Source organism: Oncorhynchus tshawytscha, linkage group LG06, assembly GCF_018296145.1.
Source record: "Oncorhynchus tshawytscha isolate Ot180627B linkage group LG06, Otsh_v2.0, whole genome shotgun sequence".
Lineage (NCBI taxonomy): Eukaryota > Metazoa > Chordata > Actinopteri > Salmoniformes > Salmonidae > Oncorhynchus > Oncorhynchus tshawytscha.
The window spans coordinates 21,028,169-21,089,116 of NC_056434.1; the positions used below are offsets into that span (position 1 = coordinate 21,028,169).

Consider the following 60,948-nt stretch of genomic DNA (forward strand, 5'->3'; position numbering starts at 1 on the left):
TATATTGATAAAAGTCAGCTTGTCCACAAGAGATTTAAATGGTTATCAAAATGTAACTCAAGGGTAAGACTACACGAAACACAGCCCTTATTTTAAATGTTTCTAAAAATGCTTTCCTTTCAAAAACAAGGACATTTCTAAGTGACCCCAAACTTTTGAACAGGAGTGTATATTGGGAGTAGTGCCTTTCCTCAGCCACAGTGTGTTATGTTTGCAAAAGTACTATCTCACAACTCGATGAAACCTTCACTTGTGTGCAGACATTTAGAAACAAAACATGCCAATTTGAAAAATAAACCACAGGAGTTTTTTGAGCGAGAATTAAGATGACTTTCAAGAAACGTCTTATATGGTGAGCTACCGAGTGGCTAGGACAGGCAAGCCCCATGCCATTGTGGAGGACTTAATTATTCCTGCTGCCGCGGATATAGCTGGGACAATGGTGGGGAAAAGGCCAAAAAACTACACAAACAATGCCTTCATCAAACAACACTGTTTCACGATGCATCAGTGACATGGCAGGAGATGTTTTGAAACAATTACTGCTTCGCATACAAGCCAGTGAATTATATGCGTTACAGCTGGATGAGTCAACAGACTTGGCAGGCCTGTCACAGCTCCTGGTATATGTCCGCCACGTTTATGGGGGTCAAATAAGGAAGACATCCTCTTCTGAAAACCACTGGAAACCAGAACAACAGGAGAGGATATTTTCTAAGTACTGGAAAGCTTTGTGACATCAAATGCACTTTGGTGGTCAAGATGTGTTGGTATCTGTTCTACATGACATCTTGTAGTTCCAAGATGGCGTAGCAGTCGGATGTGTGTGTTTGTCTTTGTCTTATACCGTGTCTTATCCCATGTAAATAGCCGGTCTTTTTCATATATATCTTAATTTCACTTTCTATCTACAAACTAAATATACTTTCCTGCAACCCGCCTCACCCAATGTGTTAAGGATCTGCTATTTTTATTCATTGTAACTGGAACTTCCATCAAGAGCTAGCCAGCTAACTAGAAACTAGTCTTTGTTAGCCACGGCTAGCAGTCTTCAACTTTTTCTCGGCCACCAGCCAGCCTTAACACCTGTCAGTCTGCACAGCGCAATATCAACCCAGAGCATATCGGATTGCTTCTCTCTACCACATCAACGGACTCCTGCCTCTCTGGATCATTACACCGGATCATCGAAGCTAGGTAGCTGCAAACGAGTGGCTACTGTTAACTAACGCCTCTGTCCCAAAGCAAGCACCAGCTAGCCTTGAGCTAGCCTCGAACTAGGCCCATATACCAACTATTTCTAGGACTATAATACCTCCTTTGCCAATTTGTCAATTGGCCTGGACCCTTTATTGTCGACACGGAGCCCCGCCGATCCATCACGACTGGACTGCCAACGTGATCGACAGATGTGGTCTCAACAGGCTATTCTGTTACGATGTCACCGAAGAACCATCTACTTTCCCCGGCCCGCTAGCTTTTCTGAATGCTGTGTCCCCTGCTCGCCTAGCGTAGTAGTGACTACCGAACGGCACCCTGACTCACCTATTGCTGCTCTTTTGATCCTATGATCACTCGGCTACACAGCTGATACCCCTGGACTGTTTCAATAACATGGTACCTCATTTTGTTTACCTGTCGGCCCCAGCCTCAAACTGAGGTCCTGTATGTACCTAACTGACCCGCTCTGTCCATTCATCGCCAATTACCCGTTCTTGTCTTAGCTCTCCTGATCAACAACTGTGATTGCTTTATGCCTCTCTCTAATGTCAATATGCCTTGTCTACTGCTGTCTTGGCTAGTTCTTATTGTTTTATTTCACTGTAGAGCCCTCAGTCCCACTCAAAATGCCTTTGATAGCTCTTTTGTCCCACCCCACACACATGCGGAGACCTCAGCTGGCTTAACTGGTGCCTCCAGAGACAAAACCTCTCTCTTCGTCACTCAACACCTAGGGTTACCGCCACTGTACTCACATCCTACCAAACCATTGTCTCAACATTATGCCCTGAATCTTTTCTACCACTCCCAGAAATCTGCTCCTCTTATTCTCTGTCCCAATGCACTAGACGACCAGTTCTTATAGCCTTTAGCCGTACCCTTATCCTACTCCTGCTCTGTTCCTCTGGTGATGTAGAGGTTAACCCAGGCCCTGTAGCCCCCAGGTCCACTCCTATTCACTAGACGCTATCATTTGTTGACTTCTGTAACCGTAAAAGTCTTGTTTTCATGCATGTTAACATCAGAAGCCTCCTCCCTAAGTTTGTTTTATTCACTGCTTTAGCACACTCCACCAACCCTGATGTCCTAGCCATGTCTAAATCCTGGTTTAGGAAGACCAACAAAAATTTTGAAATTTCCATCTCCAACTACAACATTTCCCGCCAAGATAGAACTGCCAAAGGGGGTGGAGTTGCAATCTGCTGCAGAGATAGCCTGCAGCGTTCTGTCATGCTATCCAGGTCTGTGCCTAAACAGTTATAGCTTCAACTTTTAAAAATCCACCTTTCCAGAAATACGTCTCTCACTGTTGCCCCTTGTTATAGACCCCCCTCAGGCCCCAGCTGTGCCCTGGACACAATATGAATTAATTGCCCCCCATTTATCTTCAGAGTTTGCACTGTTAGGTTACCTAAATTGGGACATGCTTAACACCCCGGCCATCCTACAATCTAAATGAGATGACCTCAATCTCACACAAATTATCAAGGAACCTACCAGGTACAACCCTAAATCCGTAAACATGGGCACCCTCATAGATATCATGCTGCCCAACCTGCCCTCTAAATACACCTCTGCTGTCTTCAACCGGGATCTCAGCGATCACTGCCTCATTGCTTGCGTCCGTAAAGGTTCCGCAGTCAAACGACCACCCCTCATCACTGTCAAATGCCCCCTATAACACCTCAGCGAGCAGGTCTTTCTAATCGACCTGGCCCGGGTATCCTGGAAGGATATTGATCTAATTCCATCAGTAGAGGATGCCTGATTATTCTTTAAAAGTGTTTTCCTCACCATCTTAAATAAGCATGCCCCATTCAAAAAACATAGAACAGATATAGCCCTTGGTTAACTCCAGACTTGACTGCCATCGACCAGCGCAAAAACATCCTGTGCTGCATTAGCATCGTATATCCTCCGCAATATGCAACTTTTCAGGGAGGTTAGGAACCAATATACACAGGCAGTTAGGAAAGCAAAGGCAAGCTTTTTCAAACAGAAATGTGCATCCTGTAGCACAATCTCCAAAAGGTTCTGGGACACTGTAAAGTCCATGGAGAATAAGAACACCTCCTCCCAGCTGCCCACTGAAGCTAGGAAATACTGTCACCACCAATAAATCTACGATAATCACTAATTTCAAGAAGCATTTTTCAACGGCTGACCATGCTTTCCACCTGGCTACCCCTACCCCGGTCAACAGCTCTGCACCCTCCACAGCAACTTGCCCAAGCCTCCCGCATTTCTCCTTCACCCAAATCCACATAGCTGATGTTCTGAAAGAGCTGCAAAATCTGGACCCCTACAAATCAGCTGAGCTAAACAATCTGGACCCTCTCTTTCTAAATGTATCCGCTGCAAATGTTGCAACCCCTATTACTTGACTGTTCAACCTCTCTTTCGTATCGTCTGACATCCCTAAATATTGGACCGCTGCCGCGGTCATCCCCCCCTTCAAATGGGGAGACACTCTAGCCCCAAACTGTTACAGACCTATATCTATCCTACCCTACCCTACCTTTCTAAAGTCTTCGAAAGCCAAGTTAACAAACAGATCACCGAACATTTCGAATCCCACTGTACCTTCTCCGCTATGCGATCTGGTTTCTGAGCTGGTCATGGGTGCACCTCAGCCAGGCTCAAGGTCCTAAACAATATCATAACCGCCATCGATAAAAGACAATACTGTGCAGCCATCTTCATTGACCTGGTCAAGGCTTTCGACTCAATCACCGCATTCGTATCGGCAGACTCAACAGCCTTGGTTTCTCAAATGACTGACTCGCCTGGTTCACCAACTACTTCTCAGATAGAGTTCAGAGTGTCAAATCAGAATTCAGTGTGTCAAACCAGTGTGTCTGGACCTCTGGCAATCTCTATGGGGGTGCCACAGGGTTCAATTCTTGGGCCGACAACTACAAATACATAGGTGTCTGGTTAGACTGTAAACTCTCCTTCCAGACTCACATTAAGCATCTCCAATTCAAAACGAAATCTAGAATAGGCTTCTTATTTCGCAACAAAGCATCCTTCACTCATGCTGACAAACATACCCTCGTAAAACTGACCATCCTACTGAACCTTGACTTCGGCGATGTCATTTACAAAATAGCCTCCAACACTACTCGGAAAATTGGAAGTAGTCTATCACAGTGCCATCCATTTTGTCACCAACGTCCCATATACTACCCACCACTGCGACCTGTATGCTCTCGTTGGCTGGCCCTCGCTACATATTCGTTGCCAATCCTACTGGCTCGAGGTCATCTATAAGTCTTTGCTAGGTAAAGCCCCACCTTATCTCAGCTCACTGGTCACCATAGTAGCACCCACCCGTAGCACGCGCTCCAGCAGGTATTTTTCCACTATGGCCTTTTTATTGCCTTACCTCTCTAATCTTACTACATTTGCACACACTGTATATAGATGTTTCTATTTTGTTATTGACTGTACGTTTGTTTATCCCATGTGTAACTCTGTCTTGTTTGTGTCGCACTGCTTTGCTTTATCTTGGCCAGGTCGCAGTTGTAAATAAGAACTTGTTCTCAACTAGCCTACCTGGTTAAATTAAGGTAAAATCAAATAAATTAAATACATTAAAAACAGGGAGACATAGTGGATTGGTAACATGCATGCAAGCAGTTGCTCCCGATGCCACTTGGTTACACTGCAGCTTCCACGAAGATGTTGTTGCTGCCAAGGGAATGCCTGACAGCTTGAAATAAGTTTTGGTCACTACAGTGAAAATGGTTAAAGCAAGGCCCCTGAACTCACATGTATTTTCTGCACTATGCAATAATATGGGCAGCGACCATGCAATGCTTTTACAAAATACAGAAGTACGCTGGTTATCAAGGGGGAAAGTATTTACACGTTTTTTTAAATTGAAAGACGAGCTTAAAGTTCTCTTTACTGACCATAATTTTCACTTGTTTGACCGCTTGCATGATTATGAGTTTCTCACACGACTGGCCTATCTGGGTGATGTTTTTTCTCACCTGAATTATCTAAATCTAGGATTACAGGGATTCTCCGCAACTATATTTAATGTGCGGGACAAAATTGAGGCTATGATTAAGAAGTTGGAGCTCCTCTCTGTCTGCATTAACATGAACAACACACAGGTCGTTCCATCATTGTATGATTTTTTGGTGTGCAAATGAACAAGCTTACGGACAATGTCAAATGTGATATAGCGAAGCACCTGAGTGAGTAGGTTGTGCAATTAGGTAGGTACTCCCAAAACGGATGACACAAACAACTGGATTCGTTATCCCTTTCATGTCCTGCCACCAGTCCACTTACCGATATCTGAACAAGAGAGCCTCTTCGAAATTGCAACATGCGGTTCTGTGAAAATGTAATTTAATCAGTAGCCACTGCCAGATTTCTGGATTGGGCTGCGCTCAGAGTATCCTGCCTTGGCAAATCACGCTGTTAACACACTGATGCCCTTTGCAACCATGTACCTTTGTGAGAGTGGATTCTCGGACCTCACTAGCATGAAAACTAAACACAGGCATAGACTGTGTGTGGAAAACGATTTAAGACAGAGACTCTCTCCAATCCAACATTGCAGAGTAATGTGCATCCTTTCAAGCAAACCCTTCTCATTAACCTGCAGTGAGTTAGTCACAATTTGAGGAACAAATAAGGTTTTATATGTAAGATGGTTAAATAAAGAGCAAAATTATTGATTATTATTATATTATTATTTGTGCCCTGGTCCTATAAGAGTTCTTTGTCACTTCCCATGAGCCAGGTTGTGATAAAATCTCACATTTGTGACAAAATCTCACAATTTATTAAACACACTTATGTTTAATAAATGTATTGTATAGTGTGTGTATGTGGCAGGCTTACAATGATGGCAAAAAGACAACATTTGAGAGTGTGCTGACCCTGGTGCTAGAGGGGGTACGCAGCAGGAGGTTGAATGTTTGAAGGGGTATGGGACTATAACGTTTTGGAACCACTGACTTAGAGGAACCAAAACAATATGCATCCATGCCAAGTGCATTCTACCCAGGCAGGTCTGCACATGTATTCACATGTCCGAGTCAGGATAGGAATGCTGATATAGAATCAGTTTAGACTTTTAGATCATAACGAATAAGATTACATAGCCGGGGGAACCTGATCTCTAAGACGGCTAAATGACTTCTTCTGCTTAGTCAGTACCTACTGTTAAAAGCCAATGAAAACAGCAGAGTTGTATCTGCTATATACTATGAGATAAGTAGGCCAGGGGAACAGTCTCACTAGCTCTGTTTCCATCCAACTGGTGACAGATTTTCATGTGAATATTCTAAAATCTGTTTAAGGAAAATATGTTCATTTTCCCACCAGTGGTGTGTTTCCAACAAACGGACTTGTTCCAGATAAAAAATCAGTGTATGAGGAGGTAGTGAACAAAAAATGTCGTTTTCCACTTAAGATTTCATGTACCAAATAAAAATCGAAAATTCAGTGTGTTTCCGTCGCATATTCAGCTCTACCCTTAAATTTGGTCACAAAAACTGTTACGTTAAATAGCAAATGTGTCACTCTGGTCATGGCATGTGCACTCTAGCCAACAGCTCACAGATACAGTGCGGGTAGGCTGTGCAGGTAGGCTAATCTACAGTTGAAGTCGTAAGTTTACATACACCTTAGCCAAATACATTTAAACTCAGTTTCACAATCCCTGAGATTTAATCCTAGTAAAAAAATCCACGTCTTAGGTCAGTTAGGATCACCACTGTTACGGTTTTCTAGGTGTGAAGGAGAGTCGGACCAAAATGCAGCGTGTAGATTGCGATCCATGTTTAATGAACGAACGTAAAACACGAATCAATAACAAACACTACAAAACAAAGAACTTAACGAAAACCGAAACAGCCTATACTTGTGTAAACTAACACTGAGACAGGAACAACGACACATAGGACAATCACCCGCGACAAACTCAAAGAATAGGGCTGCCTAAATATGGTTCCCAATCAGAGACAACGATAAACACCTGCCTCTGATTGAGAACCACTCCAGACAGCCATAGACCTTGCTAGATAACCCCACTAGCTACAATCCCAATACATACACACCAAAACCCCAAGACAAAACACACCACAATACAAAAACCCCTTGCCACACCCTGGCCTGACCCAATACATGAAGAAAAACACAAAATACTTAGACCAGGGCGTGACAACCACTTTATTTTAAGAATGTGAAATGTCAGAATAATAGTAGAGAGAATGATTTATTCAGCTTTTATTTCTTTCATCACATTCCCAGTGGGTCAGAAGTTTACATACACTCAATTAGTATTTGGTAGCATTGCCTTTAAATTGTTTAACTTGGGTCAAAACGTTTCAGGTAGCCGTCCACAAGCTTCCCACAATAAGTTAGGTGACTTTTGGGCCCATTCCTCTGGACAGAGCTGGTGTAATTGAGTCAGGTTTGTAGGCCTCTTTGCTCGCACATGCTTTTTCAGTTCTGCCCACAAAATGTCTATAGGATTGAGGTCAGGGCTTTGTGATGGCCACTCCAGTACCTTGACTTTGTTGTCCTTAAGCCATTTTGCCACAACTTTGGAAGAATGCTTGGGGTCATTGTCAATTTGGAAGACCTATTTGTGATGTCTTGAGATGTTGCTTCAATATATCCACATAATTTTCCATGCTCATGATGCCATCTATTTTGTGAAGTGCACCAGTACCTCCTGCAGCAAAGCACCCCCACACATGATGCTGTCATCCCCGTGCTTCACGGTTGAGATGGTGTTCTTCGGCTTGCAAGCCTCCCCCTTTTTTCTTCAAACATAATGATGGTCATTGTGGCCCAACAGTTCTATTTCTGTTTCATCAGACCAGAGGACATTTCTCCAAAAAGTACAATCTTTGTCCCCATGTGCAGTTGAAAACTGTAGTCTGGCTTTTTAATGGCGGTTTTGGAGAAGTGTCTTCCTTGCTGAGCGCCTTTCAGGTTATGTCGATATAGGACTCGTTTTACTGTGGATATAGATACTTTTGTACCTGTTTCCTCTGGCATCTTCACAAGGTCCTTTGCTGTTGTTCTGGGATTGATTTGCACTTTTCGCACCAAAGTGCATTCATCTCTAGGAGACAGAACGCGTCTCCTTCCTGAGCAGTATGACGGATGCGTGGTCCCATGGTGTTTATACTTGCGTACTATGGTTTGTACAGAGGAATGTGATACCTTCAGGCATTTGGAAATTGCTCCCAAGTATGAACCAGATTTGTGGAGGTTTACTATTTTGTTCTGAGGTCTTGGTTGATTTCTTTAGATTTTCCCATGATGTCAAGCAAAGAGGCACTGAGTTTGAATGTAGGCCTTGAAATACATCCACAGGTACACTTCCAATTTACTTAAATTATGTCAATTAGCCTATCAGAAGCTTCTAAAGCCATGACATGATTTTCTGGAATTTTCCAAGCTGTTTAAAGGAACAATCAACTTAGGGTATGTAAACTTCTGACGCACTGGAATTGTGATACAGTGAAATAATCTTTCTGGAAAAAAATTGTTGGAAAAAATACTTGTGTCATGCACAAAGTAGATGTCCTAACTGACTTGCCAAAACTATAGTTTGTTAACAAGAAATTTGTGGAGTGGTTGAAAAACGAGTTTAAATGACTCCAACCTAAGTGTATGTAAACTTCCGACTTCAACTGTACATTATGAGATTATTATGGATAATTATGGATATTATTTTATTTGTCAAACGGCAGTCAAGCATCGATCATCACATCACCAGAATAAGACCCTCAATATTTATTGGAAAGGAGCATCAAGATCACTGTGTACTTTCAACATCCTGCGAAGTTCACCATCATTTATTTAATCTGTAGCGTAGTAAACACTGCAATAATCTACAGTACTTGGTTTCCCGAGTCATGGTGTGAGGATCACGCACCATATCATCGTGTGACCCCAAGTTTACTTCAATATGATGGTTATTATATCAATACTTGCACGTAAAGGCATTTCCACCTCCATTTCTCGCATTATACATTTGTCAAACAAACAAATTATCTGTCGGCATTTATAAAATTGTACCAAAACTTCCTTTTTCCATCACAGCTGTCATGATTTTTTTGTAATACAGTATGATTTTACTCGCATAAAACTGTGGATGGAAACATGGTTATTAACTGATATCCAGCAACACTGACACCAAGCCAGTGAACTTCTCAGATTGAGATGCATCATTTTGATAATGGCTAGCTGGATATGTGTTTTCAATACAGATCACAACACCAAAAATTTGGGTGACAAGGTCATAAGGTCATTTAAACAATGACATCAGAGAATCACAATGCATTGTTATTATTGCTCTCTTATCGTGCTGTTACACAAGAACATGTTTGTAGTATTTGTCACACTTGAGCAATGGCTGTCATTATTTAGACTGCAGTACTTAAACACTGTCCTTGATTGGATACAGTACATAGTGAACATACGGCCTTTGCCAAGAGAGACATTTTCTTAAAAGGACAATGCTGTCAAAACATTTGGCATTGCTCTCATAATTTTCTATAAGCATTTGAAAGTTCATCCGAGACTTTGTTTGTTTTATGTCTCCCGCAGCTGCTCCCTCTTCGTCTCTATGTACTAGAAATGACGTCAAGATAGCGATAAAGGTGAGCCTTCCTCGCTGCTTATGGTTTCAGTTTGTTACCATGGAAGCACTCTCTACTTCCTGCCAGAGTAGGGCTTCCTGTGTTCATTCATTCTTTTGTGCGTGTGCTCCAGAGGAGTTACTAAGAGGTGTTTACAATACCATATAAGGGGTTTTATGAACAACGAGCTCAGGGCTTTCCCTAAATTAAATAAACATGGTTAAGGACGTGGCTGTGATTATCATAAGCATGTCTGTCGTCCTGATGACGAGTTAAGTGAATTCCTTTCATATACGTGAGAATATACAAATGTGTGTGAGTGTACACACACACACACACACACACACACATATACATGCACACACACACGCACACACGCTTCTGTCCCTTTCCAAAACTCTTTTCTTACATTCCAATCTCCACCCATTTGCAAAGCAACAAATTATCCCTACTTAAAACAGGCAAATGTTTAAACAGCTTGACATGTTATTTCAAGAGACCGTGAAATTATAGCTACAAAACCAAAAAGTGGTCTATCTTGGTCAAAATCTGCTCTTTCATGTGATTGAAAGTGCTCTTTGGCATTGCCATTACATATATAAACACTGGTCGCAAACGATAAACCATGTTTTAGGTGTGTTTTCAAGGGTGTGAGATTCTCTGTGCCTGTCTGTGATGTTCACCAGAGATCTGTGTCATAGGTACTTAGGACCATCTGTCCTCCCAGCCACCTCCTCTTCCTCTGATAATATAAAACTGCTGAGCAGACAACCATTATGTCATTAAGACAGGCCGTTCTCTCTCTCTCTCTCTTGCTCTCTCTCGTACTTCAACGCCTAGACAGAGATCTTTGAGCAGGGTGCAGCGGTTTGGCCATGAGTGGGTTTATCATATTTTCCACTGAGGCCAGCCTAGAGAATGTGAAAGCAGTGCATACACAGCAAAGAGCTCGCAGCGAGGCTACTTCGAGCTAGACACCCTGGTATAAAGAGTCATTGCTGCATCTAAGAATGCAGCAGCGGTGACATTCTATTCTTGCAGCTGTATGCTCTTTTATTATGCTATCTCACATATTTTGGGTTGTTTGCAGAATCCCTGCCCTGCTATCAGAGAAGGAGGGGCAGACCGGAGGACCTTCTTTCCTCTGCCTGGGCCTCGGCTGCAGTGTGGAGCTGGAGTCAGGCCAGCTCCCTTATATCCAGCCCTGTGCTGCGCTATGAATCAATGACCTCAGCTGTTTCTCCCCACTGTAATGACATTCCATAACTCATAGTGCCACATTTACTGATGAGGGTGGTAAATGTGGCACTATTCTGGGAAAGAAAAATGCAAATGAATTTGGCCTACAGTACTGTACTCAGGCTGCTGAATAGCACCTGTTGGAAGGCAACCAAAACACCGCCTGCCTCGCCCTGCCCTTTCAGAAGAGCAGTCCACTATATAAAACACATGATTTGTACAGCAGGCCTGGTCAGCTCGGAGCAGCAGTACACATTACAATTAAGTTAGACAGCTTCCTAATTAGGCAAGGAGCCAGAGTGTCTAACAGAGGTTTAGCCTACGCTGAACACGATGTGGTGGGAGTGTTAAGGGCTGGTGTGTAGGTCAGGTTAGGGCCCGTGTCACAGCCAGTAAATGGGAGATGAGCAACAGGCGAGCAGCCTGCCAACCAGCCGCTGATCATTAATTTGTAAAGGCACCCTGTGACTGGCTGTGGCTTTGTAGGCGAGAGGTGGTAGCAGTTTGGCGGGCGGAGTGTAGAGGAGGGCGGATGGGAGCAGGGCCTGTCGAGGTGAAATAAGCTCAGCTCAGCTCACCATCTTTCTCACCACAGCTGCTAAAGGTCACCGGAGCAACTACATGCCAAGCCAAGCCCTGCTCTTTCCTAGAAAGAAACGCCTCTAAATAAAAAGTGTTCAGCACAGTCGCAGAAGAGGCCACCAGCTAATTCTACTGTGAGCGACCACAATACCTTTAGCAGGTGGGGACGTGGAGGACCTCACACGAACCAGAATGTCAAGCCTGAATGTTAACCCAAATTACCATGAGAAGCTCACCTTCACCTTGTGGTACTTTTGAACTTTGCATAAAGGAACAGTAGGCTCCACAGTATACTATCCTACAGTATACTATGACTATCCTGCCTGCCTTATCTCAGCTCACTGGTCACCATAGCAACACCCACCTGTAGCACGCGCTCCAGCAGGTATATTTCTGTCACACCCTGACCATAGTTTGCTTTGTATGTTCTATGTTTTGTTTGGTCAGGGTGTGATCTGAGTGGGCATTCTATGTTGGATGTCTTGTTTGTCTGTTTCTGTGTTTGGGCCTGATATGGTTCTCAATCAGAGGCAGGTGTTAGTCAATGTCTCTGATTGGGAGCCATATTTAGGTAGCCTGTTTTGTGTTGGGTTTTGTGGGTGATTGTTCCTGTCTTTGTGTTTGTTACACCAGATAGGGCTGTTTTCGGTTTTTCACGGTTCTTGTTTTTGTATATTGTTCTATTTTCATCTTTATTAAAGATGTATCAAAATAAACACGCTGCGTTTTGGTCTGCCTCTCCTTCCCAGGAAGAATTCCGTGACAGAATTACCCACCAACCAAGGACCACGCGGTGCAGCAAAAGCAGCAGCAGGAGAAACAACAGTGGCAGCAGCAGCAGGAGCAGCAGCAGCAGTGGGAGAGGCTGCACTACTTGGAGAAATGGACTTGGGAGGAGATCCTAGACGGGAAAGGACCCTGGGCAGAGCCAGGGGAATATTGCCGCCCCAAAGCCGAGCTGGAGGCAGCGTAAGCAGAGAGCCATCATTATGAGGAGCTAGCACGGCAGAGTGGATGGAAGCCCGAGAGTCAGCCCCAAAAATGTATTGGGGGAGGAACACAGGAAGTGTGGCGAAGCCAGGTAGGAGACCTGCGCCAACTTCCTGTGCTTACCGGGGGGCGAGAGAGACCGGGCAGGCACCGTGTTATTCTGTGGAGCGCACGGTGTCCCCAGTGCGGGTGCATAGCCCGGTGAGGTACATACCAGCTCTGCGTATCGGCCGGGCTAGAGTGGGCATCGAGCCAAGTGCCATGAAGCCGGCTCTACGCATCTGGTCTCCAGTGTGTCTCCTTGGGCCGGCTTACATGGCACCAGCCTTGCGCATGGTGTCCCAGGTTCGCCTGCATAGCCCAGTGCGGGCTATTCCACCTCGCCACACTGGCAGGGCGACCGGGAGCATTCAACCAGGTAAGGTTGGGCAGGCTCGGTGCTCAAGAGCTCCAGTGCGCCTGCACGGTCCGGTCTATCCGGTACCACCTCCACGCACCAGCCCTCCGGTGGCAGCCCCCCGCACCAGGCTGTCTCTCCGTCTCATCCCTACAGGTGCTCCCGCCTGTCCAGTGCTGCCGGAGTCTCCCGCCTCTCCAGCGCTGCCGGAGTCTCCCGCCTGTCCGGCGCTGCCGGAGTCTCCCGCCTGTCCAGTGCTGCCGGAGTCTGAGGCGCCAGAGCCCCTCAGCGCCAGAGCTTCCGCCCCTCTGTCCCGAGCTGCCCCTCTGTCCCGAGCTGCCCCTCTGTCCCGAGCTGCCCCTCTGTCCAGTGGGTTCATTTAGAAGGGTCGCCGTGGTTAGGAGGCCACGGAAGCGATGGGGCAGACAATGGGGCAGACTAAGACTATGGTGAAGTGGGGGCCACGTCCAGCACCAGAGCCACCACCGCGGACAGATGCCCACCCAGACCCTCCCCAATAGGTTCAGGTTTTGCGGCCGGAGTCCGCACCTTGGGGGCGGGGGGGGGCTACTGTCACACCCTGACCATAGTTTGCTTTGTATGTTCTATGTTTTGTTTGGTCAGGGTGTGATCTGAGTGGGCAATCTATGTTGGATGTCTTGTTTGTCTGTTTCTGTGTTTGGGCCTGATATGGTTCTCAATCAGAGGCAGGTGTTATATCTCTGATTGGGAGCCATATTTAGGTAGCCTGTTTTGTGTTGGGTTTTGTGGGTGATTGTTCCTGTCTTTGTGTTTGTTACACCAGAGGGCTGTTTTCGGGTTTTTCTTGTTTTTGTATATTTCTATTTTCCTCTTTATTAAAGATGTATCAAAATAACCACGCTGCGTTTTGGTCTGCCTATCCTTCCCAGGAAGAATTCCGTGACAATTTCACTGGTCATCCCAGAAGCCAACACTTCCTTTGGCCGCCTTTCCTTCCAGTTGTCTGCTGCCAATGACTGGAGCGAATTGCAAAAATCACTGAAGCTGGAGACTTATCTCCCTCTCTAACTTTAAGCATCAGCTGTCAGAGCAGCTTACCGATCACTGTACCTGTACACAGCCAATCTGTAAATAGCCCACCCAACTACCTCATCCCCATATTGTTATTTATCATCTTGCTCTTTTGCACTGCAGTATCTCTACTTGCACATCATCATCTGCACATCTCCCGTGTTAATGCTTAAATGTAATTATTTAACCTCTATGGTCTTTTTATTGCTTTACCTCCCTAGTCTTCTACATTTGCACACACTGTACATAGATTTTTCTATTGTATTATTGACTGTACGTTTGTTTATGTATAACTCTGTTATTGTTTTTGTCACACTGCTTTGCTTTATCTTGGCCAGGTCGCAGTTGTAAATAAGAACTTGTTCTCAACTAGCCTACCTGGTTAAATTAAGGTTAAATAAATACTGCTCCTATACCCTTTTTAAATGTAAACACGACTCAATCTGATGTGGATCCTTCTCAGAAACATTTGAACTTTCCTTCATCTTTCTATCCCTAGAAATGAGATCTAGTGATATATCTGTAAAATGTTATTCTCCCACACCTATCACCACTGACAGTCGACAGTTGAATAGTGGCTGCCACATGGTTGTGTTGGTCTACATCCTGTTTACGCTAGGTCTATTTTAACCTTGACCCCTTTGTCATGCGTGGGCATGCTTTAAGGTCAGCTCTGAGAGGTCAGTGCTCATTGATATGAATGGACAGCTGCCCCCACTGTTCAACTGACCCTCCATGTGCTGTTCAGTGCAGCTCATTACAGAGGACTGCAGGAAGAACCTGAACAGATATCAAAGGTCCCCTCAGCTCACAGCTGCATAAATATCCACCAGGTATTATTTCAAACAGATCACCATTCTTCTGTTTTGAGTGGGCAGGGACTAACAAGAACGGGACAAAAGGCAACGGAATCCCAACAGCAGAAGCCACGAGAACTATATCCGTACACGAGAACTATATCCGTACACGAGAACTATATCCGTACACGAGAACTATATCCGTACACGAGAACTATATCCGTACACGAGAACTATATCCGTACACGAGAACTATATTCGAAAACGAGAACTATATTTGGTCACGAGAACTATATCCGTACACGAGAACTATATTTGAACACGAGAACTATATCCGTACACGAGAACTATATTAGAAAACGAGAACTATATTTGGTCACGAGAACTATATTCGAACACGAGAACTATATTCGAACACGAGAACTATATTTGAACACGAGAACTATATCCGTACACGAGAACTATATTTGAACACAAGAACTATATTCGAACACGAGAACTATATTCGAACACGAGAACTATATTTGAACACGAGAACTATATCCGTACACGAGAACTATATTTGAACACAAGAACTATATTCGAACATGAGAACTATATTTGAACACGAGAACTATATTCGAACACGAGAACTATATTTGAACACGAGAACTATATTCGAACACGAGAACTATATTCGAACACGAGAACTATATTTGAACACGAGAACTATATCCGTACACGAGTACTATATTCGAACACGAGAACTATATTCGAAAACGAGAACTATATTCGAACACGAGAACTATATTCGAACACGAGAACTATATTTGAACACGAGAACTATATCCGTACACGAGAACTATATTCGAACACGAGAACTATATTCGAACACGAGAATTATATTTGAACACGAGAACTATATCTGTACACGAGAACTTTTTTTGAACACGAGAACTATATTTGAACACGAGAATTATATTTGAACACGAGAACTATATCCGTACACGAGAATTATATTTGAACACGAGAACTATATCCGTACACGAGAACTATATCCGTACACGAGAACTATATTTGAACACGAGAACTATATTCGAACACGAGAACTATATCCGTACACGAGAACTATATTTGAACACGAGAACTATATTCGAACACGAGAACTATATTCAAACACGAGAACTATATTCGAACACGAGAACTATATTCGAACACGAGAACTATATCCGTACACGAGAACTATATTCGAACACGAGAACTATATTTGAAAACGAGAACTATATTCGAACACGAGAACCTGAGAGGATTTTAGTTCCGTTCTAATGTTTGTTTGTGCTTCATTACCCAGACGCAGGTTTCAGCCAGGATTTCATCACAAGAGGTTGTTCTCATTGTAGACATAATTCTTATGCAACATGGTATTGACAGAGATGAGTAACCATCAGACACAAAGGAAGACTTCATAAACAGTTGAGTTGAATCAATTTTGTTTGTTGTCAACAAAATGTATCCAATCACCTCGAACAAAGTAAGCCTAGATTTGTAAACAGAAACACAACACAATATAAAGGATGTAACATAATGCCCTTTCATCAATTTAGTTGTTTAGTGAGGTTTTGTGTCAAGGTTTTTCCCATTAGTGCACTCTTCTCTGTCACACGTGATGTATACAACTGAGGCTGACTGGTCAGACCACAGTTAAAAGTTTGAAAACCGACCAACAGTACTGAACTGCATCCAGGGACTCCTGTATCCCAGAGCCACAGGAATTTCAGTTTGTGGTGGCAGCTGTGGTCTCAGTGAACACACACGGTCTCTGTCTTTCCCTCCTGCTCAGTTTCACTCTCGACTCAAACACACACACACAGACACACACACACACACACACACACACACACACACACACACACACACACACACACACACACACACACACACACACACACACACACACACACACACAAACAGTAACATCAGGCCTGCCGTCAGCAGACTCAAAGTGTGGAGGCAGAGAAGTTCACCAAGTCAGCGTAAAAACAGAGGGCCTCTTCTGGGAAATTCATCAACCCATGGTTGTAACATTACTGTAAACATCCAGTATGTGTGAACATCAGAGTTCTCTCTATCTCTGCTCTTGCTCTCTCTTTGTTCATTTAGTACAACACACAGGAGGGTAATAGACGTCTACAGTGGCAGGTGAATATGTCACAGGTGTGACTCATTTGCATGTTTAACCTAACAAGATTTTCTATTGGTTAATTGCCTGGTCATGTGACTTGAGCTGCATGTATTTAATTCCCCTGTTGCGTGTTACTTGGTGCTGCCCATAAGATGTGAATGCAATCTGGAGGCATGCTGGAGCCTAGGTTTTTCCAGAGCATGGGATGTCTTGTTTTGGTAAAAGCACATGGCTAATGGATTTTGTTTGCGCTGGCCATGTTCTGTTATAGTCTCCACCCGGCACAGCCAGAAGAGGACTGGCCACCCCTCATAGCCTGGTTCCTCTCTAGGTTTCTTCCTAGGTTTTGGCCTTTCTAGGGAGTTTTTCCTCGCCAACGTGCTTCAACACCTGCATTGCTTGCTGTTTGGGGTTTTAGGCTGGGTTTCTGTACAGCACTTTGAGATATCAGCTGATGTACGAATAAATTTGATTTGGTGATTTGATTTGAAGTGAGATCTTTAATAAAAATGGACGCCTGCCTCCTGGGCTGCATTGCTTCCTGTGACCCTTTGGAAACAAAGCAAAAGAACGGAATGGAGAAACTGAAATGTGTTGAAATGGAACATGCCTTAAAAAAACATGCCTTAAATTTTTTTTTAAACTTTCTTCTGTTTTCTGCCTCTGCTTCCTGATACCTGCTCAATCCCAGAACTTTCACCTTTCAACCTCGTAACAAATACACAAACTGTAAAGACATCAAATGTACAGGGGGTGCAATTGGGTTTGTGATATTTTCAGCAAATTTATGTCAGCATCTCTTTTTCTCAGTTGTGTTTTTGTTTGTTTACAGCTGTCACGTTCTGACCTTAGTTCCTTTGTGATGTCTTTGTTTCAGTATGGTCAGGGCGTGAGTTGGGTGGGCAGTCTATGTTCTTTTTTCTATAATTTGTGATTTCTGTGTTTGGCCCGGTATGGACCTCAATCAGAGGCAGCTGTCAATCGTTGTTCCTGATTGAGAACCATACTTAGGAAGCCTGTTTTCACCCTTGAGTTGTGGGTGATAATTTTTCTGTTTAGTGTGTTTTGCACCTGACGGAGCTGTTTCGGTTGTGCATTTTGTTTCTTTGTTTGATAGTGTTCAGTGTAAATAAATAACATGAACAAGTACCACGCTGCGCTTTGGTCCTCACCTTCTTCCACCGACGACCGTTACAGAATCACCCACCAAGAAAGGACCAAGCAGCGTGGTGAAGAGAGGCAGCGATACCTGGAGAACTGGACTTGGGAGGAGATATTAGACGGCAAGGGACCCTGGGCACAGGCTGGGGAATATCGCCGCCCCAAGGCAGAGCTGGAGGCAGCGAAAACCGAGAGGCGGCATTATGAGGAGCTAGCACGGCTGAGCAACAGGGACGAGAGGTAGCCCCAAAAATGTATTGGGGGGAGGCACACGGGGAGTGTGGCTAAGTCAGTAGGAGACCTGAGCCAACTCCCCGTGCTTACCGTGGAGAGAGGTTACATCGCAGCGCCTCGTATCGGCCGAGCTAGAGTGGGCATCGAGCCAGGTGCCATGAAGCCGGCTAAGCGCATCTGGTCTCCAGTGCGTCTCCTTGGGCCGGGGTACATGGCACCAGCCCTACGCACGGTGTCCCCGGTTCGCCAGCACAGCCCAGTGCGGTCTGTTCCACCTCGCCGCACAGGCCTGGTGACAGGGAGTATCCAGCCAGGTAGGGTTGTGCAGGCTCGGTGCTCGAGACCTCCAGTGCGCCTCCACGGTCCGGTCTATCCGGTGCCTCCTCCACGCACCAGGCCTCCGGTGGCAGCCCCACGCACCAGGCTGTCTCTGTTTTAGTATGGTCAGGGCGTGAGTTGGGTGGGCAGTCTGTGTTCTTTTTTCTATGATTTGGGATTTCTGTGTTTGGCCTGGTATGGTTCTCAATCAGAGGCAGCTGTCAATCGTTTTTCCCTGATTGAGAACCATACTTAGGTAGCCTATTTTCACCCTTGAGTTGTGGGTGATTGTTTTTCTGTTTAGTGAGTTTTGCACCTGACGGAGCTGTTTCGGTTGTGCTTTTTGTTTCTTTGTTTGAAAGTGTTCAGTTTAAATAAATAACATGAACAAGTACCACGCTGCGCTTTGGTCCTCACCTTCTTCCACCGACGACCGTTACAACAGCTATGGGTTTCTCCTAACTGATCAAAGCCAGAGCAGACAGACAGTTATGGTAACAGGCAAACCTAATTTCTTACACACCTGCACCAAGGAATGTCTGCCTCCTAGACGTTTGATGCCACCAATTCTACTCTACCCGATTACATTATCATCCATACATTCTATTGTTTTCTGAGGGGTGACCAAATCAAAAACTCCGGGGTACCCCAGGGTTCAACACTGGGTCTCTTTACATTTCTCCCCCACATGGACTCACATACTGTATATCATCGGAATAGTTGAGTTCGAGTCCTATTCTCAACTAAAAGGGTCAATTGAGATTTTAGTACTGAGAACTGATCCCGAATCAAATGAGAGGACGCTGATCAATGTCTAATCTTTCATCAATATCCTGCCTTATGGGCTTCCTTATTAAAGTGGTATATCGAGGATTTATTCACTGCTGTACGCCGTGTACCTGGTGGGTAGAGAAGGGCAGCAAGTGGGTGGGTTTGATTATCTGCATCTATCATCATGGAGAAAGAAAGGGGTGAGGGATAGATCTCTACAGTCCTTTGCTATTATCTTCACCATCAACATGGAGGTGCAACCAAGGCTATGCATCTGCTGGCTGGAGGTTGGCACAGTTGCTATTTATTGCATTCTAATCAGATAGCAAAAGCATCAGGCTCTGATAAAACGTCAGAGATAAAAGAACAACCAGATATTTGGTCAAAGAAGATTATTAGTAAATGATAAAGGACTCCGAACTTCATAGTACTACACAGCACTTTAGCACTTAATGATCAAATTAAACAAATTGCTTCTTCCTCTTAAGTGTTACTCTACTGTACCCCCACCCACAGGTATTAGCTCCAAAAAATGATTGTCCATAATTTAGCAGACCTCGTTACAAGATCACTATAGCAACACACATTACCAATTCCAAAACAGCCATTTCCAAAATGTCCCAGCTTTGCTGCTTTTGCCCTGTAAATAACATCCATCCAGGGACTGTGTTGCAGCATTAGCCTGACATATTCTGAGCAGCAATGCCTTGACATACAGTAGCTTTGTCCTTTCAAGTGCACATCTTTCAGGCATTTCCACATCACCAAGTCATGCTGTTCTGTTCTGAGCAGCCTTCCTTCCCCAATCTGAGTGTGTGCTTCAGAACCTGACGATGTAACTGCAGGCGTCAGAGAGCTCACTGTACATGTTCCACTTGCTTACTGCTCTTATCTCTCTCCAATCTGTCACTCCTTTTCTCTTCTCTACTCCCTCTCATCCTCAGCCTGACTGACAGATAGGGAGATCTCATCTGTCTGTTCTTTCAGCCCTGGGAGCTTCTCTCTCTCTCCTCTCCGTCTCTTCTATCGTTCTCCCTAGTGGTAAAATGAGCCAGCAGATATACTAACTAACATATTGCCATTCTATATGATGGGTAAATTGATACTTTATTAATGTACTTTCTAGCTTTTCTGCTTTTAAATAATGTAACTGCTATCTGATTACCTTAAGAAATAGACTCTCGTACAAAATACAACTCTTATTTGGTACATTTCACTCAATACTCAAAACTGAATATTCTTCAATAAGGATTTGAACACCCACACGGACGACTGGGTCTACTCATTTTGTATTTTTATTTATTACCTAAAAAAGAAAAATGTTCTATCACAAGTCACACTGAAATGTATTGCTTAAGAAAAAAATATATTGATATATTTTTAGTTTTTTTGGGAAACATGATTTCCATTATATTCCATCAAATAGGACATAGGAATTAGTCATTGCTATGTCCCAACCACCTTGTCCCACTTATACAAATGCACAAAGAAATACATCATTCACAGTTACCGTTTTGGTTTCATAAATTAATACAGTCACACATGTGCTACACCGGTCTATAGCTAGAACATTGTAAATTGTATTCTTGACTCTTGTCATTATTTTCAATGGTTGGCTACAAGAAATAACAGGCAACTTAAATGACGTGATCAGAACTCCACCAACAAACTGTTTTTTAAATGCCCTCCCCATCCCCTCCTTTGTCCCATCTCATCCCATGTCATCTTTTAATTTTTTTATTTCTTTTTTTAAATATTTTTTTATTTCACACATAAGTGAGGCACACACAGAGTATATTTCATACATGTATACAAAATTCTATTAAATTTAGGGGGGAGTAATTTGTCCTTTGAAATGTCTTATCCAAGGAGACAGGAAGTGCATGTCATGTCATCTCACGTCCTCAGAGGACACCTGCCAAGTCAGTCAGGCCACTTTGTTGCCATAGTTGCACATTGCAGTCAAAACCTCCACGTCAGGTACTTTGTTTTGTCAATGTGTTGATTTTCAGCTTGTTGGTGGGCAGGACAGAGGGGAGGATTTGGACAAAGTAGACCAACAAACATGGCAACACAATGGAGAGAAAATGGGAAAACCGATTTGAGGAACAAACACATCAATATTAATTCACTCAACGTGCTTATCCCTAAAAACTACAGCTCTCGTGTGGTTACAGACTCTTATATGAATTAATTCATTAATCAAAGGAAATCATTTGTTCATCGTATATCTGACACACTCTGCAAGGGCAACGTTTAAGGCACAGGAGCCTTGACATAAGACTCCACCCTTTAAAAGCACAAACAAGAGATGCCCGAATCCTCAGTGACAATAGCGTTGTGACAAAATACAGGCAAAGAAAGAAACCGTGTCCCCCCAGTCCACACCTGTCTTGTTTAGTGAAAGATAAGGCCACTTAAAAAAAGAAGAGGTTCACCAAACAAGGTAATCTCTCACTGCAAACTCTTTGAGTGCAATCATGGTAGGGTGGTCAGACATGGTGTTTCTCCATACAGGTTTGGGTTCGGGGATGTGTACGCTGGTCCAAAGGGTCTCCCTGTTAGTCCCAAACATGCACTGTGCTGAACACTATGTTATTAAGTAGGCTGAGGGGGGTTATAGTTGGCTGCTGCCAGGGTACTTGTCTCTGTGTTGAGGAGATTGGTGTTGGTTGAACTAGCGTTCAGGGAGGAAAGTCAGTTGCTCTTTGCTCATGATCATCACGGTCCAGGGAATGTTCAGTCCAGGGTAAGATATGAGTCCAGTCTTCTGTTTTGGTTTGCTTTGAGAATACTTGGAGCAGGACACTGCTGTTGTTTTTCAGAACATAAAAACCTAACCAACAAAAGCAGCTGATCATTATTCATGCATGTTTTACCTCCTCTTCAAAGCACCCATTTCTCCTCTATTTTTTTTCTTCCAACAACAAAAATATCAGGATAATTCACACTTTTTGCATGCAAAGAAAAGTTACTCTTTTCCCTGTCTATCAAAGTCCCATGTAGCAGCAAATCTCTTAGAAAGTCTGTCAAAGGCCTAATCTGATATGTGAGGGAATCCACTGGTGGAGGCACTAGTTGATGAAAGTGGAGACAGGTTCCCTGCTTGGGATTTCTTAGCTTTCTTCCACCTCTCCTTTCCAATAGTAGAAAGTAGCTTGACGTAATCACATTTTTCTAACAAGGGCCTTGGTTAAAGTGTGATGTAGGTTCAAAAAGGAATATATGGGACATGTGTCTACATCATCTCAATGGTAAGGAATGGAGAGAATAGTCTGTACCGAACCTCCATAGTTTGAGTGACAAAAGGGATGAATCAGCCATCGTAATGAATATACACAAATGTCACACACACACACACACACACACATTTGTGATCCCCACCTATAAGTGAAATAGGTCTGTAAGACACAAGTTGGATTCAATGGGATTTTTTCTCCATTATTTTTTGTGGCAATATGACCCTAATGAGTGAATGAGCGGATGAATGATTGGATGAATACGTTTGTTAGTTATCAATTGAATGAATGGCTTGACCCAAGCAAAACTGGACTAATGGTTTTTTTAAACAGCAGATGAAAAGTTAAATAAACAGATTTCTTTCCAAAAATCCTCTAAAGCACTCCATTAATATTATCTTTGTTTATTAATGAATTAATTCCTATTAATATCCTACTGTATGTCACTGAGGTTGCCGTTCATGTAAGTCTGAACTTTAGTCAAATGCCCATTTCCCATGAGTCATTGCTCCTCGTATCCTACTTCCTGCACACTCTGACCTGCTGTTCCAAAATCATGAAAAATTGGCAAATCAACGACTACTTTTGAAACTGTCGATGAAAACCTGAATGCTTTGTGAACAATGCTACATAGTTCTTTAGAAAAAAATAAAATAACAATACATTTCAAATGAAAATAAAAAGATAACCCTATAAGTAAAAAGTTGACTCTTGTCGGTGAAGTGGAGACCTAGAATGCCCATTAGAGTAGGCCAGGGATGGCTCTGGGGCCAGCGGTTATCTGTCTGTCCTGTGTGGTTACACCACGGCCCCAGCCACCATCACTCCTGCTCACAAGTCCAGTGTGGATCTCTCTCCAGAGTTCTGCTTGAAAAAAATCAATGGAAAAAAAACCCACACCAAAACACCACTACCACCACCATCCAAGTCTGCTGTGCTCAGTTCTGGGTTTTTTTCTCTTCTCATAGGCAGTACGTATTTGCAGTCTATATGCATAACTGTAGTCTCGTAAGTCCAGACATATCCGTTCCCAGTCTAAATGTCAAACATCTGTTTCTATTGTTTATTTCTAATGGTAGGAGGCTGTGGGGGACATGACAAGATGAAAGTCAGCAGGGAGCCTTTTGGTGTGACAGTTGGTTGTCCCACCGAGAGAAGACCATGACCAGCTTTCTTCCCTCTCTCTTTTTTTTTTCATGCTCCACACTTGGCTCCAGCCTGTTTTCCACACCTCCGAAACCATCCCCAACTTCCTCTCGCTTAATCCCAGAGTCTGGCTCTCCATTATCCAGCCAATCGGTATCCTCGTCTTTATCATTACGCCATGACGAACTCGGACTTCATGTCGGCCTTGACGTCGGGCTTCCACACAGAGTCGTCGAAGTCGAGGTCCATGGATCCCTCGCTGGACACACTGCTGTTGCTGTTGCTGTTGCTGCGTCCCGCCTTGCGGTTGGGCAGCCAGTGGTAGGGCGCTCTGGAGTCCCGCCTTGCCTTCCTGCGCAGGCGCTTCTGCTGCATCAGGAGCTGCAGACGCTCCACCTTGCAGCGAGTCGCACGGTTCTCTGTCTGACGCACACGATCTCCTGGAGGAGAGAGGAAAGGAAAGCAGAAGGTCAATGAACAGACCAAACCAGCTTTTTTCAAACAGTCATACTTTTCCATGACCTTTTGATACACCCTGCTTTGCAAGATGTATAAAGTACAGTAAATAAATAAAGCATTGGTAGGAGAGGTTGTATACGTGATGGAGGGGAGAGGGAACAGAGAGCTCTGTTCAGTGTGCATCCAGTGTTATCTAAGGCCAGGCAGAGGAGAAATCAACTCAGACTGGAGTGATGACTATGCTGCAACTCAGAGAGAGAGAGACAAAAAGACATGCTGCTATGGCATTCTTAAGCGCCTGAAACACACACACACACACACACAGTGATTAGTGTCTGGAGTGTGTAGTGAAATGCCCCACTGTGTTCTATTAGCCCTGTGTCCTTCTAAGTCTCCTTGAAATCTCACAATCACAGAGAGAACACACTCACTCATTCTTGCACAGACACACACACACACACAACACACCCTCTAATTTCTGCCTATCATATGCAGACACATAACTACGACTGGCAATCCAAATGAGTGCCATCGTCAGAGCTGTGTGACTTTCTGATGTCCATTTCTAGCTGTTGATGTGCTTATATGAGAGGCTGATCTCCAAGGAGAGGCCTTTGGATCCATTGTGAATGGCTGCCCACACCACACCACACAACTCAACCTTCATTTCATTTAGAAATATATTCAGGAGCTGGGGAGGAAGGCAAGCACAATCTATTAGCTAGCTCCATTAGTATCTGTCTCGGAATGAAAGAATGGCCTAGAATGTCAATAACCCAAAGCCCTCTCTCTCGAAAACACACAAACACGGACAAACACATAAAACGCATGCACACACACACACACACACACACACGCACGGGCACACTCATGCACACACGAACACACAAGTGTGTACACACTAACACACAAACACACACAGCAGCAGCAGTAGCTTTTAACATGGATCGATGGCAAATAAAAAAGACCTATTGATTAAACCTTAGCTCTAGTGCAGCCATCCATCTCCAGCCGAGGACACTGCTATTGGCTTTCAATAGAAAATGCAAGCGAATGGAAATTGTAAGCGAAGAGAGCTTGGCTTCTTTATGGCTGCAGCATCCTACTCCCAGCTCATTGATCCATCACCCTCCCACTGCCTCCCCTTACCCCTCTACCTCCAGCCCACCACCCCCATTCATGGGCCAGTCTCCCCAGAGAGGGCTAGGTGGGGTGGAAGGTTGGAGGGGAGGGGCGCGGGCAGTGGAATTCTGCCCCACGGGTGATGGGGAATGGGGGAGGCGAGGGTAAGGGATCAGATGTAGCTGGCAGTTTTTCACAATCAATTGTGCCCTCTCTCCTCCTCCTCCTCCTCCTCTTCCCCCATCGGAATGAATTCCTGACTCTGTGTGGGCTTAATTTACCTCTTCCCTTCATTTGCTTATCGGATTGAGCAGAGCGATTCTCTGGCTATAAATATTCACTACTCCTGGCAATGCATGCTAACTAACTCTCAGCCCTGCTGGTGCTTCAGAAAGAATAGAGCTGAATGGAGGAGCACTGAATTAAATAGAATAACTTGTGCAAAATAGACCTTGTACTATGTTTTCCTCACTAGATAAGACTGTGTGTCTACATGAGGTCCTATGCCACAGGACTATATTTCTTGCCTGGTTTATATTATAGGGGGTAACTAGTGGGTTATTGTGTGTTAGGGGCATTGTTCAGCTGCCTGCATGTGAAGGCTATACATTCTGCCAGGGGCTTTGTTCCCCCTGCGCCCCCCCCTCCTCTCCTTCCCTCTCCTCGGCTAAGTCCCTTCAATTACACAGAAAAGAAACCCCACCACATGCCCTCTACTTTCTCTCTTTTGCACTCTCTCTCAGAGAGAAAAAGGATTTCTCTCCTCTCCAGCTGCCCTTTATTTATCTGTCTCCCTCCTTCTCTCTCCCTCCTTCTCTCTCCCTCCTTCTCTCTATTCTAAAGCCACAGACAAACGTGGGGTTGTCTCCTGCACCTCAAAGCTGGTCAGGCGTGGGTCACATAGCTCAAGCCCTGCTTAATGAGGAGTGACTGGCGCCTGGGGCGCGGACTCCTTATAGAACACACACAGGAGGGAGGGAGGGAGGGAATGATAGAGGTGGATGGGGGCAGGGAGAAAGAACACAAAGGCATAGCGCAATCACTAGCAGGGTGAAACCCTCCGCATCTTCCTTATTGTTGGTTTCTCTATGGCCTGACAAACACAGCTCTCTGACGCACTCAGCACCGAGGAGGAGGAAGTAATAACACATATTTTCTTGGAAGCCACCACAGGCAAATATTAGGCAAGGGACCGGTCAGGAGCAGAGAGAACAAGGAACATACAACAGAGGGCATTCCCTCCCTCTTTTTCTTCCTCCTTCCCTATCTTTCTCTCTGGTTATGCAACCTTCCTGCACCCTGTGCTGCTCCTCCATCAGCACTGTATCGTCTCTACCCGTCCCCCCTTGGAGCGAAGCTGTGTGTGTGTGTGTGTGTGTGTCCTCAGTACACACTTTCACAGGCCCAGTAAAAGCCTACAGTGACTAAAGGCATTGACAGGAGTGCACCACAGTCACAGAGCTGTAGCTGACTGAGCTATGAGGACAAAACCCTCTCCAGCTCCCCCCTGCTGTCCAGCTGCTCAGGGCAGGCCACAGAGGACCACGTACAACATGGTGCAGGGACAGAGGAGCACAGCAGAACAAACCACATGGGAGGGGTGTGGGTGGTAGTAGGGGTGGTATGGAGGGGGGAGGAGGTAGAGACTAACCCAAAAGCCCCTGTGGAATCCCAGAACTCCACCCAGCCAAAAAACACTCTGCACCCTCTGTTTCCGAGAATGACTGCATACACTTCATAAACACACAGGCTACTTTACACACAGTACTGCATGCAGGTTGGGGGTGGGGTATCCCAGCTGGGCTGTGGCAGTAGCAACTGACCACCATGTTGCAAGGCAGAGCGAGACCGAGACAGAGAGAGACCGAGACAGAGAGACAGAGAGACCGAGAAAAGAAAAGACAGGCTCTGTGCACACTGCCCACAAAATGGAGGTGGAAACTGAGCTGCACTTCCTAACCTCCTGCCAAATGTATGACCATATTAGAGACATATTTCCCTCAGATTACACAGATCCATAAAGAATTAGAAAACTACCCCAATTTTGATCAACTCCCATATCTATTGAGTGAAATACCAGGGTGTGCCATCACAGCAGCAAGATTTGTGACCTGTTGCCACAAGAAAAGGGCAACCAGTGAAGAACAAACACCATTGTAAATACAACCCATATTTATTCACATTTATTTTCCTTCTTGTATTTTAACATTGTTACAACACTGTATATAGACATAATATGACATTTGAAATGTCTTTATTCTTTTGGAACTTGTGAGTGTAATGTTTACTGTACATTTGTATTGTTTATTTTATTGTTTGTTTAGTATCTACTTCACTTTCTTTGGCAATGTTAACATATGTTTCACACGCCAATAAAGCCCTTGAATTGTGTGTGTGAGAGAGAGAGAGAGAGACAGAAAAGAGACAGTGAGACATTTGTACATTGTTAAAACACTGTATATATATATATATATATATAATATGACATTTGTAATGTCTTTATTGTCTTTATTGTTTTGAAACTTCTGTATGTGTTTACTGTTAATTTCTATTGTTTATTTCACTTTATATATTCACTTTATATATTATCTACCTCACTTGCTTTGGCAATGTTAACATGTTTCCCATGCCAATAAAGCCCTTGAATTGAATTGAGAAAAGAGAGAAAGAGAGAGAGAAAGAGAGAAAGAGAGAGAAAGAAAGAAAGAAAGAAAGAGAAAAAAAGAGAAAGAGAAAAAAAGAGAGAAAGAGAGAGAGAAAGAGAAAGAGAAAGAGAGAGAGAAACAGAAAGAGAGAGAGAGAAGAGAGAGAGAAACAGAAAAAAGAGAGGCTGATCTATGAACAATCACTTTGCCAGTCAGCCTCCTGGCCTTCTAGAGCCTGGGCCAAGTAGGAGGGCTACAGTAGGACAAATACAGAGGAGATTAAAGGAGCTTCTCCTCCTATCGTTTCCTTATAGATTCCGCTTCATTAACAGTTGTCCAAGTGTTGTTGATTGTTTGTTTGCCTTCATAATTCTTGTGATCTCATGGAAGGAGAGTGTTGTTTGCCGAGCATCAGGGCCCAGTTTTTCAAAAGCTATCTTTGATTTCGCCTAACCAATAGGATTACATGCATAGAAATATAATTAATAGAATGGGAAAATCATTGACTTGAATGGGGACACCTGTTCTATTCATTTTATTTCTGATAGCTGAAATCCGAAAAGATCTCTTTTAAAAAAACTGGGCCCCAGGGGATCAGGTAGAGTGTGTGAAGGCTCAAACTGCAGCAAAAACAGCCTGGGTTTAAATACAGGAAGAACCTTGCTATTTACAGTCTTGTAGTAAATCCCACCAAGATCTACAGGAGCTGAATGGGACCTGATCCTTGCATCCTCCATTTGTATCCAGTGGTGGAGCCCCACCTATTCTAGAGTCATTAGAACTGAAAACGTACTACATTCACACAATTCCCACTTATTCCCCAATAATAACCTGACACTCTTAGGCCTACTACTCTGAGGAAAGCCAAAGTAATTTTCCAAAACATGACAGAGCCAACCCTCTGCGGCTTTGCCTTTCCCCCTGTGCTCCTCTACTCTCCTAGTCATCCATACATCACTGCAGCTACAGGCCCATCCTCCAACACAGACACATGTCCTTCCTGGTTGGCTTGGGCCCTGAGCACAGCCCAAAGGGTAAACACAGGCCTGGAGTACACATAGCCCTGCCTTTGTCCTGCCATCCATCCTAGCCATCCGGAGCGCAAACAAGAAGACAGAGAGACAAAGAGGAAGAGGTAGAGGAAACCCAAACTGAGGGAGTCAGACCAGTCAAAAGGAGCGAACGTCCCTGTTTTGACAGCCGTTGAAAGGGCATTGACAGCCCTGCAGGGGCACGAGCTCTTAAATGACTTTTAGAAGCAATTAACATTCACCTCTTTTTTCTCCCTCTCTCGTCGTTAGACAATGAAAGGGCACCTGACGCGGTTGGTTAGCTGGCACTGTTATAGGTCGAGGCTGATAGGTCAGGGATGGGGTTAGACGGCTCGGTTACTGTTGCTCATCAACGTGTGTGTGTTTCACTGGCCGGGTAGATGCTTACATGCTCACTGACAGCCTGGCGATGCTGGTCAATGAATTATGCATAGTGCCCTGGTGCCCTAGCTTGGTGGGTCAACCACGCAGAAGCACGACAGACAGAGTGAGCAGGGTGAGGGATCAGGGCACCTGGTCAGGTCGACACTGATACCCACACACACGTCAGAAACAAGGAGAGGAGACAAACATAGTCCAGAGTTGAAGAGAGGACTGAGACAGAGGTTAAATAATAGGGGAGAACCTGGCAAAGAGCTTCCACAGTAGAACAGAGCTAGCGGTTCAGAATTAGCCATGTTGACAATGTTAACGCGAGGCAGTGGCAGACTACAGAGTGTTAACATTTCAACATAGATTTGTCTTCCAGTAGAACGCACCGACTGCAAAGGCCATTCGCTCTGGGCTTGATTAAACAAGCTGGGAGAGGAATTTAGCCATTCCCACCCAATCCCTCTATCGCTATCTCTCTCTCTCTCTCTCTCTTGCTCTCTCTCTCTCTCTCTTGCTCTCTCTCTCTCTCTCTTGCTCTCTCTCTTGCTCTCTCTCTCTCTTGCTCTCTCTCTCTTTCTCTCTCTCTCTTTCTCTCTCTCTCTTTCTCTCTGCACACACAGCTCCACCCTGCCTCCCTCAGCCAAAGCTAACCTGACCTGACAGATAGTGAGGAGATGGGAGGGAGGGAGGAAGAAACAGGAGGGGGAGGAGAGGAGAGTTACCCCCTGCCTTCCTTTTTTTCACAACTCATTTTGTTCCCTTTTTCCCCTATCTGTTGAACCAAGCAGCTGCAGAGGGGTGGGTCTTAAAACCAGGTCTAATCCTGAGGCATGGAGGGCTACCTCACTCCATATTTTCCTCCCTATTTCTCTTTCCTTCTCTCCTTCTCTCTCCCTTCTTCTCTGCCCTACAATGGCTAAGCCTGGTTCCCTGCATGGAGCCTGGGTCACAGCAGACAGACAAAGGACTGGGCCGGGCAGCAGGCTAGGGGTCCCACTGAGCACAGGAATTCAGCTAACAATTAGCCTAACATCCCCTTCTAAAGTCCTCCCCTCAGAACCTAGCCACAGGCCCTGCTTCTGGCCCTGGGCCTAACAAAGACCTGCATGCAGCAGTCACCACCACCAAAATCTGCCATGCTGCCACCCCACAACCAAAACCAGACTTTTCTAGCTAGACTAGCTTTTCCAGCTATCCCCGGATCGACCGAAGCTCTTTATTCAAAGCCCTCTTCTATCTTCTGCACATTAACTTGCAGTGGAAAGGGTAAAGGCTCTCTGGAGATAGCAGAGCTATGTGACATTTTCAAGAGGCTGTCTCAACCTGAGGTAACGTAACACAGACATTAAACGTCTGAGAAGGTACTAAGCAGTAAGCATAGGTTATTCCTGTAGTCCAATGGAAGCAGGCTTCTACGAAGAGTTAAGCTGTGAAGTCTTTCACCAGGTGTTGGCTGATAAGACCGTCGTCTCAGGGTTTTATCGGAGCACTTAGTCATCTGCCTTCGAAAATGTTCCTCACCAAGAATTCCGAAGTCACGAAGCTAAACAGACAGAACAGACAGACAGCTTCTGTCCATACAGAACAGCCCCAGCTCATTAATTGATAAGCAAGTGGATTCAGCCGGTCGCCAGTCTGACTCCAAAGGCATTTATTTAGCCCTTTGTTTTTTTCAGTGAAAGTACAAATGAATCTGTGGGCAGTTAGCAGAGGCCGGATATAAACAATCTTATGAAAGGAGGTTTAATGTGTGTTGTTTTTTCTTCCTCCCACTGCCCTACAAACACAATGTGCATTCTTTTAGCACTCAATTTTTTTTGCATAAATCTATCTATTTAAAGTCCGAGTGAACACAAGCCGCCATTGATGGTGTCCTGGGCTGGACGAGACCAGAGAGAGATGTATTTTACAGATGAGGCTAGTTTTGGACAGCGACTGAGGAAGCAGTGGGACGGCCAATTCACGGGAGAGACGGGGGGAGAGTGGGACAAAGAAAGAGAGAAAAAGCATGGGATGACGGCTGAGTGGAGGAGTGGGAGAGGGGTAGTGGTGAGGGAAGAGGTCTTCCTGGGTTAAGAACATAAGCATGTATTATTCAACTGTGCAGAACTGTTTTAAAGGGCTCACTGGGTACTGCAGAGTTCCCTGGATGTTCGGTGAACTTTCGGTCCGTGCTTCGATTAAGTGATCCATTCTATCGCAATGCCAAGTTACAATACAAGTGCTGATGTCAGTCCTTGTCTACCATGGAATTCATGTTTTTCTTTCAAACAAAGAGACCACATAAAACTTTAATCAGAGTCATTCAGAGATCCTCCTCCACTATCCATCTCTATTCAACATGCAACAAGAGCAGACTCATGGAAGAACAGTTCAATTTCCTCTGGTACAGTTTAAACAAGCAGAGCGTGGACAATGCGCTTCAGCACTAAGACTAACTGACACATGCCTGTGAATGTTATCAGTAGATCTGGATCTGTCCTAGCCTCTGTGTGGAGGGCAGTAATCCCCAGTCCGGCCCTCTGAGGGGTAAACCTATCCCCTCTGCACAGAGACAAAGACAAGTCTTCTGCTGCGGCTGGGTCTGCCTGACAACTGAGCCTGATGGAACAGCCCTACAGGAGCATCTCCTTCCCCCCGTACTCCTCTCCTCCCTCTTCCAACCCCCGCAACAACCTCTCTGCCAACCTCTGTATTCCCTTTCTTTCTCTTTCCTTTTGAGCAAGGTTCTGAAAAGTCATTCTGAGAGTTGAAAGAAAAAGCTTGTTTATGATAATTGTGTTGATCAGAACTGGCATCTGATCCAAGTGTCTTATCGAGTCCAGCAAAACATGTGGGTATAATAAGTTGAACAGCATTTGAACAGAAACAACGGCAGAAACAAAGCCGTTGATGAATCCTCTTATGGGCTCTACAACAGACCAGCGGCTCATCTAAATTCCTTAACAAGCTCTTGACTAGAGTCCTTTCAATCACTCTCATCCACAACAACAACATCTGTTGCTCTGCTGCAACGGGGCTCAAAGACAGTGAAGGGCCTTTTGTGTGTGTGTGTGTGTGATGTTATCAATGCTCACCAGGGGGCTTGCACATGCGGATCTGGCTCTGGCACTGCACCAGCGGGTGGAGGGGGGATGAGATGGGGTTTCTGGCGGGCACCGAGGTAGCTTTGGCAGAGATGCCGGCGATGCCAGCGGTGGTGGCTGGGGGCGAAGGAGGGGGTGAGGGCGGCGTGGAGGCGGGGGAGGGCGAACCACACTGCGTCTGGTAGCGGAGCTGGGTGAGGGAGGGAGGCACGCCCTGGTAGTGGCGCGTGGCACTCAGGAGGTCGTTGAGGATCTGCAGGATGGTGCCGATGTCTCGCCTGGGCCGCCCAGTGCTGTCCTGACAGTTAGGATGCAAAGTGCCTGAGGGAGGGTAGGAGACAGAGACAGAGAGAAAAAAGAGAGAGAGAGATGGAGAGAGTGTTACAAACCACTACAACTCCCCTCAGCTCCAATCTCACCACAGATAACACCCCCACCCAGTAGAACACAGCAGTAATCTGAGCCGCTGACAGAGTGCTATGCCATAGACTTAGAGTTAAAGCCTTAGTGTAATGGTATTGGCCCTCACTCACCTGAAAAAGTCCCTGAGAAGACCCCAGGAGCGTGGTTGACGAAGCTTTCGATGATGGCACCTGGTTTACGGGAGGAGGAGGAGTGCACTGAAGCACTAGTGCCGTTGCTGGGGCTCTTAGCACAGTTAGCCTGTAGAGGAGAGGAAAGGAGACATTAGTCTAACGTTAGAGACAAACCTTCAACAAACCAACACTCTCCCTGCAGTGAGTGATAAGAAATATACGGCCACTCGACAGCAGTTTTTAGTAGTTGCATTATGACCATGAGATGCATGTATGTAATACATGGTCATGTAAGACACATAGAACATGCTACTGAAATAGAACAGTTTATCAAAAGCCATGAAGTGGCAGTGACTTGAAGCTGGTGTTGTAACATATATGTTATAATTAAGCAATAATGCCCGAGGAGGTGCGGTATATATATTTGTATATATATTTTTTCTTTTCGGGGGGGGGGGGCAATATACCAGGGCTAAGGGCCGTTCTTATGCACGACACAACGTCACAAACCCCTGAGGTGCCTTATTGCTATTATAAACTGGTTACCAACGTAATTAAAGCAGTGCAAATAAACATTTTGTCATACCCGTGGTATATGGTCTGATATACCATGCCTTTCAGCCAATCAGAATTCAGGCCTCAAACCACCCAGTTTATAACAGCCGTGTTGTAACAGCGAGTGATGTTGTAGTAGTAACCCTAATGTAAACCATGTCGTTCCTTGTATAGGGACACATAAGACTCAGAAGAAACTGAGTCCAGGGAGCTCCTTTTACTGTCCCTTACAACAGACCTATCCGTTACCTGCCCTGCTCGGCTTTGTGAACTGAAAGTGAAAACCTACAGGAGGAAGAGGGGGAGCGAAAAGGGGGAGGTAGGGGGACATTTCAGAGTGGAGAAGTTTCTTTTTTCATTGTTCTATGTGGCCTCTAAACTACACCAACCCATATCTGGTTTTGTTTCTGAAAACTCATAGAGTTGACTTCAGGCGAAGAGAGAGAGAAGACAATAACAACCAAGTTGGTGGAAATCAACTGTCATTAAAAGAGTGACAGATAGCTCCTAGCTCCAGGCTGCAGTGAGAGAGGCCTGCTGACCAGCAAGACGGCTAATGATCAACAAGACAACAACCTACACAGACTAACTCATTAACTCCTCTCCCTCTTTCTTCCCCCTCTTTCTTTCATCCTTTCATCTCTCCTGGTCTCTGGCGAGGTAATAATGGTGTGTGCTGTGTCCTGGCCCGCCTTTGTGTAAGTATGGTATGCACTGAGTAATACAGTGTTATAAAGCAGTAGGTAGGTTGATTGATTGGTGGAGGTCTTACCTCAGGACAGGGGGCTGCAGTGGGGGTGCTCTGGGGTTCGGAAGCGGGGCTGGGTCGACCCGGGGAAGGATGGTGGGAGCGACTAAACAGACTGCCGGGCAGCTGGGAGGGACGAGGAGCAGGGGTGCTGCAGTGACTTGAGGGGGCGGAAGAGGAAGACTGGTACATGGGAGGAGAGGGCTGTTGTGAGGGGGCAGGGGGAAGGCCGCTGTGCTGGTAGAGGGGAAGGGCACTGGGTGGGCCTGGGACTGGTTAGGATGGGGGCGAGAGTGGAGGTGAGAGTGGTGGTGGGGGGTGGGGGCGCGGGGGTGATGCCCGCTGCTGAACCCTCCAGAAGCGCCTGTGGACTGTCCCATGGTGCCCTCTGTACCCCCGCGGGCAATGAGCTGCCTGTGCTGTAAGTGCTGCCCTCCAGACTGCTGGGCAGCCAACTGCAGCTGGACAAACATCATGTGATCACCTACTCGCAGCGCCAGGGTCAGAGGAGAGCGGCCGGACAGGAAGTCACTGACCTGGAGACAGGAAGAGGAGAGAGTTAAGTTACCTAGTTCATGGACTATAGACTACAAAAACTCAGTATATATTGAATGCTTATGCAACATACATTAAATGCATACTAACTACATGTTTAATATACCAGAAATAGGTAGGTCTATACACATCAAGAGAAGGTCTGTTAGCTCTACATCATTGTTTTCCAGGCTTGGGGCTTTGTTAATGAGTTTAACAAAAGCACATGTATGGATGTGAAAGCAGAAAGACAGAAGAGTGCATTGAGCTGCATTGAATTGCCCCAGCAGAGAGGCTGGTATGCCACACTATCCCATCCTGTAATCAATCACTGCCCTGGACACTGAAACACTGGGTTATTAACATTTGCTGGGGGGGGTGAAAGGAGCTATTGGAACACACACACACATCTAAACACACACAATCAAGCACGCACACTGGTGCACACATATATACCATGCCCACCCACTCCTGTTTCAAATGCCCCTATAGTCCAGAGTCTGAACTTCGTTCCCAGGCATACAAAGGCCACCCTTCTGTTTGGCCCCCGGCCTGAAAAATCAGAACTTCGATACAGGATGCAGCGTAGACCCACTCGCCCCGCAGCCTCACACACTCATAATACCCGATTGTTTGATGGTCTGCGGCAGGTCTTGAAGGGCTGCCCATTTTAGGAGTACGAGAATGGGCCCCAGAACCAAGAATGGAGGCCCTGACCCACTCACTCCAGGCCACACCACAGAGAGCGTTGTCACGACTTGGCCATAGGAAACATTAGCGCCACACTGCTCCTACAATCTCCCTGTTGTCTCACCCTTCCAGGGACCTTGTTACTGCTCTGGTGAAGGGAGAGCATTGACGGGTCAGAGAGTTCATCTCCCCCAGGACACTGAGGTAATGACGTCTCAGGCTCTCCCCAAATAGGAACAGGAGTACAAGAGGCTCTCAGCACTAACACAATGTGACGCTTATTTTCTGTAAGACTTCAACTTCGAGAGGGCGGGAGGAGAGAGAGAGAGAGAGAGAGAGAGAGAGAGAGAAAGACAGAGAGTGGGGAGAGAGCGAGAGAGAGACAGAGAGTGGGGAGAGAGCGAGAGAGAGACAGAGAGTGTGGAGAGAGCGAGAGAGACAGAGAGGGAGGAGAGAAAGAGAGAGAAAGAGAGAGGGGGGAGAGAGCGAGAGAGAGGAGAGAGAGAAAGACGAGAAAGAGAGAGAAAGATGACAAAGTTGAGAAAAAGAAAGCGAGAGAGAGAAAGAGAGAGAGAGAGAGAGAGAGAGAGAGAGAGCACATAGAACAGAGAGAGAGCTCCCTCCAGACCCATATGCCTTTGGAGGGTGCTTGTGTGTGTTGACCTGTTGTTAACCCTCTGAATCACCAGGCTCTGCCCTCCATCATTTTCCTCTTTCTTCAGCTTATTTATTTTTCTATCGACCGCCGGCTTTCTGCAGCCACGGTGACCTTTGCACATTGGTATTGACACACTTCGGAGGAGAGGAGCAAAGGAGGGGGAGGGAGGACGTCACCCAACACAACACCTCTGTCTCCCCAGCATCTCACAATGAGCCAACACATAGGAATATAAATGTATGATTGTTCACTAGTCCTAATCACATGTCATGTTAATATAGTGGGTGTTTCTCAATATGCATACTACTGTGCTCCACACTCTCATGCTCCGAGTGCATTCTCCGAGGACATTCTCTTCAAGTACATTCTTGTGAGGAGTGTGGAGAACGCATAAAACATTACATTTGAGAAGCACTTGCACTCACCCTGACGTATTACCTTACACTGCATCTCCCCATTCACTGAACCTTCTTCCAGCCAGGACAATTGCAAAAATAGCGACAAATCAAGATATACACAAAGCAAATATTTTACTTAATAACTAGCTATATGTGAATCGTAATAATGTAGCCAACCAGATAGTTTAACAGGCAAAAATGAACTAAAACAAACGTTAAGCAAGGCAGATGCCAATTCTTTGTGGGTAATTAGCTAGCTAACAACTCTTTGTGGCTATCTGGCTAGCTAACAGTAGAAGCCAGCCAGTTAGCCCTAATGACTTACAATGGGCTTGTGATCTATGCACACTACAGTGGGAATTGTAAGCAGGTAAACATGCCAAAATGAACACAGCATGTATTTATTGACGTATCAACATACAGTGGGGCAAAAAAGTATTTAGTCAGCCACCAATGGTGCAAGTTCTCCCACTTAAAAAGATGAGAGATGCCTGTAATTTTCATCATTTTCAACTATGACAGACAAAATGAGAAGAAAAAAATCCAGAAAATCACATTGTGGGATTTTTTAATGAATTTATTTGCAAATTATGGTGGAAAATAAGTATTTGGTCACCTACAAAAAAGCAAGATTTCTGGCTCTCACAGACCTGTAACTTCTTTAAGAGGCTCCTCTGTCCTCCACTTGTTACCTGTATTAATGGCACCTGTTTGAACTTGTTATCAGTATAAAAGACACCTGTCCACAACTTCAAACAGCCACACTCCAAACTCCACGATGGCCAAGACCAAAGAGCTGTCAAAGGACACCAGAAACAAATTTGTAGACCTGCACCAGGCTGGGAAGACTGAATCTGCAATAGGTAAGCAGCTTGGTTTGAAGAAATCAACTGTGGGAGCAATTATTAGGAAATGGAAGACATACAAGACCACTGATAATCTCCCTCGATCTGGGGCTCCACGCAAGATCTCACCCCGTGGGGTCAAAATTATCACAAGAACGGTGAGCAAAAATCCCAGAACCACACGGGGGGACCTAGTGAATGACCTGGAGAGAGCTGGGACCAAAGTAACAAAGCCTACCATCAGTAACACACTACGCCGCCAGGGACTCAAATCCTGCAGTGCCAGACGTGTCCCCCTGCTTAAGCCAGTACATGTCCAGGCCCGTCTGAAGTTTGCTAGAGAGCATTTGGATTATCCAGAAGAAGATTGGGAGAATGTCATATGGTCAGATGAAACCAAAATACAACTTTTTGGTAAAAACTCAACTCGTCGTGTTTGGAGGACAAAGAATGCTGAGTTGCATCCAAAGAACACCATACCTACTGTGAAGCATGGGGGTGGAAACATCATGCTTTGGGGCTGTTTTTCTGCAAAGGGACCAGGACGACTGATCCGTGTAAAGGAAAGAATGAATGAGGCCATGTATCGTGAGATTCTGAGTGAAAACCTCCTTCCATCAGCAAGGGCATTGAAGATCAAACGTGGCTGGGTCTTTCAGCATGACAATGATCCCAAACACACCACCCGGGCAATGAAGGAGTGGCTTCGTAAGAAGCATTTCAAGGTCATGGAGTGGCCTAGCCAGTCTCCAGATCTCAACCCCATAGAAAATCTTTGGAGGGAGTTGAAAGTCCGTGTTGCCCAGCAACAGCCCCAAAACATCACTGCTCTAGAGGAGATCTGCATGGAGGAATGTTCCAAAATACCAGCAACAGTGTGTGAAAACCTTGTGAAGACTTACGTTTGACCTCTGTCATTGCCAACAAAGGGTATATAACAAAGTATTGAGATAAGTATTTGGTCAATAACAAAAGTTTATTTTCCACCATAATTTGCAAATAAATTCTTTTAAAAAATCCTACAATGTGATTTTCTGGATTTTTTTTCTCATTTTGTCTGTCATAGTTGAAGTGTACCTATGATGAAAATTACAGGCCTCTCATCTTTTTACGTGGGAGAACTTGCACAATTGGTGGCTGACTAAATACTTTTTTGCCCCACTGTAAATGATGTAGTCAGGCAACATATGAGACATGAATAGGCAAAATTTGATTCTGAAGTTGGAGTGTATTTTCTCTCCCTTCAGCTAAAATAATGGCCACCACTGATAGCAAGAAATGTTGCATTAATGCATGCTTCAAAATATGTACAAACGGAGTACGCATTTGAGAAGTGCCCTTCATGCTCCATTTCGCATACTTTCATTTGGACTCATACTCCCACCCTCTCCGGCTCCAATTTGCGTGCTCAGAGCATGGTAGTACGCATTTTGAAAAACACCCAGGGACTGACTATGATGGTGATGATGACTAATGAAACATAATGGTGCTGTTCTTAGTAAGGGCGGGAATGGGAAAGCAGAGGACAAGCACGAGGTGAGATGGCTCTAGTAAACTCCTCACAAAAAAGGTCACCTGTGAGTCAACCAAGGGGGACAGGGAGAAAAGAGAGAGGGAGGCAGGCGAGGAGAGGGGGATGGAACAGAAGGAGGAGGTAGTTGATTGTATCCCTGACTGACAGCTGTCAGGAGAATGAGTAGGCAGTTTGCAAAACCCCAACACACACACACACAGACACACACCCCTTGAGGGAGTCACAGCGCTGTGTTTGATCTGGGTGGAGAAGAGAGAGGGGGATGACACATCAGCGTGGCTTTGCTGAGAGAGAATGAGCGAGACAGAGAGGAAGAGCAAGGCATTCCATCTCCCTTTAAAGACTAGTGTGGATTATTCAACAAACACCAAGCTGTGATTCATGATGCGTTTATACTGAGCTCCCAACCCCACATGGCAAACCTCAACTTAGTCTGTCATATATGCAAGCTCCGCCTCTTGTTTTCTTTCTTTATACATTTTACATCCCTCACTTCCTTGGTACATTTGTCACTCATGGCCCTGGCATCTCAGTCGTTGACTCATAAAGCCAAGTCTGATTCTGAAGTTTTCACCCAAACCCCACGAACGAGTGTCTCACACACACACACACACACACACACACACCGCCCACCACAATGTTCCCATTAGGTAATAACTGAAAAGGCCACGAGCCCACATAAATAAAAGCATCAAGCGACTTAAGCAATGGCTCCATAACTCTCAGCCTGCCCTTTAAACCGCTCACTCTCAGGTCTTTGTGGTCCATGCCTTATTTTCCCACCAGAAATAAATGAGTAACCCAAATAAGACCCTGGGCTCGGAATTCCAGCCTGGGTCTGATCAGTCATTCCGCAACCGCATCTCAGATTGAAAGGGGAAGACAGGACGGGAAACGGAACAGGTTGCAGCTCTGAGCCCCGGGGTTGAGCCGGGGGTGGAGCCAGGGGCTGTGGACTGGAACACCTGAAATAGATCAGTCTTCGGAGAGATGGGAGGTAACACTAACAGTTAACAGCCAGTGGGTACATGTTGCAGGAGAGGCTGTTCAAACCATCATGTAAAAACATCCATGTCTCAGATAGCGTATCACTACCAAGAAAACCTGTCCGTACACGCCTTTCTGCTCTCCTGAGACAAGTCAGTATTACATTGATGTCAGGAACAAAAACATATAGGACTTCTAGAACAAAGCAGACAAAGAGCCTCTCTCAGAGTCTTTGAGCCTTTAACCTCCTTGGTGTCTTTACAAATTCCTAAGTCCTAGGAAGACAGTCGCTCCTGTCAGTCAGGACAGCTCCAGTAGAAGAGAATGACAGTGAGCTAGGGCCCCAGTTTTGTTATGTTTAGACAGAAAGGAATGGCCTCCTCATTGTTCCTATTGTCTTGACGCAGCGAGAATGGTATGCAGAGCGAAGAGCGAGGACAAACCAGTTGTCCATTTGTCTGACAAAAAGTGTACTCTGATCGGTACATTTCATAGACAGTGCTGTGATAAGTCAATGATAGCCTATCAGCTAATTGGGTGTTTGAGAAAGAACAATAGCACTATATGAACAACACCCAGTTCTCTGTTCAGTTCAACCTGATCTCCCACCATCTTGCTCTATCTGCCATTTTGTTTTGTTGTTGGGAGAGTAGCGACTGGGTGGCATTTTGTGTAGCTGTAGCAGCAGGCTTTGGTTGCTACGCGGAGAAGGGAGAATATGATAAGCAGAGACCGGGGAGGAGGGATGGATGGGGGGATGAGGGAGAAAGAGAGGATGTAGAAGGGGGGTGGGGGTGTCAGAGAGGTGATGATGAAATATTCAGAGAGTGTACTTCTGGATGCTTTTCTCTTTTCTTCCTCCACCTCTGGGGCTGACCGGTTTAGTTATTGGGGTCCCTGTGGTTCAAGGAACTCATTTGCAGGCGTTTGTCCTTTGCACACTAAGTGTACTGAGAGACAGGCAGAGAGAAGTGTGTGTGTGTGTGGGGGGGGGGAGTTGGGAACAGGACTGAGCTGACATTCATGAACAACTGAGCAGAGTTTGCGTCAGAGACCAGAGAGGACAGGGATCTGTGGGAGGGTTCAAGCGAAGGAATCACCCTTCTCCTTCAGCTGCATTACGGCTGAGAAGCTCCTGGTCAACCTATCAAACAGCAATGTGAAGGAGGGAAGGGGAGAGATGAAATTCAGAAACCAGTTTATTAACTCACCTATCGACCAAGATGTGTTGATCAAACTGGGAAACAATTGATATGCTGTTTGTGCAGATTAGCGCTGGGTTAAGAAGCAATAACATGATTCTCAAAAGATAAGAAAAGAAATCTATGGCACCTGCACCATGCCCCATATCCTAAAAGCAGGCCCCATCTTCAAAAGACCCCATCATTGGAGAGATAGCCGTCTGTAATAGTGCCTGATAGGAAACAGAAAGCAAAGAGGGCAAATGAGAAACAGAAAGACAGCTGGCCATCAGTGAATTTGATGAGCTGGGTGAAAAAAAAGAGACAGAATGGTATAATGATCAGGTTCCTGGATCCAGCCCTCCACCCCCACTCCATCCCTCCAGCCCTCTACATTATCTCTGTTTCCAGTCAACCACAATGGCTTTGAAGGTTCTAAGGCAACAGACGCAAAGCAATCCACTTAAAAACTGAGTCTATTCGCTCGCCTTGCTGTATCACAGCACCTGCTGCTATTGCGAATGCGTCCGTCTCTCATACACACTCTCTCCATTCTCTGGGCGGTCAAAGATGGTGCAACACCAATGCACAAGGCCTATGATTCCAACTGATGAATACATTCCGACCTAGTCTCTGTGATAAGAGGGGGAGACAGAGAGAGAACGAGGGCCAGGCTTAACCACATGCTGGCTCTACAACAGGACAGAGAAATGAAAGGAGTGCAGATGAATAAAACAACATTTGGAGTAGATTGAAACCCCATTCGTTATTTTTCCACAGCGCTGAGATGTGGTAGCCGATAGGGTTTGTGTGTATTCTTTGCACACAGGGAGATGGGCTATCTGGGCTATCTGTTTTATCTAACAAGATATTCATGGCCTCGACCGCCTGACAGACACTAGCCCAATCAGTCACGATCACCAAGCTGCAGGAGCACTTGAAGCACAAAGGTGGCCAGCCGATGAAAAACAATGATCGTCACAACATAATACACACACAACAGTATATTTTCACTGGACACACGCTCAAGAGCTCTTTCGCTCTTACTGTCTCCCACATACAGGAACACACACACACGCACACAAAAAATGCACACACACAATAGGACAAAGAAAATATCTGCAAATCCATCTCCCCCATTTCTCAAACACACGTTGATACCCCTCCTCTATGTGCCTGTCTGAATCACAAAGAGATTACACAGGTGCAGAAACACTCCACCAGCTTATTAATGCGTTGTCAGGCTAGGATTTATAGGGAACAGAAACAAATAGTCCCTCTTTTCACTATTGTCTTTCAATCAGTCAATATACAATTAGATTTATACATTCAGCTCTGAATTAATAGCCTTCATTTACGAGGAGAAATTACAATTTAAAGGGCAAGACTACTGCCTAAATATAAAAAAAAGTTGATTTGAAGTAGGGAGACAACAGGCTGGTTTTATAGATGGGCTGATGCTCTCATATTGACATGGTGACTCAATCATTTTTCAATTCCATCCACTCCCGAATCCTCAATACAATTAAAGAACAATGATTTCCAGTGGTGTCTGACTGGCTGATTAACTACCATCTTGATAAGGTGAGTATTGGGCAGGGGTCTGGAAAAATAAACATATTGACCAATTGCATTGAGCAGTATCGTACACACACAGGCCCAAACAGACACATACACATGTGCACGCACACACGCACGAGCACATCGCACACATTTTATGATGTACTTCTAATATCTTATCTAGAAAAGAACAGTAAAATATGACTATAACATGAATGGACCATATAGTTAATAGAGCTGTGACAAGACAAGGGCTTATCAGACAGAGCAACCTGCGATAGCAAGGCTCCACCACCAACACACAGAACACTCCTCTACCTCCTGGTGACCTTTCCCCTCCTCCTCCTTATCACCCACACTCCTTCTGCCCATCGTCCTTATCTTTGAGTTCCTCATGTCATTCCAAACATCCTCCCTCTGTGGTTCAGAACAACCTGTACACAACACGCCGCAACACCTTAAAACGAATGGCGTGACTCAGCAAGGCCATCTATACCTCCCTCCAGCCCTGCATTCCCCCTGTCTGGCCCGGCCCGCCATGCTCCCTGGGGGAGTGCAGTGACTGGAAATGACAAGAGGGATGACCCAGAGGTGACTCATATATTGTTAGATCCCACTATTTGCATCTGTCTGTTTTCAGACACAATAACAATTCTGGGTCTTATTCAGAGACCAGCGTTGGCTGGTGGAGGAGGGTGTTGGGAGGAGGAGGTGAGAAAACGTAGAACAGAAATTTAAGAATGTACTCCTCAGGGACCTGGCCAAGACACCGCCTCCCCAAAGACAATATATGTACTTCCTCCAGGACAACATCGCAATCTTCTCCTCCCTCCTATCCTTCCAGCTGGGCTACACATTGATTTTGAAATGGCCTCGTAGCACTGTTTCACTCAATTGGCTCCAGCCTATGTGGAAAACAGTCATCGGGGAGACCTAAACCTAAAGCTTGACTCTCGGCCATTGTTTTGTATTGGAGGGTCGGTTAGCTAGGCAGCTTTTGTGGATTTGACTGGGGTTTATGCTTTAAAAGTGGAACAAAAGGGTGAGGTGGGGGAAGGGCCGTGTGTGGGGGATGGTTAGGTTATGGGGCTTGGTTTCATACAAGCATCAATGAGCAAACACTCACTATAACATACAAAGGACTGGACAATCCTTATTTTCCAAACTAAAACAACATCAAGCAATAGCAGCTAATGAAGCTGACTATAACCAGCCATGGTAAACATTACTCTTCATCGACATACCATATTTCTCATACACAGACATTACATCACTATACTCTGTCTGAGTCCAAGCTCGAAGGGGCATTTTCTCATTCCTCCATCAACAGAAGAAAGCCTCTTAAATACAGTTTGCTCCACAGAGACGCAATCCCAGGCTCAGCTCAACCTAAGCCTATCTCGGGCAGACAGAGGGTGAAAAACCAGCCCAGTCTTGATGGACTTTCAGGAGGTGGTGGCTTAATGGAGCTTAGAAGTCAGGAGAAAATTTGCCTGGGAAGTCAAGCAGAGGAATTAAGGGAGCCAAAATACAGCAGGACATACAGTCGACTGCAGGCAGCAGGCAGGCACTGGGCAGAGAACAAGACTTGCAAACCACAGCACATTCAAATGATAGGGCCATTGATGAGTTCCGATAATTGGCCTCCCTTTCCATAAAACACTTTCTTTCCTGCTCCACGAAGTCTGAAATAGATCTCCCCCGGGAAGCCACCTGACTGGGCAGCGAGCTGAGTACTCCTCCAGAAGCAGACTAGAACCATTATAAGCTGGGTTTCTATGAACACACTGGACTTCCTGGCACATTACCTGATCTCCAACCCTGACCAGACCACACATATTTGGGGGGAGGGAGGAGGGTGAGGGAGGGAGAAGCTTAAGCTACCAATTTTCCCGAATGTTACCAGCCAGCCACTAGCCTGGCTATTTTGGAATGCGGGGGGTATCTGTTAATCTATCAGACACTACTAAGAGCTCAGTGCATTGATTGATTTTTGATAGCCCCCAAGTTGGAGGAAGCGAATGGGAAAGCTTGTGTTCCTATTTTTTAATCTTACCCGGTATCTGTAATCTCTCCCCAATCTATATCGTCCCATTCCGCCTCATGAATTATAAAGCAGGAATCAATTCTCCCTGATAGAAACACATCAAATCAGGTTTATACTGGCATTCTTATTTTACTGGGCTTTCATTATTGTCTGTGCATATGAGCCCATTGAATGACTTACCAGGCAATAGTTCCACCAGCTCACATTCTTACAGTAAAGTCTTGGAGACAAGAGGCGCTCTTGATGAAGGAGGAAGTCATACCAAAGTGACTCAAAATGACTATAGGTCTTAACTGCTGTATATGCCCTTTCCTGTTGCCTGCCTGCCTGCCTCCCCCCCCCTCCCTCCCTTGAATACAGAGCTGAGGCAAGTCAGGGTAGAGACTGTTTGAGGTTGTCACTGTTGAATTATGGGAAAGCCTTGACTAGTGGAAACAGCAGTCAGTGTGGGCCGCACAGTGAGGGCGTACCGCATGATGAGAAAGGCGTGCTTCCAGCACACCCAACTCCCACCCACCCACGCACACACACACAAACACACTCACTCATCTGTCGTCACCACTGTGCTGTGTGCAGGCAGGCTAGGGGCTGAGCTCACACACACACTAACGCCAGGATTTCCAGTGAAAAATATCAGCGGGAGAGAAGCCACACTGAGGTTTTGACTTGCTGCTATGTGTTTTACCCGTATGTGTTTCCTGTCCTCAAACTTCATTATCTTGACGTTAGTTGGAAATAAAACTTGCTACTTCAAAAACACATTCACACAACCCCCAAATATAGGTGTGCTACTGGTCCATTTTATGTCAAGGTCTTATCTAACATTAGAAACATATTTTTACTGCAACTATGTGCATCACAGACTTAACAACACACCTGGAGTCAGTCAGCTGCTGAGACAGTACGTCATCGCTGTTGTCAGTGCCATCGACTCTCTCACCCGCTCTGAGGTTGAGGAGGTGAGATCAGACCTGATCCCTTTACTTTCACTATTTATCATATCAGGGACTCACACCACTGACTCATATTCTTACTGTATTTCAACAGGTCCACAAAGGTACATCAAGTTCACGGGCACTATGTACTCATGCATGCATTCTATGCTTCCAGGAACTATAGGACACTATTGATTGAAACGCCCATCTGTCAATTTAATCTCCGTTTATGAGTTGAGTCTATCTGTGTTGGCTTCGTGGAGGCAGCTCTATGTGGTGAGGGGAGAGCCAGCCAGGGCTCTGCACGGATGGGGGTTTGACTGAACTCTCAATCAGGCCCATGTTGGGTGGGGTTTGCCTGGGCACACACACACACACACACACACACACACACACACACACACACACACACACACACACACACACACACACACACACACACACACACACACACACACACACACACACACACACACACACACACACACACACACACAGCATAGAAGTTGCCAGGAGACTAGAGAGTGTTGGTTTTAATATCCACAGTGGCCAGCTTGCTTGTTTAAGAGGCTAACATTAAACATGGAAAGAGCCTTGTGTTCATCAGCAACCTCACTCTTATCTTAGCTCTTCTCTAAACTATTTTTGACTGCTCCAGCTTGACATGCAAACAGATCTCATTCACTTTAAAACATAATTCTCCATGTTTTTCCAGGGGCAACCTGTTTAAGTTTCACATTAAACCAGGAGTATTTCAAATCAATGATGTAATCATTGTATGATCTCTAAAGCAGGTATACTAAATGATCTATTCATGAAAGCCACTTAAATCAAATGACTTGAAAGAGTTCTTACCTGAGTTTCTGTTAAACTCTCCAAAGCTTGCATCACTGACTGTTCTGGTCTTGATGCTTGAGACTTCAAAGAAAGGACAAGGAGAAAAACATGATTTACTTGTAAGCCTAGTAGACAAAGGAGAAAGGCTTGTGCATTCAAAGATATGAAGGAGATGAGATCAACACATACTTAATTACCTACATTAACCTGTCTGATATTAATAACACTTTTATTATCTTCAGGCCAAAAAACCCACCTGGGTTTATAGCACAACACACACTGTTGAGGTGTCTGATTATCCTTACCATTAAGCCTGCTTCAACTGTAGGTACAAGTGTTAACTTGCTCCCATCAGATATCCCTAGGTCCTGGAGTTTTCCTGAACTCAGACGCCTGAGGGGGAGAAAAAAACACCATGTTAGTTTATAGACAAACTGACATTTTAACTGACTAACTCCTGCATTTAGGAACACTTCAGCCTATCTACTGGATCGCCATTTCATGTGTCATTCAGGACCTCATCAAGTCAACAAAAAAAAGAAGTGGAAAAAAGTTCATGTCATTTTCAGGTTGATGAATGATAATGTAATCACATAGACCACTAGCATTGTCACTTTAATGTCACTCTTCTTAACCGTGACAGTAGGCTAGTGGAAGAGTTGCTTTGTGAAAAGCCTATCCTACTGTATTGTACAGTGTGAACTAAATGTCACCTCTAGCTGAACAAAGGGAGTCAGCAGCCCTAAATTCAGCTATATGGAGAGATGATTAAAAAGGTACTCCGTTTAGGGGATGATTTGATTTGGAGGCGAGTATTCTAGGGGGATGTGGGATGGTTGTTATTTAAAAGAAAAACAATGCGACAGGGCGATTTGCATCAAGTGACAAAGACATCCCTTATCATACCACAGCTCTTACATTGTCATTTAACGCACGAAAATCCGACTCAATTGAAAACCGACTAAAACAGTTTGTTGGCTTTAAATAAAAAATGTGCAACACAACGATTGTAAAGCGTTGTTAAACTATCGTCATATACTCAAAAGCTCCCCTTATCAAAATTGCAATGATGTTCTCTCCATTCATTTGGGATTGTCTCCAGGGGGTTTCCTCGTAATAAAACGTGAGCAGAAAACAGTGAATATGCGTTCGCTGGTATGCAAGGTGATTGTAGAAAGTTGTGTATAACAATATATCACAAAAAGGGAGAAATTAAAGGGATGCCTTGCGTTCGTCTTCACCTAACCTTCACATAACACTAACCATGGAATACAGTGGCGCACCCCACTTGCGTATAGATAGCATCAATTAGATTCTAAACCCAAAGCCTCAGCATAATTGTGTATTTATTTAAGATAAAATATAATGGTCAGACATTAGCTATATAAATTAAGTAAACATGCACCATTGCTCGTATGCATTTCATTCAACAAATGCATAAATCTTAGCTGTTAATCATTTCTAAAATATATTTAATCAGTAATGGTATTTATAATGAACGCTGAAGGAATCGATGCAAGTATGCCCCACAAGTTCCTCATCAATAGACTACGGCTCCAACCCGTGACTGACCAGTTTGCGTTTCCATGCCTCATTCCAATACTGGTAGCACTGGCCAATATCGTCTTCCCTTGAATATAGTGCTGATACCCAACCTATGTAATTCTTGATCTCCACAATGTTCTACCGTTTAAATAAATGCTAAATATTCCTGTAGACATCAGGGACTTTAACATAGCACATACTATATAATGTATGCATATGTTATACCGTATGACAGTGGGATATACTGACGTTTATAGATGTAGTCTACTCACGTTTCTTTATGTAGAAGGGCGAGTCTTTCTTTTGGTACTTTGAGTCTCTGAGAAAGTCTTCTCTTCAGTCCTTCCACAGTCTCCTCCAGGGGAAGAGCGAGCTCGAAGCGTGTGCCGGTTGTGGAATGGATGTACAAATTCATGGAGGGTTCACTCGGGACGGCCTCGCAAGACGGAGCCCCGCGGCTGGTGCAGCTCCGGGCGCTAGGATGTTGGTCCATTCGATAGCCTGTTGTCAGGGGGGAGACAATGCGAGTTGAACGGGGTTGGAGAGAAAGAGCCGACCCTTTACGCAGTGTCCCTTGTTTTCAGAGAGAGAAACTGCTTGCATTCAAAAGAGAGAAAGAGGCTCTCTCGCTCTCCTGGTGCCTTTCTTTCTCTGTATGCCGAGAGGTTGAATAAACCCGAGTCCTCGCTCTTCTGATTCGACCATGAGAATATTCCCAGAACTAGTTTTATAGAGAAAGTCTTTATTGCGCTTTTCTTGTGTATGCAACTTGCTCAAGAGAGGTTCCAACGACTACTCCAAATGTTCCAGGTTTTTAAACGCTTCAGATGTGAATGAATGCCAAGCAGTAATACAAGTATTTGTTTCACAGGGAATATGCCACGGACCATCAACTACGCAAATAACTTTTGCCTTTCTGAGAAAAAATGCGCAACACAGGCTATAGCTTTCTGTCCTTATTATTGTTTTAAATGCATGGGACTGAAAGCTGCCTTGAAGCCAAATACAAGACCTACAGAATGCAAAATCCTCGTAAGATTAATATTGTATAGCTATCCACTGGGCACCCATGACCACAGCAGCTCGAATGAAAATCGACTATGAACATTGTCTCAAAGTAGCTCACTTCCACAACGATAAAAAAAAAAAATACACTCACAGTCCGCAGACATTCTACCCAATCACAATAGAAGTCATCGAAGACGCTGTTGATCTAAGCCAATTGCAAAAGTAGATTTACACCCACGTGGTGAACAGATGCCTCCCATTTTCTCTCCCACACCATTTTGTCACAAATAACCAATCGGCTTGAAGGGGGCCAGGCCTTGGCGCGTCAAGCAATAGGATCGTTCCAGCACTCAGGCAACTTTAGCCATTCTAATATATTAGTCACAGAAGATAACTCTATATGTGGTGGAATTTCAAATCCAATACCGAAGACTGCATTAATGAAAACATCCTACCTCATATTCTTACATAGATAATGTATGTGGGTAGGCCTTTACATTTAGGACTATGTTTTATTCTAGGTTATGCAGGCTACAATGGCAACAATACACGTAGGTTGCACAATGCACTTAAATTGCCACATTGTCCATTTCCTATAACTATGTCACGAAATGTACTATACAATGTTGCGCAACTTCAGGTTGCACACGTTGGGTATCATCGTCATTACTAATAGTACAGTGCTGACGTCATCTCCTTCCTTCGACTGGCTGCATCCAAAACCATTAAAGTAATCGCGCACGGTAAGCAAATTACGCATTAGATGGGGTATTCCCTTCATGAAGTGCGGTTCTCTTTGAGATGTTCTCGGGATAGAATGTACACTGGAGATATACAGGGTTCGGTTCCTACGTCATGCAATTCCTACAATCAGCGTTATAAGAAAAAAAGTGGCAATTATTGGCTACTCAGTTCGACACTATCCCCATGTTTATCCACTGACTTTTCTGAATGCACATACTATTTCTTCTGCAACATAAACTCACATACCCTACTTGGGCAACTGTTATACCTGTCAACCCCTAAATATCAAAGACATCAGTTTACTTAAAATAACTGTAAAAAAATAACTGTCTCCAACCCCAGTTTTAAGCCGATCCTGAAAAAGCTCAATTTGACCGACTCACGGGGTACATAGCTTTAAGAGAAAAGTTTAAAACGGGTCACTTTGACTATTGTAAATATCGTAGCCTACATAGTAAAGTGCGAAATATGTATTCCATATAGAGCAAATGTTGACAGTTTATGATCGGAGCTTGGGAAAAACAAGATACTCGCTCGCCATCCAGTGGTCAATGGAGGCACTTGGGGAGCCTTTACTTGTCTATTTGTTGTTGAAGATGTTTCTAACACATTTCGAATGAAACGTAGGCTAGCCTACCGGGAATTTCCCTCTGAGTACAGCTGCAGCTGACTGTAATCTGTAGTCTGGATAAGGATATAATATCACAGACTCTGCACTTGGCATCTATATAGAAGGTAGGCTAGACTGTGTTGTCGGTTTATAATTGCATAACATATGGATGCGTGCTGTCATCAATAAAAAAAAACAGCACATTCACTGTCTGCAGATAACACCAATTCCATTGACAATATCAATTTCATTATTAAGTCAATTGGCTACATGTAGATGCATAGTTTAGAAACTCTTAGAAGCTGGCAGAACTCCATTTGAATGCAATGCATGTAACCAAAACAAACGTTGAGACAATGTATCAATGTCCGCTATCAAATAGGTGCCCCAGGTGGCCTTTTATAAACATAACAAAGATAAGAGTTATATGTCCAAATCTAACCCACTCAATTTTCTAACCTTAATTCACAGGTAGGCTATTAAAACTTTAGAATCATCAATGTACATAGTTATCAAATATTCACTAAGACTAGGTTTGACATGAGTCCAACGTTTGAATGTAACTTACCAATTATTGTGGCGAGAACTTTAAAGCTTTGCGATAAAGCTTGGGTTTTTCCAACACGTTTCCCCAGCTTTGGCATGTAAATCTTCCTAAACTATGAGAAATACTGAAGTAGGCTATATCCAGATAGGTCAGTAGGCTATCCACTGTGACAGTAAATTCGCAGACAAATGTGTGCGTCTCGACTGTAGGAGTAAGGACAGGCTCTGTACTCCTCTTGCTCACTGCTTGAGATCCAGTAGTCCTAAAATGCCTGTATGACGTTTACCCACCAGTGTCTTTCGTATTACAAGTGCAATTCGGGAGGCGAGAGACCTTTTAAACGAGCCCTCTCAGTTATGGGTGGAGAGTAGACTACGGTTCTTGCTATGTCACGTTGCCATTTAAGGTAGCCACGGAATTCTTCCTCACGTGAGAGTTCGTTTCCAAGATCTGCTGCCTAATTCGTTCTCCACACCGTTGGAAAGAATGCGCTTGGGCAAAGCTTTAAATCATGCACGGGATTTGTAGTGTCTGTGATTGCGCATCTATTGTAGTCTAAACAAGGGTAAGGACTTTTATCCCGAAGAACAAAAACATAAATCATATTCAACGGAGTTACGACCTTAACAAGAAGTTAACGAAGTAGCGATTTCAGGGGGGGTGTAAACCTTCCACTGACGACAGAAAAAAAAAAAAAAAAAACATCGCTAGGCAACCAGTGCAGGACAACACAATGCATGGATACAGCCTACCTGGATATAAATAAAGGTTTATTTGGCAAGGGACCAGTTCTGCAGTTGATGACTTCCAGGTTGTTCCTCAAACAATGACAATCCTATGCCAGGAATCATACCTTGACAGTTATTACACATTAATACAAGTGATTCATTGTTCATGTGGTAGGCTTAGTAAATCCAAGTATTGTACATGTCAGTTTGTGTGCAAACTTATCATAAACCCTTACCTGAAGTCCACAAGTAGATGTGATACAGTAAATCGCTATGTAGATAGTAATGTTACATTATAAGTAGTTATATTCATTTGTGTCGTGTCATCATGGTAGCACACTTTACAAAGATGCCAATATAGTTTGAAACAGAATGATTTGATAAACCCAATGCCCCTTATTTCCTTGTTGAGGCAAGTGAGGCTGAAGTGCTTCAATGATGAACCCATACCCACTGCAGAGATGCCTCTAAACGAGTCACAGTCCCAAACATCACAGCATGATGAGTCAGCCTCTCCCAGGACCAGACAGAGGGGAGTGGGGGGTGAGAGAGAAAGAGAGAAGGGATGAGAGAGGGGGGGATGAGAGACAAGCACCACACTGCTGGAGGAGTCTGAGAGATGCACAACATGACCAAAAGTATGTGGACACCAGCTCATTGAACATCTCATTCCAAAATCATGGGCATTAATATGGAGTTGTTCTGCCCTTTGCTGCTATAACCTCCTCCACTCTTCTGGGAAGGCTTTCCACTAGAAGTTGGAACATTACTGCAGGGACTTGCTTCCATTCAGCCACAAGAGCATTAGTGAGGTCGGGCACTGATGTTGGGCGATTAGGCCGGGCTCGCAGTCAGTCTGTGTTCAAATACATCCCAAAGGTGTTCAATGGGGTTGAGGTCAGGGCACTGTGCAGGCCAGTCAAGTTCTCCCCCATCGATATCGCAAGACACTTCTATATGGACCTCGCTTTGTGCAAGGGGGCATTGTAATGCTGAAACAGGAAAGGGCCTTCCCCAAACTGTTGCCACAAAGTTGGAAGCACAGGATAATCTAGAATGTCATTGTATGCTGTAGCGTTAAGATTTACCTTCACTGGAATTAAGGGGCCTAGCCCGAACCATGAAAAACAGCCCCATACCATTAGTCCTCCTCCATCAAACTTTACAGTTGGCACTATGCATTTGGGCAGGTAGCGTTCGCCTATCATCCGCCAAAACCAGATTAGTCCATAGAGCTACCAGATGGTAAAGCTCGATTCATCACTGCAGAGAAAGCGTTGCCACTGCTCTAGAGTCCAATGGCGAGCTTTACATCACTCCAGCCGACACTTGGCATTGGGCATGGTGATCTTAGGCTTGTGTGCGGCTGCTTGGCCATGGAAACCCATTTCATGTAGCTCCCGACGAACAGTTATTGTGCTGACGTTGCTTCCAGAGGCAGTTTGGAACTCGATAGTCAATATTGCAACTGAGGACAGACAATGTTTACGCGCTACACACTTCAGCACAAGGCTGTCCCATTCGGTGAGCTTGTGTGGCCTACCACTTCGCAGATGAGCCGTTGTTACTCCTAGATGTTTCCACTTCACAATAACAGCACTTACAGTTGACCGGGGAAGCTCTAGCAGGGCAGAAAGTTGACAAACTGACTTGTTGGAAAGGTGGCATCCTATGACGGTGCCACGTTGAAAGTCACTGAGCTCTTCAGCAAGGCCATTCTACTGCCAATGTTTGTCTATGGAGATTGTATGGCTGTGTCCTCGATTTTATACACCTGTCAGCAACAGGTGTGGCTGAAATAGCCGAATCCACTAATTTGAAGGGGTGTCCACAAACTTTTATATATGTAGTGTAAGAGAAGACATTTATGGCACTGAGCACCACACACACACAATATGGTGAAACACTGCTCCTATTGAAGCTCTGAGGCTATAGGCTACCTCATGATTGCACACACCCACCCGCACACACACGACAGCTTCCTGGCACGGATACATATGCTGGTTGTCCAGTGTTTACAGGACAAAAAAAGGGTTTCATAATCAGACAAACAGCCTGTTCTCCTCAGGGGGGAAAAAAACGTTCTTGGCTGAAAAGCGGGCATTTCTTTTAGAGGGAGTGACACATTCTACCATTGCCCTTTGCTTATTTCTTAAAAGTTTAATCTTTTGGGGGAGGGGGGTTCTAAGCTGGCATATGGAATTGTTTAAAGAAGGTCATAACATAGATAATTTAGCTAGAATTTTAGGACCCCTTTAGATATCTTCTGAAGATATGTGAAGTGATATTTTTTGTTGTTGACACAAAACTACCTCCACACTTCCATTAATTTGTATGGGTTACCTTTAGACAAGTCCTGTGACACTTGTTGGGGTCGTAGAGCAAAACATAGAACACCCTCGTGTTCAAAAGCTACAGACAAAAGTTTGCACATCAGCGTTACCGACTTCAGACGAGTCCTGTGAAGCTTCTGGCCAAACCATTCGGATGTTACAGACGTTTTCGTGAGAAGACCGATTTTCTCCTGGTCTCCTGGTCTGACAAACATCACTGTAGCTCTGCCACTTCCCACCGCAGAAGCAGAAGAGCAACATAGGCGGATGAGGTGGATTGAGACACCGCCCATGTAAAAAACATATCTAGCTTAAATTGATGGATATTGATGGGGATTTTTTGATTATGTTACTTAGATTTACAGGTCAATAGACTCTAGGGGCTTATAGGGCAAATATTATCATAGGGATCAGAATATCATTAGAAAACAGCCATACATACTGTATGTGGTTGGGTAACCATGTGTTGGCATACTAACAGAGTTACCATATACAGTATACAAAGCAACTTCTCACATACTTCTGGACAGGAAAGAGTTTATTGACAAGGGAGCATGGGAGTGGTGTGGGTGGGTTGTAAACATTTCACATTTGATATCAGATGTGTGTGACAGTGAGTGTGAGTATGTTTGTGGGAGTGTGACACTGTGAACGTGTGTCTGTCTGTGTGTGTCTGTGTGTGTCTGTGTGTGTGTGTGTGTGTGTGTGTGTGGGACCTGTGTGGGCATATGTGTGTGGGTGAACGGCATTCCAGTCCATCAAAGTCACCAGTGGGCCGCCCTCGGCTTCGGAGAAAAAGACAAGCCGGATTTAAGCGGTTCACGGCTTGTTAATCTCAAGCGATGATATCTTCCTGAATCACACGGCAAGGCAGTGGGACACACCTGCCACAGCCTAATGACACTGTATATACAGAGAGTAAGTGGATACACAGACGAGTGAGCCTTAAACATTTACGGTGTGGGAAGTTAACCAACCTGAGAGTTTAGAGATGAGTCAGAACTTGAGTTATTCAAGTAAGTCATAGGTGCACCTGTATACTGGAGGGCAGAATATTGTTATTCAGATCATATAGCCCATGGCAGATCATCAAACCTCTTAGAATACATGGAATTGACTTATAGGAAAGCTCCCACTTACCACTACAACCAGTTATCTGACCCCCAGGCCTGTTTGAAGAGAGAGCCTGGGAAGTACAGTAGTAGGGCTGGAGGGCTGGGCTGGGGTACAGTCAGGGCTATGATCCCACACCTGCACCAGGAGGAACTCCTTTCAACTGAAGTGGTTCACAGCTCAGTCACAGACAGTTGATGACACATCAGTGGTTTTCCAGATGACAGCGCAGAACATGCGATTGAAAAATTGTCAAACGTGCCAACTAGGTTATTCAATGTTCACATTATAAATGGTTAGATTAGTAAGTGAAACATGGTTTCCAGAATAAGTCATCAACACCATTTGTCATGTTTTAAAAATGTATGTGTACTGTACACTACAAATCCATACAAAAATAAATAATAATAAATCCTTTCATATATACTCTCACTAGTGAGTTTAACTTTGAACCAGAAACCTGGTAGCCTCTTGATGGATATAGTCCAAGCATTTCACCATCAGGCTGACATTTACTCCATACAACATATGGCAGTTACGGTGTTTCTTGGCACACTGTTCTTCTATTTTTCAACTGCCATTGAACAACATTTGAGGTGTCATCACACGATCACAGTCTTGGTCAACACATTCCTAAGTGTCAGTTATAATAGGATAAACGTACCTTGTCTACTGTGTAATCAAAGAAACCATTTGTCAATGATAGGTCATTCAACTGTTGAGTAACATGACTAGCTCTTACACCTGGACCAGTGTCTATAGGCAGGGCTGTGTCAATCAGGAAGAGAAGTGTGGAGCTATGTGCTTGGCCCTCCAGGCAGCACTGTCAATGATGGCTATCTAAACATCAATTACCTCACCATCCATGACTAAGAATTCTGACTTGAATTCTAACTATTTGGTTCAGTATGTAGTGTACTGCTGCTACATCATTGGACAACCACCAGGAAATGACTCAAAGCTGGTGGTGTTGTTTTCAGATCATGTCCTGAGCCATAATTATTTCTCTCAGCAGGAGCGGTAGAGATACTCTCAATGATTGGCTATGAAAAGCCAACTGACATTTACTCCTGAGGTGCTGACTTGTTGCACCCTCGACAACTACTGTGATTATTATTATTTGACCATGCTGGTCATTTATGAACATTTGAACATCTTGGCCATGCTGTTATAATTTCCACCCGGCACAGCCAGAAGAGGACTGGCCACCCCTCATAGCCTGGTTCCTCTCTAGGATTCTTCCTAGGTCTTGGCCTTTCTAGGGAGTTTTTCCTAGCCACTGTGCTTCTACACCTGCATTGCTTGCTGTTTGTGGTTTTAGGCTGGGTTTCTGTACAGCACTTTGATATATCAGCTGATGTCAGAAGGGCTATATAAATAAATTAGATTCTTATTTCACAGCACATCCCTTTTCGGGAGACGGACAGTCGGACACCCTGACAGGCTCCTCAGCCAGACATCACCCCTCCATCCCAGCAGCCACTCTTACAGAGCACAGCCAGATCCAAATGGCAACTTAACACCCCCACAAAGTGGACCTGATAATTGCTGCCTTTTATGGCAGTGATGTTGTCACATTGAAAGGCACCACAAAAACACTCCCCGCCCACCGAGCACGATAAGAACCTTTATAGCGGTGAAATTGGTCACGCCGGGAGGGTGTTAACTCAATTTGTTTATTTGCTTGTTTGGCAGCCAGATGCAGTGCATAGGGATATAGTGTGGACTGGAAAAATGTTAGACGTCAGTTTATGGAATGAGAAGAAGTGCCCGGCAGAGTAGAACATGGGACACCTTGGTACTGAGGAATGAACTTCTGGTACATCACTCATTTCTTCTGTTAAGTCTTAGTGACTTCTTTGAGACTGGCCTTATGAATATGAATCCCATTAGTTATACAACACCTATCCAGCCAGCGGTCATTGACATAATAGACACTGCCATGTTGCTGTTCCTGTGTTTTCTAGTACATATAATACATCAAATCAAAGCATACAGGTACACAAATTTGCAGGTGCAGAAAAATGCTTGAACAATGCAGTAATGCCAAGCAATACAAAACAATACACACATAATCCAAAAAGTTTTTAAAAATAAATTAAGAAATATCAGAACAAGCAATGTCAGATTCCTGAATATAGACAGTATGGAAGGTATATGAATAGAAAAGGTGTGTACAGCAGTAGTTATACAGGATGACCCTTGACTAGAATACATTATATACGTGTAAAAGGGGGTAAAACAGAATGTAAACATTATTAAAGTGACCAGTGTTCAATGACTATGTACATAAGGCAGCAGTCTCTAAGGTGCAGGGTAGAGTACTGGGTGGTAGCCGGCTAGTAACAGTGACTAAGGTTCAGGGCTGAATTAGGCAGTATCAAGGCAGATGCAGATACTGTGCACAGATATACTGTGTACAGTACACAATGATCAGTACAAGATACACCCATTTCCTATCTTGGTCCAAACAAGTTGAGAAACCACCCACTCACCCTTCTCCCACACACATGCATGAACACATCCACACCTACATGCCTGGACTCTGCAGAATCCCCTGGCCACTAATCCTTGCTTATCCTGAGCTTATCGTTGGACGAGCTAGGCTAATTTAATCAGCACTGGACGGGCACTCCTCCTCCCCCTTTTTTATCTTGCTCTCTTCATGCAGTCTTTATTTACTCCATTTCTCCTTGCAAACTCACTTTCTCTGTATCGCCTACTCTCATGGTTCTCTCTCAGAGCAGGGGCTCTGCTCTGCAGTGACTGGCTGCAGACCTGCAGCAAACTGACATTTCCCCTGTATCCTCTCCTCTCCCCTGGCTGCAGTAATCTAATCATTGATACAGAAGGTCATTATCAGTCACAGGGCCCCGCCTGCCCAGCCAGTCAAGGCTAGCAGGGCAGCCTGATTTCATCTATGACGTCAGGGGAGTAGAGCACGCTGGCTGCGGCCTTCTCCCTATCACACGCTTCAAATAGCACTCAATCGTCACTGGAGAGAGACGTCATTCACTCCTGTCTCCTTCTGGTTCGGTCCCGGGCGCCCCCTCTTCTCCCCGACTTTCCTCTCTCCCTCTGCCAGCTCCTTTCTCTCTCCCCTTCTCTGATAAACAGTGGAAAGCTTCAAGTTCCTCGGCGTACACATCATTGACGATCTGAAATGGTCCACCCACACAGACAGTGTGGTGAAGAAGGTGCAACAGCTCCTCTTCAACCTCAGGAGGCTGAAGAAATTTGGCTTGGCCCCTAAGACCCTCACACACTTTTACAGGTGCTCAATTGTGGGAGAACTTGCACAATTGGTGGCTGACTAAATACTTTTTTGCCCCACTGTACCTTATTCTACTGTATTTTAGTCAATGCCACAATGCCGACATTGCTCGTCCTAATATTTCTATATTTCTTAATTTCATTATTTTACTTTTAGATGTGGGTGTTGTTGTGAATTGTTAGATATTACTACACTGTTGGAGCTAGGAACACAAGCAATTCGCTACACTCGCAATAACATCTGCTAAATGTGTGTATGTGACAAATACAATTTGACTTGATTTGATAACAGCCTAGTGTGGGCTGTAAATCTACAGCTGAGGGTTCATTGCACTCTAGACTGCAGACTGGGAAGTCAGGTGTTTCGAGAAGTCTAACATTAGCAGAATATGCCAGTAACTTCCACAAAGGGACTGTACTACTGTACAAATAGATGCAAATCAAATGTAGCAATCTTTCCTCACCCTTAACTACCCCAGTTACATATACATTGAACAAACCGATGACTTAATAACCTGTTTGGGATAGGGGGCAGTATTTTCACGTCCGGATGAAAAACGTGCCCAAAGTAAACTGCCTGCTCCTCAAGCCCAGAAGCTAGGATATGCATATAATTGGTAGATTTGGATAGAAAACACTCACTCTAGTTTCTAAAACTGTTAAAATAATGTCTGTGAGTATAACATAACTTATTTGGCAGGCAAAACCCAGAGGACAAACCATCCAGGATTTTTGTTGCTGTTGAGTTCACTGTGTTTTCAATTGGTTTTCTGAGGGAACCTAGATTTCTGTGGCACTTGGTTGCAGTTCCTAGGGCTTCCACTAATTGTCAAGAGTCTTTAGAAATTGGTTGATGTTTTTCTTTAGAGAAATTAAGAAGTACAGCTATTCAGAATAGGGTCCAGCCTAGTGTACTCTTTTGTTTGGGGCGCGTGACCTAAAGCTTGCTCCACTTTCATTTTAGCCGCAATTGAATACAGTGTATTCTGTCTTAAATTGTATTGATTATTTACATTTTACAATACCTAAAGATGGATTAGGAAAGTTGTTTGAAAAATTTGGACCAAGATTACAGGTAACTTATTAGATATATGGTAGTCATGTTGGGTGAGTTGGAACCAGTGTTTTTCTGAATCAAACGCGCCAAATAAATTGACATTTTGGGGATATAACGACAGAATTAATCGAACAAAAGGACCATTTGTGATGTTTATTGGACATATTGGAGTGCCAACAGAAGAAGATCTTCAAAGGTAAGTTTTGAATTATATCGTTATTTCTGAGTTTTGTGTCGTGCCTGGAGGATTGAATTATGATTGTCATGTGTTTGTTTGATGGTGTGCTGTCCTCAGATAATAGCATGGTTTGCTTTCGCCGTAAAGCCTTTTTGAAATCTGACATGGTGGCTGGATTAACAAGAAGTTAAGCCAGTGGTTCTTAACCTGGGTTCGATCGAACCTCAGGGGTTCGGTGAGTCAGTCTCAGGAGTTCGGCGGAGGTTAAGACACACATCTGACTCATACGATTCGTGATGACACGCCCCGCTTGGCCATCATTGGCTGCAGGTGATCACGCTACATCGCTTGGCCTATCTGTGCTGCAGGGAATTTGGTGCGCTCAGTAGTCGACTTGTGACTGTCGTGATGGTACGTCTTGTGATTTCTTTCTTAATATTTTAATCCCTTCATACTTACTATGTCGAGCAAAAAAAGAAAGTGGTCGGACGAATATGTACAATATGGATTCACATGTATAACGGAACGTGATGGGAGTCAGCGTCCTAACTGCATGATTTGCACCTGCAAAGCTAAGAGAACACTTCCTTAAGCTGCATGGAGATGGAAAATACAAGAACACAACGCTCGCTGAATTGAAGGTGAAGAGAGCCAGATTCGATGAAAAGGCTACTCTGCCTGTTCTCGGCTTTGTACCCATCAACAAACTGATCCTCACAGCATCGCACAAAGTTGCTTACCTGATCGCAAACAGGGCAAGCCACACACCATTGGTGAAACACTCGTAAAAAAACAGCTGTGTTGAAGATGGCGAATATCATTCTGGGAAAAGAGGCTGAAGTTAAGTTATCCCAAATTCCTCTTTCAAATGACACCATCAGCGACAGATTAGAGGACATTATCAAAGACATCTTGGCTCAAGTAGTTGCAGATCTGATTTCAAGCCCGGCAAAATTCAGCCTTCAACTCGATGAGACCACAGATGTTTCCAATCTAAGCCAGCTTGCTGTATTCGTGCGCTATGTGAAAGACGACGTGATAAAGGAAGATTTTTTATTTTGTAAGCCTCTTACAACAACAATTAAGGCAGCCGATGTG

The 60,948-nt window shown here is 44.6% G+C and overlaps 1 protein-coding gene across 1 annotated transcript; it reads right to left on the bottom strand.

Moving 5' to 3' along the window:
- Positions 1 to 20,825: 20,825 nt before the first annotated feature.
- On the bottom strand, positions 20,826 to 51,490 carry LOC112244726 (midnolin-like). The gene is given in 9 exon segments (XM_042323068.1): positions 20,826 to 24,373; positions 32,661 to 32,990; positions 33,203 to 33,332; positions 34,533 to 34,783; positions 34,786 to 35,044; positions 46,733 to 46,795; positions 47,020 to 47,107; positions 48,532 to 48,760; positions 51,190 to 51,490. Coding segments are annotated over 9 exon segments (1,695 nt in total). The 5' UTR covers positions 51,266 to 51,490; the 3' UTR covers positions 20,826 to 24,104.
- Positions 51,491 to 60,948: the final 9,458 nt, after the last annotated feature.